The sequence below is a fragment of the Rhipicephalus sanguineus genome, chromosome 8 (genome assembly GCF_013339695.2).
Source record: "Rhipicephalus sanguineus isolate Rsan-2018 chromosome 8, BIME_Rsan_1.4, whole genome shotgun sequence".
NCBI classification, from domain to species: Eukaryota; Metazoa; Arthropoda; class Arachnida; order Ixodida; family Ixodidae; genus Rhipicephalus; species Rhipicephalus sanguineus.
The window spans coordinates 54,131,238-54,203,326 of NC_051183.1; the positions used below are offsets into that span (position 1 = coordinate 54,131,238).

The 72,089-nt window shown below is 45.2% G+C and overlaps 2 protein-coding genes across 2 annotated transcripts in view; both read left to right on the forward strand.

The window, feature by feature from the left end:
- Window positions 1-2,996: 2,996 nt before the first annotated feature.
- On the forward strand, window positions 2,997-50,777 carry LOC119401911 (adenylosuccinate synthetase). The gene is made up of 13 exons (XM_037668924.2): window positions 2,997-3,262; window positions 21,649-21,751; window positions 24,926-25,036; window positions 25,947-26,004; window positions 26,797-26,842; window positions 27,570-27,631; window positions 29,820-29,901; window positions 30,553-30,676; window positions 32,373-32,527; window positions 35,841-35,965; window positions 37,374-37,471; window positions 43,881-44,030; window positions 49,507-50,777. Exons 1-13 carry the CDS (start codon window positions 3,068-3,070, stop codon window positions 49,557-49,559), a joined length of 1,362 nt encoding a protein of 453 aa, XP_037524852.1. The 5' UTR covers window positions 2,997-3,067; the 3' UTR covers window positions 49,560-50,777.
- A 15,528-nt stretch (window positions 50,778-66,305) lies between these two features.
- The window catches only part of LOC119401920 (uncharacterized), a 5,944-nt gene continuing 160 nt past the window's right edge, over window positions 66,306-72,089 (forward strand). The window contains exons 1-3 of the mRNA XM_037668943.2: window positions 66,306-66,431; window positions 67,661-68,429; window positions 71,033-72,089. The exon at window positions 71,033-72,089 is cut by the window's right edge and continues 160 nt beyond it. Coding sequence (XP_037524871.1) covers window positions 66,416-66,431; window positions 67,661-68,429; window positions 71,033-71,525 — 1,278 coding nt within the window. The 5' untranslated portion in view covers window positions 66,306-66,415 and the 3' untranslated portion in view covers window positions 71,526-72,089. The remainder of the gene's footprint in view (window positions 66,432-67,660; window positions 68,430-71,032) is intronic.

Genomic DNA, 72,089 nt, shown 5'->3' on the forward strand with positions numbered 1-72,089 from the left:
AAATATTTGAACGAGGGTTACAGCTTCCATGTTCCCTCATTACAAAAGAAAAATGTCCGAGACATCTAGAAAGGAATCCGAGCGCCTCAGCGGTTCAGATATGGAAGACCTAAGATGAAAGTCAATTTCATCACACCGGCGAAGCAATGCATTCGATAGCTACAAACTGGAATGTGATGTGAAGTAAGGCCAGCAGCTCCCTCCTTTAGCATACGACTTGGCCTAACAAAACGCGACGGCGGCGCAAGGAAACGCGGCCGCTGCGGGATGACGTTATCGGTTTAGACTTTATACGGAACATGACGGCGACGCCGACGGCGTCGGCAAAAGTAAGCCTCGAGTGTCCATATAATTGTCGTCGCAATAAAACAAGTGTACTTCCTTCGAGCATACAGGCAACACATTCCGTTTCACACAACTGTGTATCTTGGCATAGAACCCGCTTGTCGGGCATAAGTTTGTTTAAAGGTTTTTGGAAGACGGAAGCACTCTACGCTATATCCAAAAAAAAATGAAATCATCACTTACGCATCCTCTTTTTAGGGGTTCCGCTGATACAGACATTTCTGCGTATCGCAGCGCGATATTTTTGCCACGTTATATCATTTCGCATTGGCCATGAGCGGCTCATAGAAACCAATCGACATGGCACTATTCGGTCACGATAAAAATCAAATAAGGTAATTAACTATATACAAGCAAGCGTGCGACAAATTTACCCGCCTTTCTCCTTCCTAGTTTCTCTCTTTCTCCGTCTCGTTTCCAATATCGCGATCATTGGAAATTGCACCGCAAGAAACACACCAGACCATATACCAACTGCGCTGTTGTAATTGCGCGATCTTGCGCGAAAAGTTGTGTGCGTCAAATAGGACGCCATGTCACTGACCAAGCGCAGGAGGATGAACTTTCATTGAAGAATAAAGCCTGCGCGCATTTCCTCGCGCATTCGAGTTCTTCAATCTCACTATATTAGGTGTGTGAGTTAGCACAACCGCCAGCATGCAGGTCGGTGCGATAGAATTCGAGGCACTCCTCGGTGAACGGGCACACGCAAAAGCGATGAGAGTGATCATATGTCAGCAGGAAACTGAAGCCCCGATTCCACTCGCATTCGCTTGTTGGTGTCTCTAAAAGCGGAAACGCCCTTATTATTCGTACCAACCGGCGCTACAATTTTCGCATTAAAAATGAAAAAAATATGCTTGTGTGCGGAAATTTTCAAGCCGGCAACTTCCTTTTTCGTTACAAAGCAATGGATAAGGGAAATACTCTAATATGGCTCGTTTAAACGCAGTCTCAAAGCTCTTAACTCTGAGAAAAAGTGCTGGCTTTGGTAACGTTCGAGTCGTAACTTACTTTTTCATTTTTCTTTCAGAAAAATGGATTGATTGATTGATTGATTGATTGATTGATTGATTGATTGATTGATTGATTGGTTGATTGATTGATTGATTGATTGATTGATTGATTGATTGATTGATTGATTGATTGATTGATTGATTGATTGATTGATTGATTGATTGATTGATCATCACTACATAAAACACTGACTGCGTTCAGCCAGCTATAAGTACGTACGTAGGTGTAGGTGTATGCGTACTTGGACATCTTCGATCTCAGCCTTATTGTAGAATTCTGTAACGGTGGCCTTTCTGACCAATAAAGGAAGGCGCACGTAGCAGGCTTCTGGGCCAATTAGAGGTGACAATATGGCGGATTCGACAACATGGCCGACAACATGTCCAAAATAGCATAACCCAGAGTAGTAGTGCGCAGTACTCCAGATTAAGGAACCCTTAAAATGTGATGCATCCAGCTTCAAACGGAATTCAGCGCAGTTGGCTTTTCAGCTGGAAGTTTTCCAGCACCAGCTGCAAACTGCCTACCTCTCGCCAAACGCCTGTACATGACATACACTTCCGCGATAGTAGTTCTCGTTGGGCAGTATTTAACCCCTTTCAGACTTGACCATGAAGAACCGTCTTCAAATACATCCAATTACTCATTTTTTCAAGACACCCATTATTCTAAAGCAACAAAATTAAGTTATGATCACGTTGATTTATGTTTGTTATAGTAAACAATCCGAATTAAATTGTAACTAAATATTTACTTATCCTCGAGACTCCTGACGTGGCTCGCGAAAGCGGTCCGTCGAACATAATGCCTTCAGCAAAGTGATCATATGCATCAGTAGACTGCGAAATGAAGTTCAATGAAGGCACATTTCTTACGCAGGAGATTCAATTCAACTAAACCTGAGTGTACCTTGCTCCTCTTTTGCCACTAGTGGACACAACGAGCAAAAACTAATTGTGCGCACAAATTTGTACAAAACGTCTCAAAGGGGTTATCGCGCACCCTGATGATGTTACAGTCAACAGCGCAGTCATCCTTTTAAATAAGCCTTTTTTTTTTTTTTCTAGCGAAAGAAGAACATGACCCACCAAAGGTATTCGAAAAGCGCGCCGAAACGTCTTTGACAGGAGTGAGTGGTGATATCGTTGATGATATTTTGATCTTCAATGACCCGGGTTTATTCATGAAAGCACACGTTGCCCAAAACTCTGAAATCTGCGCGAAAATGCCATTTCTTTTACGAAATGGTGGCGCCCAGTCGCCATTCCTTGAAAGAGTTCCAATATTATCAGTTCAAATTAAGAATTAATACTCATTATCCTCGCAACTCCGCGCAGAAATTTTAGAATTTAGCAGTGAACGCACCATCTCGATCGTCTTCGTTTTCTGTAAAACATTACGCAACTACTGATTATTTGTTGTAAAATATAGCTCTAAAGTAGCCTACTAGAGAGCGCAACGAATAATCACTTCATATTTTTTGTATCTGCAAATGGGTACGTTTTTATAGCACAAGTTTTGCCTAAAGTGTTACGGCTACACTTTTTCAAGGGGCCCGCGCCATCCATTTGCCGTATACGCGCTCCGCGCCTTCTAGCGGCCGAAAAGCGCGCTACGGCCACTACGGCGATCGGCTGCTAGACGAGCAGCTAGCTGCAGCTAGGCCCTACACGCCAGCGCGCACTGAGCGGTCCGCGAGGGCAGCATGTCGGGTTACATCAATTTCGGTTGTCCCAACGGCGTCAACGGCGGTGCCGACTTGCCGGACGCCTTCCACCGGGCACCGCCCGAGCCCAAGAGCCGGGCCAACGTAGTCCTGGGAGCCCAATGGGGCGATGAAGGCAAGGGCAAGATCGTCGATCTCCTAGCAAGCGAGGCTCAGATCGTGTGCCGGTGTCAGGTAAGAAACACGAATTTTGACGCTTGTGCATCTACACCCGGTCCTGCCTTTTGCCCGCCACTTCGTCTCTCATGTTTCTGGATGTAACGTTCATTCCGATACACGTGTTACGCGAGTTCCCCGGATGCGGCGAATTTCCCTTCTCGCGGTAACCGTGCCAGCGCAAGCGGTGTGCTCGCGGTGCAGGTGGAAAAACACCGAAGCGGCCTACCTCAACGTCACACCTCGTAGTACAGCTTCCACTGTTTCATAATGCGTCGTTTCGGACAGCATTGTGGTTTCTCGCTTTCTCCAGTGGGTGGGTTTTGTCTTGGACCGAGGCGTAACATACATAACCATGCAACCGCGCGAACACATAGCCGGCATGTAGTGAGCAAAACGGTTGCTTGTGACATTTTCGTCACTTCGCGCCCGTTTCAACTCGTAGATCCGAATCTCGTAACGTATTTCAGCCACAACAAGCTTGATATTCTCGAAATGCGAGAGGTGGGCACTTCGGTGGGAACTCGAGACCGCGATTCTGCCGTGAAGCTCGCCGCGAATGGAGAAAGTGAAGTGCCGGTATCGTTTGCCTGAACTCTTTTTTTGTTATTCTTGTTTATTGGTGTTACTCGCGGCACATTCTGGTCTCGTTTTCACGATTTGGGGCTACAATTTCAAAATCCCAACGTGTTAGTTCTTGCGATTTTCGTATCTATAGTCGTGTAGCGATCGCGATTGCCGAAGTCTCATTCGCGTGACCTTGATTTGGGCCGGCACGCTCCCTCGCGGGAACACATGTTATCGGTCCACCAGATTTGGTACAGGCGAATGGACCGCCCCCTCTCTTTGATGTATCGAGAAGAGATAAAATAAGGAGTAAAGTGTGTCAGACCGGGTGAAGATAGTTTGTAAGTAGAGCGCGGGGGCATCCTGTTGTTGCCATAGCGATTGTCTTGACAGGATGACTGCCTTTCGGTGAAAGATTAGCCGTATCTGCGCCTGGCGCCGAAGATCCCAGTGTGCGATAGGCCAAAAATTGGCGCTCTTTTTCTGTTCGTAGTGTCTGCTCAGGACAAGGATGGGAACTGTGCTGTCAAAAAAGTATTTTGAGTCCATCCAAGAATGGACATTCAGAACACCTAATATGGTCGTTTAGTCTTTGGCAGTAGGTTCCCATTTAAATGTGCCTAGTGGCCATACACTGCACTGACGATTGAACGAACAATGTGGCATTGGATGTTGGTCGCATATCCACTACTCCAGGTTTTGTGAATGTGGCTGACAATCTACATCAGTGGTGCAGTGCTTTGGAGGTGACGAAGGACAGCAGGAGTCAATGAAGCAGCGAGAAAACGTCTTTCGTCTCGCTCCACGAAGACTCCTCTGCGATGAGGAGCTGCTTGATAAAACACCTCTTTTACTCTTCTATAATAAGAAGCTGCTCAGTGAGCACTCTTTCCCAATGCCTCTCGGCCACCTCTGGATTTACAAGGCTGCAAAAATTTGGTGAGGTACTGGTATACAATGTTACTTACACTCAGCAGCTACGTTGGGAGAGAGTTACTCCATCTTCCACATGGTGAAATCCGTGCTAGAACATGCAACAAACAAGAGCAATGCATTGTCTTCAATGCACTTCTTGTGTTCAGCCACAACTACGTGTTCACATTCACAGGGTCATCCCAGGGGAATGCAGACGAGATACGATGACTTAAAACTAATCCACTTGTTTCTGTTCCGTATCGGCCAGTAATACTCCCGGATTGTTCGAAATCATACGTGCCATACCCATTGCAGTTGTTTATCACAAGGGGTGGGGGAAGGGGGGTACATTGAAAGCTGCAAAAACACCCATTGCTTTAGTATGCTGAACAGCATACTAATATCCCAAAGAAAGCTGAAACTTTTGGAATAGCTGGAGAGTGCCCCATTCTAAACGAGTTAACATAAGATTGGGTTCTTGCCGATTGTTCCAGCGCTGGTTACTTGTATCCGGTTTGCAAGAGTGAATTTGCACGTGATCGTATTTCTTGTGGTCACGTAATGGTCATAAATGTGTTTTCTTTTTTTTTCTTTCAGAACGGAATTCACCGCAATTTTTATTCTGTTTTGGGGTGGGGACACTTTTTCGCTATTCCACAGATTTTCAAAGTTTCTTTGACATAATTTTCCATAGTGTTAGTGCTCATAATTTTCATATCACAGCTTTCTGTGATTTCCAGTCACCATGTGAGTGATAGGCGAAATGGGCGTGGCCCGATAATTTTTTACTGGTTCGAGGATTTGGGGGAGGGCTATTAGCGAATACAGGATGAAATCACATTGGAATAGTGTTAAGTTATAGTTGCCAATGTTGGCCGTGCTCGGCTGTTAAAAACACAAATTGTCCTTGGACCGCAGGCTACCTGTGTGCTGCTTAGTAGTAGTCAGCGATTGTTTGCTAAGCTTTATAATTGTGGGGCTTTTACATCCTGGAACCACGAAATAATTATGAGGGACACCATAGTGAAGGGCTTCGGTAAGTAAACAGGCCTCAAGCATTTTGTCTCCATCGAAATGCAAGTGCCATGGCTGGGATTCGATCCCGCGACCTTCGGGTCAGCAGTCGAGCACCGTAACCACTATACCATTGTGGCGGGTATGTTCATTAAAACTGTGGAAGAGGAAAAGAACTGTTGTTTGGCGGTTGCTGTAATTGTCTAGCTGGAGCTGGAGAGGGTTGGTTTCGTAACCTCTGAAAACTCTCTTAGTTCTTTAACTGTCGGAATGGTCAGTTTTCCTACATGATAGACATGGATAACACGGTCAGTGCGGAAAATATATTGTTTTGGAAACCTAATTAACTTATAAGAGCACTGATAGAATGTCAACTGGCCATCAGTCTCTTCGGGACCTTGTGTCATAGTACAGTTGTGATCACTTATGGCAAGACCTCTTGTCACAAGTCAAAATGCAATTGTTAGCAACGAACTGAGGTCATTGCAGCACCTTGAAGGGCTCCTCTAACCTACTTCTGACTTGTCTGATTAAATTTGAATGAGTGTGCTGTCACATTGTCTTAATAAAGATTAGAGAAGCAGCATGGAAATGATCCGGCAGCTCTGACATGCTAGGCATGAAACGCGACAATTCATCGCATGCAATGCATTGACAGCCTCTGTTATCAGCGGCCATTAGGTCAGCGAACGACAGTGTAATGAGGATAGTAGGAGGCACTGACTTGTGCGCTAATGAAAGAGTTCAACGAACTACTCTAGCTTTATTGCAATTCATGTCTGTGGGACACGTCTGATAGCGCAATTCACATTCTTGATCTTGTAAATTGTTCTTTTTCAGCAGTAGCCTTTTATCTGTTCATTTCAGCCTCTGACATGTCAGTGCGTTTACCAGGATAGTCTCAAAAGCTGTCGGCATAACACAACCTCTATAGCTGCTATTGCCTAGTTCAACGTCCGCCAAATGCTTCTGCAGTGCTTGCAACAGTTGTCAAGCATATATTCAACCCTGCAATACCTGGCATATAATATATACTATGCTGTTTTGACGCCTCAAATTTAAGAGGGAGAAACTTAATGCGTAACCTAAAGTGTGTGCGTGTGTGTGCGTGCGCGTGCGTGCGCATGCTGGAGAGAGTCTCAAGTTCTGAATAGTTTGAAAAAGCAGTTCAATATTATTGACTGTTCTAATAAGGTTTATCTCAGCTTCTTTTCTTTCTTGGATAGCTGTGCTGCTGTCTATGGTGGGAAAAGATTGTGTACAGGTCATTCTGTTTGTTCTTTATGTGAAGTTGTGTTTGAGAATGAAAGCATTAAAACTTAATTCTACCGCTACTGCAATGCTGGACTCTAAAATCGGTATTTCTAGTGGCCGTATCGTTTTCATGCTGAGCATAAAGGGGCAACACATAGGTAGTGAGACCAGGAGGGATTTCATTAGAGCAAAACCCACATGTCCATCTGCACAAGTTTGTAAACCCATAAGACCACTAAAACAGAGCCTTAGTGTTATGGCCAACAGGAGAGAGGTCCCCCCGCCCCCCACATAATTTCAAGCTAGTCTTGACGTTACCAGAGTGACAGCCCAACGATAGCAGCAAGATGCGGCAAAAGGCACAAAAACAGCTTGTTGCAAAAGCTAAACAGGCCAACAGCTGGGATTGTTAACAGTAATGCTGAACTGCTGGGTTTTTCTGCGACCTTATCATTCGTGCTTCTTAGGGTTCAGTTACCTTGTGGCAAGCGCTACAATGCACCTGTGAAACTTGGCACTTGTCTGCTATTGAATTTGACATCATATCCGGTGGGACATTGGCAATGGTAATGTGACAAAGAAAGAATGAAGTCACTGCATAGGAAGTAGGTTGCGCATTTGAATAGACAGCCTCTAATATGTAGCTTCATGTGCAGCGTTACCCAGGTCAGCTTAAAGAGACACAAAGAGAAAAGTGATTTTTCTCATAATAATAAATTACTCTTTCACAATTCTAAAATAGCCAAGCTTGCCATGAGAAGACGCTTGGCAAGCGAGAAAACGTGCAAAAAGAAAATGCGGGTGGCGACACCGCTTTGCAATTCCTACACCAAACAGCATGACGTCATAGATTTTGACACCGTCTACAAGGTCGTAGGTAGCGCCTAATTCGTAAAAATTAAGTGCATTGTCCCCTGAGGGGGCTATAGACTTAACATACCAACTTTCAGGAAATTTCATTGAGCCTGTGTCGCCAAAATACGAAATAAATTTTGAAATCTGTGATGTCACGTGCGGAGATTTTGACGCGTAATTTTTAAATAAAATTTTGTCCCTGGTTGTCTCCACTATTAATAAAACTTTGATGGTGAAATTAATGGCATTAGAGTTTTGGGAGTAAAATTTATTAGCCTAAACAGATTCATTGTTTCACTTTAATGTCCTAAATGGCTTTCTCAAATGTGCCTGGCTGCTCAGCAAGCAAGGTCGTAAACATTTGAACACAGTGGGGAGTAAAAATGGCATGAACAACAGAAGATGCAAAAAAGGACAGAGCTAGGCGGCACTGAATAAACGTTAGCACATGGCAGACTGCTTTACTCAGCTGGCGGTGTTTACCAACAAAAGCCTGAGGGGTGAAGCCTTATCTTCGCATCCGGCGCATTTGCTCATCCAAGATAATGTAGCTACGACGAGCAGCTGCCAGCATTCAAAGCCTTTCTCACGGGCGAAAGGAAGCTACTTTTGCTGATGCGGTTTTCGAGGGGTCTTTCCCACCGGCGTCAGCAGTAACAAAAGGGCAGGCGGTCTCGTCAACTCTCCCACTTGGAATCTTTCCAGGGCGTCTGGAAATGTTCTGCCTGGCTTTTGTTTTCGGTTCAAATGGACCCGCAGTTCAGCTCGCTGGACGTCCGGTACGGGTGCCAGGCACTCAGCCTCTAACGTTGTTGGGCTTGGTTGCAGGGGTGTGCGGTTTAGGCAGCCGGTTCGGTTGCGCAACTTGAATGCTTGTGCTCACTTGCCCCCGACTGCACCCCCGTGGAGCTGGAATATTTTTGTCCTCTCTTAGCCAAGTCAGCCGTTGCACCTGTTGTGTGTGAGCACCTGTCGATTTCGCGAAATGTTTGGTGAGCTGTCCCGAAGCAGGCGTGGCTCCGCGAATGTTAACTGCCAGCGTCTGCTTTCACGGAGAGGAACTTGTGTAATAAGAGATTGTAGCGTTGTTCAGTTCCTCTGAAAGCATTAACTGTGAACAGTTCTCATGTGATGGCCTAATTGCCAGGGTTGCCTGAGGAGAGTTCCAATGCTGCAACTCTTCGTTCTGTGAATGACGTTTAGCAATGGTTTTGGACATGAATCCTGCTTTATTTTTTTTTTTCCTGCTCTGTCTTTGACTCTAAATTACACGTCCAAAATTTTCACGGCAGAAGCCAGCACAACTTGTGGAATTCTTGGTGTACTATTTATCTATTAATTTGTTATACCTTTGAGACTGAAGGGGTGACAGAGGGGAGGGGTTAAACGAGTACAAATATTTAAGGAGTAAAAAGCAGCACACGAGTAAGTAGCTTGTGTGTATAATGTCAGCTGAAAAATCTATGAGGCAGTTAAACACATATAAGTAAGATGAAGTGATATACAGTATAAATGGCTAAGTTATACAATACTAGCCAGTGACTATTTCACATGATTGTTATTTGTTATGGCAGCAGTGTAAGTTTGCAGGCTCATAAAACTGGGAGACTCTGATGGCCAGGTTTGTTCCAAAACTACAGGTCTGGGTCACAGCAAGAACCTATGAGTTCACAGAAGCCATTCCTCCCAGTAACAATAGTAAAGCTTTATGACTGACCTGCTGCACAGGAAAGAGATTCCACTCTTAGGATGTGCATGGTAGAAATGACCGGTGAAAAGCAGTTAAATTGTACATAATCTGGAGGTAAAATAAGTTTATTGCGAAAGAAAGGACGGGAAAAGATATCATGAAAAGTGCACACACGGCAGATTTCGCAGTGGTAAGCTAGTAGTAGCGACAGTATTAACAGTATTATTGAGCGCAGAAAAAAAGACACGACTCAAAAAAGTTACACATGGGACAAGCGCAACTTTCAGCTGTTTATTCAAAACATTGTCATTAAAGATATATATACAGTACGCACATGCACGTATGCATTGAATGAAAACACAAGAAAAGAGTATGACAAAAGAATGAGTAAATGACATATGTGTTGAGATATATGTATTCATTTGAGTGTAGAGTGACAGAAGGTTCATTAATGCACCCCACCCCCACCTCTTCTTTTTAGGTGATATCCTTCTAGTAACTTACTAGTAGCAGTAATTACTAATAGTGATGGCAGGCCAGGGTTAGAGTTCGTGTTGCTCGAACTATTAGACGAGTACTTGTTTGGTTGAGTCAGCGAGAGCACATTAGCATTGCCTCGTTAGTAATTAACTCTGATATTCTCAAGGACTCGTTCTCTTCCAAGCTTCAAAAATAGTCGGGGCACTTTTCAAAAAATATAATGCAGCTGATTATTGAGCTAAAGCACATATGTGACGAAAATGCTGTTTTGATCGGTGTGCTTGTCGTCATTGCTCCGCAAAACATTGGAGCAAAGTTTTTCTACAATGGCAATTTCGTAAAATTGCTTGGTTCCTACAGCCTTTCCAAGAAACTCTGAGCTTCATCATTGCTAATCATCTTGTACACGCAGTGCTTGTTGATTCTTTCACTATGCACCATCTCAAATTGTGTCACCTTTTTCAACTCTTAATTTTCTTGTGCCGTGACTTAGCCATTTTATGTACCGCTGACGCATGGGTTTTAGCCTTCTAAGGAATGCTAGTGCCTTACCTGCATGAAAACAATGGCCTGTTTCTATCTGTCATGAAATGTATTCTGATTGATTAATGAAACAAGCTACTCTCGTGCTGTACAGCCTTGTCCTCTCTCCTTTTGGAATCATGCAAATGATTTGGAAAAGAAAATCGTGCTTTGGCAGGCGTAGCATTCCATTGTGCGAAGACTATACATTCACATCCTTTCTTAATAAAAGAAATTGAACAGAGCTTTTACATATCTTCTGGGTAGTGTCTGTACAGGTTATAAATCCTCAGATAAGGTAACGAAAGCTTCAGCCGATGGTCAGACAGATTATAAACGTTAGCATGGCAACTTGTTTTGCTTCCACTTGGCACCACAACAGTGGTTTGAATGATGAGGCATGCGCTTGACAAGCAAGCATTGTCTGTTTCTTTGAGTCATTGTTATCCGTCTTATTTTTTCATTTAGTGAAGCTGTTTTGACAGGTAGTTATCTCCTACAGCCTTTAAGTAGCTGTTTTGGTTGCGACCTATATTCTAGCTGAGGTTCAGTGGAAGAAATAAGGATCGTGGACAGGCACTGTATTGAATAAGACTGCAACGTTGCTGAACTGGGCAAGTTGGTTCATCATGTTGCTGTGTCTATGCTGCAATGAAGGCGAGGACGGTGCAAACATGCATAAGCTTTTACAGGAGGCACAAAGACAAAGTAGTAGTCAGCAGTGCGTGGTATGTATTCAAAGAAAAAGGACAAGCTTGCAGTTGTTCCTCTTGATCAGTTCCTCTTGATTTCGACATTGCGACAATGTGTAGGGTGAAGATGTCAGCAAATAAACACAAACAGAAAGAATAGGGAGAGACGGGCATTGGACTTTCATTTGAATGTTTTTGAAAGTTGGTCTCCTGACCTCCAGTTCCCAGCGCGTGCGTCAGCTTGTGCCGGGCCAATCCAGAAACAAGGCAAACAAACCAAAACGAGAAGATAAGGGATTCAACGGATCCCTACTGATACTGAAGACAAGAAAACGTGCCCGCACTCTAAAAACATCATCTGTTTATCTGCTAGTACTGAGGTCTCACTCATCCAGGAGGCTTTGCTGTGTGTTGCGATCTGGAACGCTTCCCAAGTTTCACGTGCATTCTTTGACCCGTCTTTGCTGATAATGCTCAAGGCGGGAACCATGTGACACAGTAACCTCGAGTTTCAGCACGACGGTAATAGTGGTTTGCCATGCTCGGCTCTCATAGCTGAGGTGTTGCACACTCGTACAACTCTTATGGCACATTTTGTATCTTTTGACAAGGAACATTTCTTGAAAGGTGGTCTGTACATCAACAATTGTTTCGGCTTTCACCATTTAGTAGGGGTGTGTGAATATTCGAAAATTTTGAACAACAAATCGAATAGCGTTGTATTCGATTCGGTACTCAAGTCGAATAGTGCATATTAGAAATACCAAACATTTTTCAAAAAATAAGCACCGATGAAAAAAACATCAAAGTAACGAAACATTGGGACAGAGAGGGGCACAGAGTGACAGAGTAATCAATCCAATGTCTTCATCATGAAACTCATGATGTTGTTGACTCATGAATATTGTTGAATGTTTATATATTGGTTTTAGTTAAAATTTGTTCACAAAGTGCCACCTTGAATTAGGTGGTCACTGCTGTATTTCAACCTGCAGTTAAATATTTCTAATGCATGCTCTAATGGCAGCTTTATAGAAGCTTGCCTAAGTTTACATAATTGTATCTTTTTGTTGATTAAAAGTAATCACAATGTTCCTTTGTTAAAGGTTGTGAATATCTGTTTCAAATGAAATGTGGAGTTCTTGGGCTGTTTCAAAAATGGTTACATTGCTATTCTAGAGCTGCTTTGAAAATGGCTGCCTTACTATTCGAATAGTATTCGATTTGTATTCAGTTCGGTGTTATCACTATTCAATTCGTATTCGATTCGGTTCAGAAATTCACTATTCGCACACCCCTACCATTTAGTCTAAATGTTCATAAAGAAGCCCGACTGCTAAGTTTCCTGCCCAGCATTCACTCTGATCGTTGCATCATACCAATTTTTACTGAACAGAGTCCCCGCCCGGGTTAACGCAGACACGCTTTTACAATGCGTATATCGGTCATTGCAGGATGGGCCTGTAAACTGAGAGTATATGCCAGTTGTGGCTCAGCAGATGAACGTCGGTCAAGGTTTTGCGAATTCTCCGATTTGGCTGACGTAGCCGCTGCAGCGCTCCTATCGCACACTGTTGCAGTTCCTTGTTGCCTCTGCTGCTATCACCCAAACTTGCCAAGATCGTGACCAAAGAGCTTGCCGGTATCTATGTCGTGTGTCAGTAAATGTGTTGGAGGGTCAGTCAGATGTTGCACAATGCGAACGTGCCAGCATGCAATTGCAGTCTGTGCCGGCCTACGGCGTCGCAGACTGGATGCAACACTTTGCTTGGCTGAAATATTTGCAGCCTGACTTCCTTCTTGAGTATTGCATCACGTGCGAGAAACAGCCCTTATCAAGTTTAAATGGAAGAGCTTGAGTATAAGGGCACGGGTTTGATTCCCAGCCATGGTGGTACCAGGAGCAGGTGACAACGAACTGCAGCGTTTATATGTGTGACATCTAGTAAGCTGCGCGCCCTGGAAACAGGAGACATGGCCGTTCCCTCGATCTACACTCCTTAACCCTTATTAAACTAACAGTTTTTCAGTCTGAATTATGCCAGCATTCACTATATAATGATTGCCTAAGTTAATGCAAGAGAATTTATGCTAACACTGTTGAACTCATATGCACACATTTTTAAAATTACTTTCTAGTTCCTTTTCAATTTTTGTGTCCATGATAGCAATTACAAGGACAGTGATTACGAAATTATAATAACTATTTAAGCGCTTTTGAATATACTGCTGTACATCTGACTACAGACAAGATCTAGGGCACTTTACTAAGTATGTTACGGAGAGCTTAAATCGTAATGTCACCTTCATGACTTCCTGAAACCATTTGTTTTGTAAGACATGGTATGTTGACAAAGTCCCCTGACACTATCATGGGCAGCAACGTCTCTTTTCATAGCTGCCTTTGTTAATTTTTTACTGTCGCCCAGTCATGTTCTAAAAGGAAAGGGCAAGCGAAAGCTTGCCCTTTCGTTCTTTTGTCCTGCCAACATTGGAGCCTGTCAGACAATCTTAGGTGCACGGTAAAGATCACCAGATGGTCAAAATTTCCAGAGCCCTCCACTACGGTGTCTCATGATATCAAATCATGGTTTTGGGACGTTAAACCTCAACAGTTATTAAGTCATGCTCGGTGACCACGTGGTGGGAATGTGATAGGCAAATGCAGCCAGACCATCTGCATGTCACTCTTTCACTGTCGTGTATTATAGCCCTTTCGCGAAACTTTTGACATGACACCGAGGGAAGATATGGAAAGGTCGACAACTGGGCTAGTTCGTACGGCTCCGCTTTAGACAGAAGCAGCGCAAACAACAGACCGTTGTGTCAGTCTAACTTTGTCTTTGTTGTTTATGCTGCTTCAATCTAAAATCGAGGAAAGATAGTCTCTCACTGCTATGCAGGCCAAGGTTTCATTCTGTACAGGCAAATAATTCTTAACTTTCTTTTTTACATATATTTAACACATGCCTGCTGAATGGTTCAGTCAAGGCCAGAAAGCCAACTAGGGCAAAGTGAGTGGACGTAGCCAGTGAACGCAATGTCTGCGCACTTTAATTAATTTCGTGGTTAACTATATTGAGTTATTTCTTTACTGGCACTGACTTTCACGTGCTCAGTTCTGCTTCAAAATGAAGTTATACTTGTTTCTGCCTCCACCTCAGTTGTAAGGGCACTTCATAAAAGTTATGGGAAATGAAATGATGTAAACAGCAGCGTAGAAATTGCGTTGTTGTACAAAGAACCTGAAAATGTACTTACTTATGCTTGTAGACATAAAAGCCAAGATGCATTATTGTATTGGTGCAACGAATCATAAAAGCTTGATAATATGTATTTCAACCGCTCCACAAATTGCGGCACTCCGGTATTGTGGTTTTGGCACGCGAGACCCCGTAATTTTTTTTTTCTTTTTAATCTTCATCTGACTGACTGAGCCAACCCCATGCTGGTTTGTGTTGCTATTATTTCTCTGTGTTGTCAATAGAAACTTTAATCTGCATGAAAACTTGTCAACGCCCATATTTTCTAGACAAACTAAGCATACACTTAGTGACATTAAGACTTTCAAAAGGGCCCAACCAATGTGCACTGACGGCAGGTTCCACGGACATTCACAGGCTAACAGAAAATCAGGCAGCAAGAAAATCAGCGCAAACAGAGTTGCGAGTGAACTAAGCCATTCCCAGCTGCCCCCAGCCCATCAAGCCCACGCCACCGCAGCAACCACAACCCCCTCAACACTCTCAACACCAAAGAAAACGTGCCTTCTCTCCTTCTTCCCAGCTGGTTCGTGAAAGAAGTTAAAAGTTGCACCTCGACACCCCTGCTGTCACTCCCCCTGAAGAAGGAATCGAGTTGATTCCGGAACGTCTGGAAATAAACCCATTTGTTGGAGGCCTTTGAAAGTCTTAGTTAATTAACCCAACGAGACAGGCAAATCTGTCAGAATGTTCAGCTTTGACTTGCTGACATTCTTGAACGTTCTTCACTTATGCTAATCATTTCGTGTACTCCCTTTTTTTTCCCCTTGGACCACCAGTGAATGCAACACAATACCACTGGAAAGGGATAGTCCTGACATTGGAAACTATGTAGCTTACTGTTCACGACCACACGACACTATGATGTTTGCCCATTTCATATTGCACATAAATGTACTTGCGTAGTTATGTGTCTTACTGACTTTTATCACAGTGCAAGCTGTGCTGATTGTACTATATTGCATGTAATTGTACTTGCAGAGATTTGCTCTGTATTACTGACTTTAAACTATGTAAACAGCCGACACCAATGGCACAGCGGTGGTATCCTGTTTTTTTGGACAGCTCTTGGCGTGCCTCGTGGAAACAGACACCTAAAAACATCAGTTTGTTGCCCTTTAGGGTAGGAGCTCAAGAAAATGAAACAAACTCTGCCCTCCTTGAGCATTTCGGTCTGCTGAGTCTGAGATAACTCTGATCGCATCACAAGCTCGAGCAATGCACGATGGCTCACTTAATCAACTGATAAAGTCTCTTCCGGAAAGTGTCGAGTGTGTCGCGTCTGACTTGGGAGCAAAGACGTACAATCTTTGTCTGAGTAGACTGTCGCTTTCAGCTGGTTGACAGTGAGTCATATGAAGAAATTTGCAGTGGAACTCGCGGGAACAAAGGCACCCGTCCTTTTCTTTCTGTTCTTCTTGTATGGAATGCGCTGCAAATTTCCTGAAATATGACTCACCATGAACGGCGTCATTTGAGTTCTTTGTGTTCATGCGGTCGTGCAATCCATTGATGATCAATTATCTCTTTGTTGGCTTCCGCATGTGTTAACAGGAATGGAGGGACACAAGATTGATGCGTCTTCGTTACGAATTGCAAATACATAATTGCGGACCTTTAAACAAAACGTTTAAAGGTCGGCCATTACAATTCTGACTTTGGCTAGGTTGGTTATAAGTAGTGTATATCAGTAGTGTATACTGGAGTAACGTATAAGTAGTGTATGTCACTGGAGCACCCTCCGCGAAATTGGCATGGTTTATAGTTGCATAACTGTCCTGTTACTAGCCTCGAAACATCATCTGAGCGGACCATGTATGTGTCTCCTAGTTAGCTGCTATGATATACAGCATACAGCATCACGGGCAGCCACTATTTTATTTCGAGGCTCATCCCAAGGAGCCATACATTTGAAGTCTCTCATCACCGGCAAGTGGTGGTGATAGCTTTCTTTTTTTCTCCACTTTACGTATAAGAACATTTTCGCTACCCTTTCACGACTCTTTTTATTCTCCTTTCAAGACAAATTTTTCATGCAAGCTTCTGTACATCTATGTTATCTTAAAGGCAGTGTCTAGCGTTACGTCTAGACGTAACGATAAGAGCCGTTGCAGTTACGTCTGGACGTAAGAATAACGAGTCTTAAAGTTACGTCCAGCGTGACAATACAAATGCAGCCCGTTAAACCTACCGAACCGATTGGCCCTAGTGGCGCAGCGGTTAACGTGTCGTGCTCGAAACTGTGAGGACATTGGTTCGAACCTCGCTGCTGTCTCGTCCCTTTTTCTTTTTCCTTTTTTTTTTCTTTTTTTTTTTTTTTTTTTTTTTTTCCGGCAGGGTATTGTTTGGTGTTGCATTAGTCTGTTACCAGACTGAGAAGCGCGAAACGGCTCGTGGGTTACGTGCGCCCCAGTGACACGGGCGCACCACGGACGCTGGCACGGACAGGCGCCTGCCCCTTCGGGACAGGCGCCTGGCCACGACAGCGGCCAGTAGCGCGTGACGGAGACCCTGCTAACCGGCCATTGAGCGTTAGCGAAATGGCCGCACTCGCGAAGCGAGGGTGAAACCACGATTAGTTTTCCGCGCCTGAAGGGCGCAGAGGGCCTTCACTGAGCAACAGGAAAATAATGTACTCACGTTTGTGGAAAACCACATCTGGACTAAAGTCCCTAGATTTTTCCCTGGGGACTTTAATCTGGACGTAACGATAGTGGTGACTACAGTTACGTCTGGACATAACCCTAGCCACAGCCTATCTTAAATTAGGCCTGTCACGTGGCCCAAAAATGTTCCTTCAGTTTCCCTACAGCAGCTGTCAGTGGTCGCAACAGATTCGCATTTTAAGTAGTGGTATAAAAGGCCATAAACGCTGAGCACAAGAAAAGCAGTATTTGAGACAGGCTTTAAGTGCAATCGGGCTCTCAATATGTAGTGTCAGCTCGAACCGATTGTAGACGACGTCCTAAACTTACTATGACAACTAAGTGAAGACTAGGCAATTCATTTCTGCTAGGTCCCAAGCCATGTTGAAATCCCCGGAAATGAAATAGCAAATCATTATGTAGCAATGGCAAAGTACCTTAAGTATTTTGGAAGTTCCTATACCTGTTAGAGAAGAGATTCAAGCTGTTTTCAAAGCACTAGCCTCTTACTGGCTAGGTGAATGATAGTTGAAAGATTACAATCAGCTTCACCTCTTTAAACCTGTCCTTGATGAATGGAATTGCCAGGAACATTTCATCGAGGTTGTTCTATGTCAACTTTGAATGGAACATGTGCATATCATGGACATTTACTTATCACGGAGTACAGAAGAGGAACAACAAACGTGCAATGAATGCCATGAGCTGCTAGTCATATAATAAATTTTAATTACATGTCCATATGTCAAAACACATAGACAAAAGCATGTCCATATATCAGAGCACATAGGGACTTTCACATGCTGTACAAGTTACATGTGCCATTTCTCCCCATGTTAATTTTAGTAGATAAAGAGCTGGTACCTCTGACAGACGTTATCAGTTCTTTAGATGAAACAAACTTTTAAATGAGCTTGAAGTACTGCAGCACATGCAGCACTTACTAGACTAGCAAAATATTATTGCTCTGTGATATGGCACGCTGACCTGTAGCATGACCTCTTGAGAGGCTATAGCTGTAGTGACGGTTAATTTAAATAGAGCACTTTCCTCAGCCCCTTGGGCACAAGGACAATGGCGAGGCAGGAATGCTAGGTGCATATCTTTACGTTGTATATGATCATTCGACACATTCCATACCCATAAGCCACACCACGTGTCATTGCCATGATTTTAACTTATATAGATATATTTTTGCACATTGATACAGTGATTAATCTTAGGCCCGCCTAGCAGCCATGTTACATAATTCACAGTATTCCGTATGTCCTGACTCACGTGACTGGCACAACATAGCCTTGGTCACTTTTGCGCCAATAGACCCAACTTGACCAAAATCATTACTTCAGTAGCACCTTCAGCTGAATTATTGTGGATTATGTTACTAGCTCATCTTATGAGGAACTTTCTGGTATTGCAGATTTAAATCGGGTCTTTGTAACTTTTTCTGCTTGATGTAATCTTTCCATTGCTTACCATTTTACAGCGGTGAAATAAGTCTTCATTGTTTTTTACTGACATGGGAATATGCTCGACTTATAATAGCACATATCTGTCATATGTTTAAGTTTTCTGTTATTTTCAAGCTACACACAACACTGAGGCCACCCAGCTGAGGACAGACACTTGTGCCTCTAAAACTTCGCAATAAAAGAACCACATCTTACATGTAACTCTTTGTGATAAGTCCCGTGCGCATGCCATTTTTCAGCAGCGCACAGCACTGAAAAACGTTGAGATGTTAGCTGTCAATCATGCAGTGTAACAGTAACATGAAGGCACCGACAAAGAAAAAAGGGGGCATCTGGTGAAACACGTGCCCATCCAGTTTGTGCCACGGTTGTTCCAGCTGACCTGTCGCGATTCCATGGCACACCCTTGCTACTGCATTCCACTTCATTGTAGGGCTGGCAAACGTGGCTGCCAGGTTTTATTCTCGGATCAGTATGGGGAGGTGGTGGCAATGATTCAAGAAGAGTAGGCGCACAATCTCCAGCCCCTCAGTGTGGGCTTGTGTTTTCTATTCTGAGCATCAGCCCTTCCCTGCCTCTGTGACCGTTGTTGGTATTGTTTGTTCTCGGCCGCTGGCCTTGCGCAAGAGGCCATTGCCAGGATCGAGGGCATGAGGCGTGGTTGTTAGTGGGCTGAATGAAAATGTGCATGAAATTTGCTCTAGCAGTGTGCATTGTTGCTTGAGTTGGCGCGCATGTTAACTAGGTAATGCGGTGCAGTGTATTGGCAATGTATTGATGCACAATACCTCAATGTATTGGTCATGTGTCAACACTTAACGAGGTAATGCTGCAATTACTATGGCCACATTACCTTGTTAAGTATGCAAAAGTCTTCATCGTGAATATTGGCAGCAAATAGCGAGTGAATGTAGGCTGAATGATGGACAGGGGATGATAGGTGCGTCTTTTTTGGCTTTTTCAGAGTTGAATAGGTGCAAAGATTGTAGAGAGAGCCCCTAGCAGAGTATCCGCTAATATTTTAGTACTCTGGAAGTTTCTTCTGAAGTGCCTGTTATAAATGCATGGTTCCATAATCAGCACTCAGTTCTGTGCTTGTTGTCATATCAACAGTTGTTGCTCTGTGAAAGTAACCCTCACAGTAATGTTTGTACACTCAAACCTCGATATAACGAATTATCGGTTATAACGAAGGGAATGAAGAATAGCCTTGGTAATAGATACAGTGGTTCGAATATACGCTTATAACGAATTTTCGGATATAGCAAAGTTATTTTCATGCCAAATGCAACTTTGTTATAATGAGGTTTAAGTGTAATGCGTAATACACAAGGCCTTGGCATTTACGCTACCTCATCTTCATGTCCCAACTGCACTTCAGTGCATGAGATTCCCCCTTTGTAATTTCTTTTGGTGACAGTTGTTTTACTGTTATTGTTTACTACCAATGCCTCATATTCAAAAGCAGTAAAATTAGTCTTCTGTTGAAATTTAATTGTAGCTATTTGCAGCTGTTGAAAAGCAGTGCTACAAACATTCACACCCACACTAAAATTGCAACTCTTTACTTTATTTCTTCGGTCTCCTATTATGCATTCACGAAATAACAGATTTACCTACTAGTAATTGGTGTCAAAACATTCGTGTGTATTTTTTTCGTGCCAGAGATTAAAGATGTTCAAACAACTTTCAATGAACAAAATCATCACCTAAATGAGACACAGGAGATCACACTTCAATATGAATCTGTCCAACTGCTTCTCCAGTACCCAATGACTTAAAGTATAAACCCATGGGTTCAGCCATAAAATAGTGTGTAGTTGTGAAACAGCTGTCGTACACATTTCTGTATTTTCTTCTCAGCTTGTTTCTAGCACGGGAGCTGCGCTTGATCAACACTTCCGTACGAGCTAGTTGGTTCATTGCCATAATGCGCCTTTTACGGCATAGAACAATGGAGGCAAGGAGGCGCGTATAGTATAGATGCAGACGACGCTCGTGTTGGTTGTTTTTTTACGCGTATCTTCTCGCGTTCGTCTTTGTTCCGTGCCCGTAGAAGCAAGTGCTACAGCTGAGCTCATTTAAGAACGAACATTTTTCGCTTTACGCATGTACGTTGCAGTGCATTCTTTACACATGTACTGCGACCTCGGGGTAAGTCCCCTGGCTCACTCTCTCGCATGCACACGCCTGCGCTTCGTGGGTTGTTGCCCTCTTCCAGAGTGCATTCTGCAAGACTCGTGCTTCTACGTCAATGCAAACTTGGCAGGCCGATAAGTGATGACTGGCAGTTGCCAAGCTGCTCGGCTGCACTCCTGTCAGACCTCTTAGCAATCGAGCATTGCATCACAGCACGGTTTACGTATTGACATGTGTGGGTGATATTTCTGCCTCGGCCTAGTCTGAATGTGAGCACTCTTTTGAAAGACACTGGTGAAGTTGCATCACCATATTTTATTATATGTTCAGTATTACTCATTGTTATGGTTATTGTTGTGCGTTAACACAACACAGAACATATAGGACACTGATAAATATAGTGTGAATTGTACTTGCCATGGTCCTTCCATATTTGTCGTGTTGTGTTAATGTATTTAAAAGAACAAGATAATAAGCTAAAGCAATAAACAGAATGCTGCTAACTTTCGATGGAGGCAAAAGTGCATGAGGCCCATGTTCTTAGATTTAGGTAACTGGTACTATCAATATAGTTGTAAACTTCATTGAAGAAATTCGATAAAAAAGTGAATTTGAGCACCCAAGAATATTGAAAGTGCACACTACCTATACATAACGCCAACACCTTTTCATCCACATGTATTACTATAAGGAAATTCACTAATACGCTTAGAAGAATAGTTTATCAGTTTCAGCAAACACAGCAAATTTTTATTTGAGTGTCTTTTTTCGCTTTCATTCCATCTCCAAGCTGTTGGTACTTCTGTTCACATCTCATGACGTGAACAGTCATTTTTATACAGTCTCGTTCAAGGTTGCACATTTTCATGTGGACGGTCGCTTCGGTTTTCACGCAGGGTGGCAACAATGCGGGGCACACAGTCGTCGTGGAGAGCGTCCACTACGACTTCCACCTCCTTCCCAGCGGGCTGACCAACACAAAGTGCACAGCTGTTGTCGGTGAGTTTTTTCACGTGGAGCACACGTTTCTCTTGCATGCATAACATTTAAAAAGATGCACTGCGCAGAAACCATCGATGATGAATGTTAGTGTAAGCCAGTAGCTCAACACTTTTGGATAGGCATTCACTTAACTAAAGGAATGATGCACTCGAAGACTTTACATTTGTTACACTGATTATGTTTTAGTTGTGGTTGTTGTTTGAGTGTGTAATTTTGTTGAGAGCAGAGTTGCTAACCGGCGCAAGGGCACAACTGTAGTGCATGTGGCTATGCATATGAGATTCGCTATGTTTGCGCTGCTTCTACCAGCACATGTGCTAAGTAAAAGGCAGCTGCTTCACTCTCTCGTGAAGCTATCACTGGGGGAGACAAGTCACAGAATTAGAAGATGGTTATCTTTCCCTAGCGCTTCATCATAGCATTTAAGCATTCAGGGTTTTCAAGGTTGTCGCACTTCAGTGTGTACATATCAAAGAGCTGTGGCAGTTGGCATTCAGTGATGTATGCACCTGAAAATTTGATTGCTTGAGAGCACCTTTGTGCTAACAATTGACGGTAAAAGTTCAGCCACCAGCTGCAATGGCAAGGAAGACAAGTGTAAGTTGTTCACTTTAAAATAAAACTTTTTCGTGACTGCAGAAAGCTCACGCAGCCCAAATCGCCATCTTCCATACGTGGTCATCAAATGCTTTTTCTTAGTACAGGAGATTCTTCCACTTTACTTGTTGGTAACACAGGTGATCTGTAGGTGAAGTTCAGGATAGTATGTGATTTAATTACAGGTGTTGCACTAAGCCAGTCAATGACTTCATGTCTTTGCGTAACACAGTATCAGGCTTTTAAATTGAATGCTATATTAAGGCATATGTCAAACATGTTACGATTTTTAAATCTGAAAAATCTAACAAGATTAAGACCTATGCACATAAAATTTATCCCATGGTGCTAGCAGAACAATACCAGCTGATGAGACTAAATGTAGTGAACATTAGAAGGAAGTTGCGATTGAGGTGTGCGCAGAGATAAACTTTTATTTATCATCTATTGCCTTTGTACTAAATTTGCAACACATGTGTTGTAGTATTCATTCTGTATGCATTGTCTGCTGCAACCTTTGAAGTAAATGCGTAGGTAAATCCAGTCCGGCCACTTGACAATGGAGAATTGCATCACACTGTTTATGTATTGAAGGGAAGATAACTCTGTTCAGAACAGCTGTGGACACCTCTAACATATTGTGTGTGCACAAAAGCTTGCGGAGATGATAACAAGCATGAATGCTGGGTGAAAGTGAATGTACTTCACAATACGCATTTCTTCAGGGGCATGAGTTGCAGTCGCAGTAGTGGTGGCAATGAGTATTTAGTTTCAGGCATGTTGGGCCAAGATAATAAATATAGATGATAGGCTTTTAATTTGAATGTTATATTTTGGCATATTTTAAACCTGTTACAATGTTATAATTCGGAAATTCTGACAAAATTAGTACCTATGCTAATTACTTAATCTAGAATAATCAATTCTCTCGCAGCATAGCCTCTTTTGTGGTGTCTTAGCTCCTCCAAGGTATAAGGATTTTTTTTCTTCAATTTCTGTGCAGCTGAAAAACCATTCAAGCTGTTTCCATCATTCAACACGTCAGGAAAAAACAATGCTAGGAAGACTTCAAATTTGTAGCGCATAATAAACAGAGGCAAAAGACAGAGACATAGACAGGGATTTGCTAGCAACACCTGTGGGCTATAAGTTTTGTCTTGCCATTTGTGATATGAAATTTAGTCACCTTAACTCACATCAGTATTCGTTGTTTCCTCATGCCATTTCTATATGGAACAACTTACCAGAAGTAGTGAATGACAATTCAACACTATCGTTCATCCGTCTTATGAATCGTCTTTCTTTTTATTTTTAAACTTAAAGGGGCCCTGCAATGCTTTTTCAGCATGGTCGGAAAACGCTGCCATTCGGTAGTCGAGGCTTCCGAGAACATGCGAGCCAAACATTGCTGCACAGCATGTGGCCTGGAATTCACAATTAATTATCAGTCAGCTAGAAATCATTCCCTCTTCCCACTACAAATGATGCCACAAGCCCAAATCATCATCGTCATCATCATCAGCCTGTCTACGCCCACTGCAGGGCAAAGGCCTCTCCCATGTTCCCAAATGACCGCACCATAAACCCAAAATTCACAGCCATTGGCTGACTTGAGCATTGTGAGCTGCATAGTTACCGTGGGTGCCATGGGATGCCGCCATGTGCCTGCGCGTGCTCTCGCAATCACATCAAAGAAAAAAGAAAGGAAGTGCTCAATGTCATGACGTGTGCTGATGAAGGGACGCATCTTCTTGCCCTTGTCATCTCCATTCCTGCATAGCTTTCAGTGCGCTCGCTAGTACGAGAGGAGATAGGTAATAATAATATGTGGGGTTTAACGTCCCAAAACCACGATATGATTATGAAGGACGCCGTAGTGGAGGGCTCCGTAAATTTCGACCTCCTGGGGTTCTTTAACGTGCGCTTAAATCTAAGTACATGGGCTCCAAACATTTTCGCCTCCATCAAAAATGCAGCCGCCATGGGCTGGATTCGATCCCGCAACCTTCGGGTCATCAGTCAAGCACATAACCACTAGACCACCGTGGCGGGGCGGTACGAGAGGAGAGAGAAGGCGCTTGAAGCGTGCGACAGATCCCTGTAATTTCGCTCGTAGTTAACGGGTTCCAAAAAATTTTTCGACACTTTATTCGTGAGGCCATAAGCTCTTTTAATGAAGTTTGATGATTACTTGGAACAGCATGGCAGGGCCCCTTTAATATTATGCTGCCCAATATGGTGGAAATTACTCACTTTTCATGTACGTGTTGGGTCAATGTGTTCTTGCTGTATACAGGGTATTGTTGTCTGTGCATGTTATATTTTTTTCCATGTTGCGAACCACATTTATTTACACATTGATCCTACTACATAGTCGTTTCTTGCATTTTTTCTTGTCACTGTATTTTCTGTTCTCTGCTTATTGTTTTGTTATTTCTGTGTGCCCGCTCGTGCTTGGGCCCGAAAAGGACCTGCAGTATTTGTAAACAAAAACAAGACCATTGCAGACTAATGTGAGCTTCATCCTTAGATGGCCTCTGTGCATAAAAATGCCGTTGCACTCGGTAATTTCAGGCAACGGTGTGGTCATCAACGTTCCGCAGCTCTTCGACGAGATCAAGGCAAACGAGGAGAAGGGACTCCAGATCTCCACTCGGCTACTAATTTCAGACCGATCTCACATAGGTATGTCTTGCTCCTCCTGCAGTGTTTGTTTGCTTGTTTGTTTCTTTATTTCGACAGTACCGTAAGCCTTCTTAGGCCAGTACAAGCTGCGTATCCCAAGCTAGCCTCTCAGTCATGGACTTTGCAAGCTGCAGAATGCAAATTATAGCAATGGCTTCATTAGCGAGCTTCACTACTATGTACACACAATGGCAAAAGCTTACGAGGCATGGGCTCCACTGCAAATGCAAAAATTTCTGCTTTGTTCATGCACTAACTGTATAGGTCGCAAAAACTACTGCAGGCTGGATCAGTTAATTGGAAGTTATGTTCCCAGGCAAAGCGGGAGCGTAGCTTTCTTGGAAATTTTGTGTCCCGCAAGCTTTTGCTCTAGGGTGTACGTAGTGTCTGTAACGGCGTTGCACGTGTAAAAACGCCAAATTTCGCACAGAGCTCATGCACAGAACTTCAACGCAGGCATACTATGCAAAACTGAGCATTCTTGCGTATGCAGCATCATTATGGACACAACACATGCAGTATGTGATAACTTTCTCGAAACAGGTATTTGCATCACAGCAGTTTGTAATGCATCTTGAAGTTTTTACTTCTCATGTATAATTAGGTGTCCTCAGGTCCTCTTGGGCATTTGCATAAAGCAACAGTTATGCATGTACAAAAGCGAAAAAAATAATAATGTGCTACCTATCTTTGTATGCTTGCAGTGTTAGTGATAGCATTTTAAAATGAAACATGCCGGCTGTGAAGCATGCGGGGAAGGATTGCAGGCAACAGATGCAGGAAGCTAGTTCCAGGCCTACGCTAATGTAGAAGTCGGAAAGGGGCTGGTTTATGTCGAGAGAAAAAGTTGAGAAGCCAGAGTTCATACTGACAAGAAATTGCAGCCTTCACAGTGCCTGCTTCTTTTCAGTTTTTGATTTTCACCAGGCCGTCGACGGGCTCCAGGAAATCGAGAAGGGTGCCAAAAGGTGAGCCGCTCACACGAAATCCGAGCCGTAATGCGAGCCGATTCTGAGAGGGGGTTGCAGCTTTTAAATGGACGATTATGAGAAAAAAATTTAATTGCACTGTATTAGTTAATTACGCTTCAAAACAATTACAGAGGCGACTCTAATCCTCGACTTAGATGTCCGGTAGTGACACTCGCACGTCAGCATTTGTGCGCCCTGGTGTATTCCTTGGGTTAACTCTGTGATTCGCACGCTGCCAAAGTGGATCTCGGAGGCCACGTGAAAAGGAGCACGTGGTTAAAGCATGCTCTACCAGGGGCCGTAACAATCCCAGCTGCTCACAACCTTCAATGAACTCAATCAATTGCCATTAATTACTCTGACGGGTGATTGGCCCTTACCTTCAGTAAAGTTATCCTCTGATATCATATGTATCCAATATAACACTCAACTTGAACCAAAACCGTCGATTTTTATTGTTTACAAGACTCTTTATGAATATCTGAAAAATCGAAAGTAAGTGCTCGTGCCACTGAAACGCCTGAAAAACCACACTTATCCTGTGACAGAGGCATGGGAATGCACCAGTTTCTGTGAAGCCTACCTTGTTCGTTTGCACAATAGCAGTGCTGTTGTCTTAACGTTGGCTGTGAAGGTAATTGAACGTAATAGAGTTTAATGATGATAACACGTTTCTCTTGTGTTTACCACATGTCACCACTGAGTTTTCTTTCTCTAGTCTATCTTTTGTAGTATGTTGGGTTGTTTGCATGGGTAATCCCGTTGATAAAATTTCGTCTTTATTTCCAGTCTTGGTACAACGAAAAAGGGCATCGGTCCAACCTATGCTTGCAAGGTAAGTGAACACTAGGGTTGTGTCACAAGTGTGTTGTTTCATTGTCCGTTGTTGTATTACCTGATGAAGAGAGAGTCTCATTTCTCGTTCTTCTGGAATCAAGCCGGCACCACCGAACAGACGTGCAGTCATGTTCATTGGTAGCAACAACTGCACTGCAAAACTGAAAACTAAGCAATTTAACAGAACCTGTTGTTGGGAAAGTTAGTTCATACTGAATACATCAGACAAGGCACAAAAGCGCGCAAGTGTTTGGGCCTGCTTAGTACTGTACGCGAAAAAGAAGACAATGCCAGCTGTTCGGATTGTTGTCTGTTCTCGTACAGTTATAGGTTTCACATGCATGTGTTCGCAGCTTATTTGATGTGTGCAAAGCCATCTAATGTTGACACACACTGTAGCTGAGGACAGCTTATGTTAAAAGCTCTGTTTCGTGCCTGTTTAAATTTTAATAGTTGAGATTCCAAAATCAAATGCCTTTATAAAGCGATAACGAGGCAGTGGGGAAACAGCGTACTCAAGAACACACCTAACTTGTTTTGCCTTCGTCTCTTTCATGGATAACCCGCTAAGCGAGTTCGATCATGGTATAGCACTAGTGGTTTACACACTCTTCATATTTCTCATAAAGAAAGAAAACTGCAATGAAAGACAACTTTGAGTGATGTCTAATGGCTACCTGTCGTCTTATGCTTCTTACCTGATCCACTGTGTGGTGAATTTTCAGGCTTCGAGAACAGGGCTGAGGATGGCAGATCTGGTCGGTGACTTTGCAGTATTTGAACAGAGGTGAGTCATGCGGGTTTCCCAACACCAAAAGCTCGGTGCATTCTTTCATTTCTTCCGCGTACAATCTGCTGGTGATGTGTTGGGCGGGACCAGAACATTGCACCGTTAATTCTTATGGTCTGGCAGTATTTAAGCAAGGCTCCCATTTGTGTGCAGTCAAATCAGCCTGACTTCTCTGGCTATAATCTGACACAATTCGAGAAGGCAACAGAGGGCCTTCCCAGATGGTCGAAGTGCTGCAGCTGATTGCCTCTGCGACTGAAGAAAGCATCTTGCTCGTGTACTTGGCAATGTACTCGGACATCTGTCTAGAGTGCGTGCTCATTGATGCAGGCTTGTGTGCATCCATCTTTGAGGTGGAAGTGCCATTTCCGTCTAAAGTTGTACCCGACTACTATAGCTTAATTAAGCTGCATTGTAGGTAACAATGTGTCTAGTTTTCTTTTATGTACAGTTTACATACAGTTTAAGCCACACATCTGATGTCCAATTCTCGTGCACGCCGTTTCCAAAATAATGCAGAGCAGCCTGCTGATACTCTGGCAGTACGGGACTAGGTACTTTAACCACATCTTTTAGGGCTACATCTTGCTGCTATTTGCCTCCAAGAAACCTGCAATCACAGCCAGACATAAATATTGCTTTGCTCAACTGACCCGATACACTCGCAGGCGTGTTTGCTCTTAACAAGGTGGCATCGAAGGCACACACACGCGAGCGCGCATTGTCTCCTCCACATCCGCGCACACGACAGACGATAAGACCGGCATGTGTCTCGTAATCACGAGCCGGAGGTGTTACGAGCGTTGCGCAACCAGACCGAGGTCCTTATCTTCTCTTCACTTGTTGCAGAGCTCACACACACACTTGTTATCTCGCACACGTCGCTTCAAGCTGGTCGAGACGACGCTGCAATCTGTGTTGATAGTCCGGACGCGTGCTAGTAGTGGAGTCCTTCTAACACTGTTTTTACGCACATTGCGGGGAAAAGTGCTGTCCTGAGGCGCATTGTCACCACGTCGTTGGAGCTTGTCGGCAAATGAGTTTTGTTAATCGTTACTTGAACCCGTACCCACGAGTAATTACAACAGCGGAAAGATTCGAGTCGCGTGCCACCAGATAACAACCGCACTGCGCGACTAGGCTGTCTGCAAGCTTCCGTTGTAGACACAATAAAGGCAGACTTCCAGAACTGAGTCATACAATTGCACTCTAGGGATAAGTGTTTACAAGGAGTTACACTGCATGTCGGCAGTAATGAATTGCAGCCGTCTACAATTGCTCTGTCTAGCGCCCTTTGCACAGTTCATTGGGGTGTGTGCTCAGCACCGCTTGATGGGAATTGGTTAAATTCATCTATTTAGTAGCTGCTTTACATTTACGGGCATTACTGCGGGGAATACACATCCCGTATAATGATATCGACATCAAAATCAAACTTGCAAAACATGGTAAAATTCATTATTCCACACTAGTAGTTGCAAGCATAAGAGTGTTTCACTCTCTTATAATTCGCGTAAAAAAAAAATATACAGTTAAACTTCAGTATAACAAAGTCGGTAAAACCGGCAATTTTCTTCGTTATATCGAAACTTCATTCAATTGAAATTCGACCGTTTAAGCAAAGTGTAGTCTCCAGTGGCTCCTTCTTTGCACGGGAAGTGCCGGAAGAATGTTTGAATAATATGGCAGTAAAATTTAAAAAAAAAACGAATTTCAATAACTCGAAAAGAATAAATTTTTTTGAACCGAGATCCGGCAACCGCTGCGCTGGCGAAGAAGTCCTCTTAACAGTGGCCGAAAGCCACGCGTGAACACGCAAGAAATGCAGGCACAGCGCATTGTGGTCATTTAGGATAAGCATTCGCAAAACCCGCGCGTAGCTCAACCGTATGACCACTGACCCCTGTAGAAGACCACTGACCCCTGTAGAACTTATGGCCTTGGGGGGTCTTCCTGTGGCACAGCGCTGAAGCTTCACTTTTTGAAATCACAGATAACGTGCTTCGTTATATGGAGGCTCAAAATATGTGATGTTCTGTGGACATGAAGTTGTGAAAAGTGAAATACTTTATTATATCAAGAATTTCGTTATGTCAATGTTTAACTGTAATACAAAGAGTCGCTTCCACGTGGAAGCTTTTAAGTCTAAACTGTGGCCGCATGCCTGCTCTGTTGCCCCCCGTAGGTTTCGGAGTCTGGTGTCCACGTACCAGCGGCTATTCCCTGCTCTCAAGGTTGATCTCGACGTGGAACTTGCCAAATACAAGGTGAGAATGTAAATTTGTTATATTCGGGTTTGTACCCTCCGATTGTCACCCCCCAATTATGTCGTGAATGTTGCTCCCCACTTTTGGGTCGGTACGTTCGCGGAGTCCTACTTTGTTCCATAAGACTATCGAAATGTTCTTTAATGCACGGCAAGCATAAAAAAAATAATGCTTACTGGCTTACAACTGTTATTCTGCGAAACGTTAGTGAAAACGTGTATTGAGGAGCCCGATTTTTGTTCGTCAAAGCCATGTGACAGCAAGAAGAGCGTAGCAAAGGTTACTTCTAGATTTGCTTGAAGTGTATAAATAATAAGTTACGGGGAAATTAAGTGAGTGAAAAAAAAGCTTGCTGCCTGGGGCAGCCAAAGCCACAGCCTCCACATTACATGCGTGTTGCACTGCCAATGGCGATAATTTTGTAATTACAACAAAAGATGAATTTAAAGTACGAAGTGGTCATCGAGAAATGTGTGGTACGTGTGTGCCTGTGTCGCAAATGAAAAATTGGCCAGGATGCAGAACTCCTGCAGTCCGTGCGGCTTATGCAGCAGTTTGCCTTTGATATATCCTCCTTTCTATGTCTTTGCGTTGCTCTCCATTTTTTAGCTGCGCGTGCTGCATGCTTTGCTTGCCGTCTCTTCAACACAGGATCTGGCATTGAAACTGCGGCCGTTCGTCATCGACACGGTGTCGTACCTGCACGATGCCCTGGCCGACGGCAAGAACATCCTCATCGAAGGTGCCAACGCCTGCCTCCTAGACATCGACTTTGGTGAGGGGCAGCGGCTTAAATCTTCTGTGCAGTGTTTTGGGTGTGTCAGTGCTAAGAGAGAGGCGTGGAAGTTCTTCATTATTCTGATCAAAAGTTGATATATTTTTCCTCAGCCTCCTTTTTCTCAAACTCCCCCAAGCTCCTTCCCTTTTTTTTCTTTTTAAATGTTTTGAACCAGATAACTTCATGCTTTTCTTGCACATAAAATAATTTCTTTTTTTTACTAGCCCTAAGTAGCGTATATGTGTTGGTCATTGCTGCGAGTAGTATGGTAGCAAACAAGGTTGACTACTTGTTTTATAGTGCTTGAAAATTAAGTAGTAATCTGCGTATAAACGTTTGCACACTTTCAGGAATGCGGTCTTTGAGCATTGACAAAGCGCCACCGTTTTTCAGACTTACATTTTGATAGTATCCAGTACTTATGGTGCCATAATTTCCACCTGCAAAAGAACCCATGGCTGTTCTATGCGTTGCATTTTCATTGAGCCTTTGTTGTTCACCGTTGCACAAAAAAAGAAAAAGTGTAGTACACCACGACTGATTGTGACAGGTATCGGGGACACATTTTTTCCAGATTTGGAAGAGTGAAGGCAGTGCCACTGCATACTTGTGTCATTGTATTTTTGCAGCTTATATATAGAAAGATCCAGTATTTCCTGTTTGAGTCTGACAGTCAGATATGCAGGTGAGTGTGTGTGTGAGTGTGTTTAGGTTCACTTTGATGAAGTATTAACATCTCAAAGCACATACGTATGTTTTGTCCAGATGTTTTCGATTGTATTGTCGATACCAGTTTTGAATGTTTCATATGGTTGTACATGCAAGCGCAATATCTTGTTGTAATCGGACTGTATGATCTTCTTTCGTGAACCACTGTTTGCTAGCCACATCAACGTAGTGTGAAAAAAAAAGGATGTTATGTATCATTGATGAATAAAATTCAGCTATTCACTTTGAGCCATACTGTGACCTCAGCCCTGGGTTTTCAGCCACATAGTTAAATGGCACACATCATACTGCCGCCAACATGTCGGTTGTGACCTGCACGAAACACGATGTAGATAGGGGGGCCTAATACATGGCCTTCAAGACCTTCAGCACACCAAGTCTCGAAGGCCATGCTTAACAGCGAGTTTCTCTGCGGCGACTCTTCCCGTACAACAGTGGTGATGATGGTACTGATGATTACCATGATGACATTGCCTTCCTTGCCTCATTTATTATTTTTACTGATTCCACTTACCATTGCAATTTTTGGGTGGTAGCAGACAGGAAAGGTTCAACTCGTGATAGAGTTTCACTAAAAGTAATGAGATAGGTTAAATAATAAATGGTTGTCATGACTTACACAGAATTTAAATTTTTTTTCCAAGCTTTTCAAGGCAGCGCAACAAGCATCCTCAATTCTCAGGTTTAAAGCTTGGCAGGTCTGATACAAATTACGAATATCTCCTTGGTGGTTGAAGAACCCCGGTTGTTTACCCAATGTCTGTCTTGCTGTCAACGTCTGTGACATAAGTTTATGCTAAGTCACGCGTGGTAGGATTATTAAAGCAAACGTGCCTGCTCTTGGTAACAACCACACTTCATATCGGCGTCACACTGCCGTCCGTTTTGCCTATCATTTCTTCTAGCAGTTCCCACATTCTTTTCTTACCTGTGGTCTTTCTTTTGTCTTTCGTCTTGTTTGCAGGAACATATCCGTTTGTGACGTCTTCAAACTGCACTGTGGGTGGCGTCTGCACGGGTCTCGGCATTCCGCCACGAGCCATCGGCAACGTGTACGGCGTGGTCAAGGCCTACACGACGCGCGTCGGCGATGGCCCCTTCCCCACTGAACAGAAGAATGTGAGTTGAGGGCATGTTTGCGTTCACGTAATTTTTTTTTAATTGCGGGAAGTTTGCACTAAGCCGTGCAAAGCTTGGCACTGCGAAGCACAGGCCCGTCACCGCTCGCTGGGCATCCTACCTCTATATTTCCCTATAGAGCTGGACAGCTTTCTTTGTTTCTCTTTGGTTTTCTCTTTCTTTTTCTCTCTTCTCTCTGTTTTTTCTCTTTTTTTGTCTGTTTATTCCTATTTCTATCTCTCTCTCTCTTTTTCCTTCCTATCTTCATCTCACTCACTATTTCTCGCTTGCTTCCTCTTTCTATCTTATTTTATCTCTCGCTATCTCTTTCTCATTCTTCATATGCGATGCTCCACTCTTTCCCCTCCTCCTTTCCCTCCTCCTCACCTTCACATCTCTCCTCCTCACTATTTCCTACCTTTTCTACCCCCTTGTTATACGACACTATGCAAGGCTATGCTACGTTCTGTCAGCGTGCCTGGATAGCCGAGTGCTCAAGACACTCGCCTTTGGATCGTAAGTACGCGGGTTCGAATCCTGCCACCTCATGAGGAATATTTTTTCGCCGAGATTTTCTCTTTCTATATTTCTTTCTGTCTCTCTGTTTCTCTCTCTCTTTCTTTCCCTTCTCACTCTCACATTTCTCCTTTACTTTGTGCTTCCCCCTTGCTATACGCCGGACAACTCGACGCACGTGTTCTGGGAGCAAAGCAGAAGACGAGAGAGCATGTGCCGGTTCATGATGATGATAATTTTGGGTCACGACAATTTAAGCTGAGCAAAAATAGCTTCGCTGTTAATAAAAGTGGTTGTTTCACTTGGCTTTTCACCGCTGTCACGTACAGGTTATCCGGACGCCGATATCTGGGACACGCGTGATTATGCGGACAGTTCTGTTGCACCACAACTGGCGCCATAGACTTAAAGCGTCATGGTGAATAAAATTTGGGACAAAATACAGTGCACATTGTGATAATTCTGGTTCTAGCTTTGCGATTGCTTGCTAATTTTGCCGTGGAGTCATACAAGAAGTAGCGCTATTTTAGTCCTAATACGTCGTCAGCACCTCTTCAGTACCAAAACTACCAATTTACATACATCAAACAGTGAAAGTTTGCGGGACGCAGAATGTTTGAGAAAGCTTACGTTCTTGCTTTGTCTGAAAACAAAACCTCCAAATAAATGTTCCAGCCTGTAGTTGCTATTGCAACCTGTACATTTTCCAGCTAGACATTACGCACTAATAGAGCAGAATTCATATTTGTTGTGGAGCCAACATCCCGCAAACTTTTGCCGTTGGGCGTACTATCGGCGTCAAATGAAACCCGAACAGCAGCAAGCATTCGCAGTGGTGTGTAGTTCGTGCCCCCCAGTTATCACCATGGACAGGCGCGCATATATGCACAGTGCTGCCGAGCCGGATGCACGCGCCTTTCCATGGTGATGGCTGGAGGGTGCGCACTATACCACTGCGAATGCTTGCCGCTGTTCTCATTTCGTGTGACGCCGATAGCACATAAGTGATGACACAAACTTTTAGTAGCCAACTGCATTGTTGGATGTCTGTGCCCAGTGAGGGCAGCAAGGGAAGTTGTGGACAATGACTGCTGCAAAGTAGTATGTCATCATTCGTCAGTCGCAGAGTGGTCGAGGTTTATGTTCCTAGGATGGAGGTTGCAGTGCATGTATTGACTATTTGTAGTGATGCCTTCTGCTCTTATTATGCTCTGTTCATATCCAAATGATTCCATTGATAAAACAGGCATGATGAAGTGTGTGAAGTAATAGCGCAAGGAAATGCAGTGCAACAAAATTGCAGCAGTGGACTGTTTAGGCCAGGTGTCTCAAACACACGGCCCGCAGGTCGCATGCGGCCCGCAGACCTTTTGGTAGTGGCCCACGCCCACACATGAATGTCTTCGTCCCATTTTTTTTTTTTTTTACTTTTGACTAAATTTTTGTGACTTTCTTAAATTGTACTCGCGTTATTTTCTCGTCTATGCAGATTAGTAATTATTTCATTGGCTATGCTATGCTGACGTGTGTGGCTTCATGCGTTTCAAGCACTATGTTACAGAATCAGCGTCCATATTTTAGTCATTCTGCAGATCGGTATCGATTTGTTGTTTGAATCCTCTGATGCCAAATCCCCTTCATAAATGACCCATATATGAGATATGGGAAAGGCCACGCCTCTTTCAAATCTTTTGTTGAATGAGTGCGTTCGGAAAGCGAAAACGAGTCTGAAACCATTAATAATCCTTCGTCCTATCGCCAACGAGACGGAAGCGGTTTTTGGAAGTCCCCAAAACAGGAAACACAACCACAGCGGCATCGTTTGTGTCAGTCAGCGCCTGCATGGAAACAGGCGTAATTGCGCCCCGGGGAGCAATAAACAAGAGAGTAACAAAAATGGTCACCCCTTGAGAGATGCTTAACTGGAAAGCCATTACTTTTGCGGGCGCAACAAGCGGGAACCGGCTGAAGAATGAAACCGAAACTAGCCGGCGCACCACTGTAGTAAAGCATAAAAAAAAAACGGAGAGACATCAGCGCAAGGAACAAATTCCACATATTCCCGCAGTGTGGCAGCACCTGCCAAGCAAGAGAAATGATCGAAAAAGGCAGGCATTTTAAACATACAGGCATGACATAAATGTTCATCTTTGACCGTCTTGTGGCTGTTACGGATGACTTACATGTACAGTCGGCCAAAAAAGTCGGCCGACTTTTTTGTGCGTCAGCGCCGTACAACGGAGCCAAGTTGCAAACGGCGAAAGTAAGCGCAAAAAAAAAACGGCATTTGCGTCGCCAGATCACGGCCAGACTGAAAAGACGCGCGTGGCCAGATAACAAATGAACAATCCACATTTGTCAGCTTATCTCATGCGCGCGGGCGTGTGACATCTGCGGATTTCATTTTCTCGGTTGCTTGCTGATCTTCGGAATATAAGATACAAGCAAGACGCACTGCCTGTTCGTCTGAACTGAGTTAATGCAGGGTGACGTTCCGACGAAGGAACAGCCATGGAGACGATGGGCCCAGCTGAGCGTGCTTTGTGGGCACGCGTTTACTCTCGCCCTGTTTGCAACTTGGCTCCGTCGTGCGGCGCTGACGCACAAAAAAGTCGGCGCTCGCACACGATAGTTAAAGATTTGCCCAACTGTACATCTTTGACACTCAAAGGGTTAAGGGGGATTTAAACAGTTGCCTGCTCACGTTCAAGCAAGCTGTGCTGTTACAGCAAAATTGATTGTAAGTGCACCGGGTAACAGAGGGCGAGCTGTGAGCTTTTCTCTTCCCCTGCTGCAGGATATCGGAGAGCGACTACAAACCATCGGTGGCGAGATTGGTGTCACGACCAAGAGGAAACGGCGGTGCGGCTGGCTCGACGTGGTGCTGTTACGTTACTCCAGCATGATCAACGGATACACCGCGTACGTAGGCCTTCTTCACATCATCATTCTGTCTGGTCAATCTGTACGTTTGGCTGAATAAACGGGAAACATAAATGCTGATTGGTCAGGGTAGTATTCTGGTTTGCTACCCTGTACAAGAGAAAGACAATGTGCAGATACCCATATGCCTCACATCATGAGACATTGACCGTGTTAATCCCAGTGATTAATTATTTAGAATGTCAATTTAAATCCACAGCAATGACCTGGATTGATTGATCTTGTTTAGGAAACTTATGATAAAAGCCTATGTTTGACATGTCTTTAAATTTAGTCAAACTACAGAATAAAGAGCACGATGAAGTAAGCGTAAATTTTGACTAGCAATACTACCTTGTAATGAATGTATGCTTACAACAAATATCAAGTATAACATATTCTTGTGTCAGATACAGATTCGTTCTAATGTAGTGTGACTGTATTGTCTTAATGTTGAATAAGCTTGTCACTTAAGTCTGCTAATTACTCATTAACATGCCTCCATGCACAGACATGAGCAGTATAGATGGCTTGCACTGATGTCGCTGAAACTTTGTTGGTGCAGTGCATGGTAGGACACAAGGTTTGTGACATCGCGTTAATCTTATCATTGCATCACTTCCAAATTCTTTTCTTATTGACGCCCAGACGCCAATAACAATGTGGCCGCATCGTTATCATATTGAAGTATGCTAAGCGAAATGTGATTATGCTGCATTTACGTCATCAAAGCCACCATGTTGGTGCACCTGTATGTTATGAAGCTGCGTCCGTGACGTCACGTGCAAGCTATCTATTAAAGGGAACGCAGAGTTCGAGTTCAAGCAGTAATTACTGGTGACGTGCAGATAAAAATCTTGAGAGGGAAATTGACAGCCACCACAAGCACAAAGCCACAAAGAAATCCATGCGGATTCCTCATAAAGAAAGGTTCTTAGTTGCCAAAAAAAATTCATCCTGGCCTGGGTATCGAACCCGGGACCAACGCCTTTTCTTGGGCAGTCGCTCTACCAGTTGAGGGTTGTTGTCAATTTCCCTCTCCTAACCTTTCCAGAGCCTTGCGGGATTCTCCAGAGCTGATTTGCAAAGTTAGGAATCTTGCACATTGATCTGCAAGAGGTAGCTTTCTGCTTGACGATTTAGCATTACAAACACCTTTGTGTTTGCCAACTGCGCTTAGGAAATACAGCCTCATGAAGGCAACTTAGCTGTACCCTTTAATTTTTCTCACTACTGTTCATCTACATTTGGCTTATCTGTAGCTTTGTCTTTAATTTTCCTGTGTAAGCCTACGTTCAGCCTTTCTCGAAATTTGCTTCAAGAGAGTTCTTGTACTGGAGTTTGCAGGCATTGTTTGTGATTGTGCAAGAGATTTAAAAATGTGAGCATGCCCCTCTCCCACCTACAGGTTGGCCCTGACCAAGCTCGACATCCTGGACACTTTTGAGGAGATCAAGATTGGCACAGCTTATCGTGTGGATGGCAAGGTGTTCAAGTACCCGCCAGGTGAGATGATTGCAGAGCCGTGTGTGTGCGTAAAACTCACAGGATCCCTTGTGCATCTACCTAAGTCTACTCGAAAGTGAAAGCCATCTTCCCGTTCTTCTATGTCGATATAGTGAACCTCGTATGCCCCCCTCCAAGAGCTTTCTGCAACTCGCGTAGTTTTGCAATGCCTCCAGAACCAGCCCACCTGTGACCAACCAATGATGTCATCACACATCATCACACATTCTGTGTGATCACATGACATCATTGCCAAAATTTGTGGCGTCATCATGACGTCATGTGGTGACGTTCTCATGTGATGATGATTTTTTGCAGCACTCGTGTTGATGCCGACGTCAATTTTCGCATTTGATGAGGCATCTAAGGCTTTCGCGCTAACAAATATCAATAACCGAGCCAAAGTGCAGCGAGTTTGAGCTTTTAGAACCGCAACAGGAGCACATGCACACTCTTTGGAAATGCCAGGTGCAACATGTTGCAGTCGCAGAAACTGTAGAAGCGGTAGTTGTGGAGCTAGGCGATAGCTTAAAATGTCTGCATCTAGAGGAAGTTCTTTAAAGGGGTACTAACACGAAAATTTTCAGTTGTCGTTTTTTTGCATCAAATGAAAGACCAAGTCCTCAAGGCCCTAGAAAATTTGCTGGTAAGCATGAGTGCACTCTGAAAAATTAATTACGTGTTTTTAAAGCTAGTTTCGGCTCCTTCTGTACCCAGACTTCACGACACGGTATGAGCTCCTCGTCACGTGCTCACGCAAGACATTGTGACGTCTCCACAGCTGCTCTGCAGCGTGGCTTTGTTGGCGATGCGCAAGCGGCCATTTTGTATGTTTGGTGCCTGATGTCATCACAACTAGCCGTAGTGGTGCATGAAGTCACCAGAATTGACACTTTACCCTGACGTCACGCTAGTGTCAATGTCAGTAGGTGCGCCATAGTGAAAATTGATTTTAATATCAAAATAAAATACCTTATCAGCATTTACTGAGCTTCACACTTGCTCAGAGCCATCTCTGTATATAGGCAAAGGTGAGACAGCTGTACATATTGTGCATTTTTTATAAGATTTCGTTTTCCTGCACCAAGCTGCTCCAATAGCATATAAATTGCAAAAATTGCACCGAACTGCTATAAAACAGACTCGAAAGCAAGAATTTTGATGCCCACATCAGCTTGAGTGGGGGAAAATGGCTGAGTTGACATGATTTTCCACGCAATGCGTAGCAGTATCGGGGATACCAAGAAAATGAGGTGTTCATAGAACACATAGATGCGCCCAAGCTTGTTTCTCCTATGCACCTTTCTAATGGCGGCTTCCATGGTGCTGCCATAATCTCCTCTGGGCTGTTGTAAATATGCATGACCCTCCAAAAAAGTGCTGGCGTGCCCCGAGCGTGCTGCTTCTACTGCTTCTACTCGCTAGGCTGCGTGCTCAGGTGCTACTGTCGCTCAGCGAGAATTATTGAGTGACATGCGTAGCCGGGTGTACTCTCAAGTTCTTCTTGTGTGTAGCGTCTTGCTCCGGTCGCTGTGGTTTTCCATGTCGACACTGCTGCGTGTGGTCACCTACGCATGCGTTTGCCATGGGAGTGTTCGTACTGTTACTTCCTATATACCATGCACAGCTGAGGCGAGTACCTTGTTGCGTCAACACGGCGACAACTAGCTTCCTGCATGCGACGCGTCTACGTGATGCTCTAGCGGTCTTGCACGAGAAGGCAGCAGTGGCCTGATGCGAAGCGCGTTTGTGTCGTCCCCCAATAAAAGCGTGCAGTACGCTTACAAGGGCACTACACTTTCGGTAACATACACATGCGTCTGACGAGATAGTGCGCGAGGTTGCTTGGTGCCTGCGCCACACTCTTGAAGGCGTTCCCGCGCGAGTGGCAGCGAACAGTGGTGCGGCGCGCTTTTGTTGTCGCCTGCTGAAAGCGTGCATGCAGTACACTTGACGCTACCCCAAATGCGCTATCGAGCACATAGCTAAAGGCGCTTATTGTGTTGTTCTCTTGACAGAGTAACACTAACCTACAGGAAGCTCTGCGGAAGCTTCAAAAGCTAAAAAAAGCAGACCCACAAAAAATTCGAAGCAGTAATCTGGTAAATCATATCACTGATCTTAAGCAAAGACCTGCTGCTACGTAACTACAATTCTTGTATAGTCACATTTTTATGCTTTTTCTTCTTTTTTTCAAATGTTTATGAAGTGAACCTAGTTTGCAGCACCTTTTCTTACGAAAGCTTCATATGTTCTTTGTTACTCGGGCTAGATAGGTCGTGTGGTATGTTAAAAGGCAGTGTAGTTTATACCTGGCAATAATCTTTAAAGGGACACTAAAGGCAAATAAAAATTTATGTCAGAGTGAAAGGTCAATGTTTGTGAACATCTCAAACGTCCATATTATCAATAGCAGTGCTCTAGTAATCGAGAAATTAAGGTAAGTGTAGGACATTATGTGCGCCACCAGTGGGACGTTTCGGAACGAGCCCTATGACGTCAAGTGTCCCGAGTATAAATTATCACTAGTATTCAAGCTACTTATGATAAAAAAAGAACATTCCGAGCATTGCAAAATGTAGTAAAATGCCGCTTGTGCGTTTCTGTTTGATTCATGGAAAAAAGTCACAGTTTCGCCGCAACGGCGAAGCAATGACTGTGATAGCAATAAAGTGGAATGTAACGCGAAGAACAGAAAGCAGCTCAAAATTGCCAGCGCGTCGCTCGAGACCAAAGGACACACGGAAAGAACGCACACAGGACGAGCGCGAACTATCATGTGTCACGGCTCGACACTTGAAGCGCAGTGCTCAAACATACAGCAGGACGCGCGAAGCAAACGAACACGTACACACAGGACGAGCGCGAACTAACTGTCACAGTTGTTACTTATTTCTGTTTGAACAGCATGCTCCTTTCGCAAATGCGGCCGCTGCAGCGAGCGAAGTGACCTTCGTGCGCTCTGTGACTTCAGCGTGGACATCGCGGGGAAAGCACCCCCTTCTTTCCTCGAGATAAGCGCACAAAGGCGACCACTCCCTGTAGGGCGAAGAGCAACGGCGTTCACAGGAGCGGGGCGACGATCTTTAAAGCGCACCACGCGCGCACATCGCGCCATCTATGTGGTGACTAAGAAAGCATGCTGAAGTAAATGGTGTATATAAATAGCTCGCAGTTAGCAGGCTGACAGACGGTACTGCTGATGGCCTAACCGTGTAACGCCGCGCGCTACGAAGCGAGAGGTCGCCCGTTCAATTCCGCGCGTTGGGAAGTTTTTCTGAAATATTTTTCTTTGTGGCTTTTATATATACAGGGTGTCCCAGCTATCTTTAGCCAAGGGTTAAAAAATAAAATATTAGAGGCAGGCGAGCGAAATCAGTTGCAAATTGCTGACAGCCACCTTGCGCACTACAGACAATTTTTTGTTTTTAACTAATTTGTTAACCCCTTAAGTGTTTTATTTTTTTGAAAATTACCTACCAAAAGTGCCTATTTTTTTTATTGCTGATTTCGAATCTGATTGTACTAAAAAGTAGCTAGTCGATGTTGAAAAAATATTTGTACCACATACTTAGTCAAATCAAAACACTGAATAACGCAAGGGGGCCTGTTGCAGCTCCTGCACCAAAAGCGTTTTCTTTCTCAACTTTTTTCCGTTTTCTCCTCGCTTCCGAGAGCAAATGAAGCACTTTTGAAGAAACTGCTGAATATATTCCATAAGGTCATCTGGCGATGACAAGTTGAAAGTCTTGCCTGGAATGGCCAAGAATGGAAAGCGAGGAGGCTTCACAGGAGGATTGTCCACATCACGCAGGATCCACTGGCGAGCACTCGCGATGTTCGCTTCCGAGCTGTTTTCATCATCACCGGAGGAGATGCTGAATTCACCACCATCGCTGTCTTCACTCCCAGACACAAGATAAACATCTGTATTTGAATCATCATCACTTGATGAAGATGACGAAAATGAAAAGCTTCTTTTTCGTGTTGACGAGCCAGCTATGCATGGGTGGCCGCCACCGCAAGCCATCTTTTCATACAAAAACCGCGCTCTTTCCACAGGAGAAAAATATAAATTGCCAAGTAAATGCTGCCATCTGGTGGATTACACGCAATCTAAGCTTAGAAGAGCGCCTCTTGTCCTGAACGCTAGAGGGGAGTACCTATTCCGCTAGGACGAGCTCTGCTCGTCCAAAGCACTTTGGGGACAGTTTGGGCAGGACGAGCTCTGCTCGTCCAAAGCAGTTAAGGGGTTAATTAGGATTGTTTAACCAAATTGCTAAATATTGACTTTAGGCAAGAAATGCTGCTTGCAAAGTTCGAGAGCGTCTTCAGAAACCCCAATTGCATTATTTGCGATAAAGAAAGTCTCACGTATACCTTTTTTCCAAGCTGCAAAGAAAGCCCGCGAAATACGAAAAGAACCACGTGACAAGCGCATTCGCGCGCCGCGAGAATACTGCCCTCAGCCGTGGTTTGAGCGAACGAAATCAGCTGCGGCCGCGACTCGCCAGCTCCCTTGCAGCAGTAGGCCGATAGGGCAGTGGTTTCTTGGCCCGTTGTCAGCCAGTTGGCACGCTGGCACGCGTGACGGTGCAAGTTGTAGCGAGCGCGGGCCAAGAAACCGCCGTTAACTTATCGGCCTACCGCTGCAACGAAGACGGCGAGTCCCGGTCACAGCTGATTTCGTTAGCTCAAACCACTGCTGAGGGCAGCATTCTCGCGGCGCGCGAATGCGCTTGTCACGTGGTTCTTTTTGTATTTCGCAGCTTTCTTTGCAGCTTGGAAAAAATGGTATACGTGAGACTTTCTTTATCGCAAATAATGCATTTGGGGTTTCGGAAGATGCTCTCGAACTTTGCAAGTCACATTTCTTGCCTAAAGTCAATATTTAGCAATTTAGTTAAATAATCCTAATTAACAAATTAGTTAATTACCAAACAAAAAAATTGTCTGTAGTGCGCAAGGTGACTGTCAGCAATTTGCAACTGATTTCACTCGCGTGCCACTAATATTGTATTTTTTAACCCTTGGCTAAAGATAGCTGGGGCACCCGGTATATATACACATATACATACATATAGGGTGCATGACGGCGGGGACGGGGATGGCAAAAATCAGCTGAGACTGTACATATAATTGCTATCGCAATAAAAAGAACTAGAGTACAGCGTGGTAGTTTCGTTATCGCGTACTGCTACGTGTGCCTTGCACGCTCATGAAAGTCGCTCTGACGGGAAGTTCAGCAAAATGCCGTGTCCATGTGATGTTGTGTATAGTGTCCTTCAGAGCAGAGACCACAGCATCGGCTGCCGGGCATTAAAGGCAGGCAGTGTTGGGCAAGTCAAATGCTATATCAGGAGGCCTTTTCAGGCACACGATTTAAAGTGCACTAACACTGTGCGGACCATTGAAACATGATTTTCATTCAAAATAAGCATTTCATTGGCAAAGAAGCACTGCGAGGTTTCAGGAATGCTATATCAACAGTCAGCATCAACTTAACATTTGCCTTCAGTGTCCCTTTTAAAAAAAAAAAACTTTCTCCAGATGCTGTTTCAGTGTTGTGTCTTCTAAGCTCATTAAACTATTTACTTGTCCCCCCAAGTTGCTGGAAGTTTGTTTTTTCAAGCTCTTAAGATGACATATTAAACGCCGCTAACTGCTCCAAAATTGAATATTTTGCTGCTCCAAAAACTGCCCCCAATTCAATTTCAGCCGTCTCATCCCTGTATAGGAAATTTGTATGATGAAGTAAACTTAGCTTCGAAATTTGGTGTCAGTACGCCTTTAAAGGGACACTAAAGAGAAAAACGATTTTTCTCGTAGTATTAGTAAATTACTGTTTCACAATACTTTTCGAAAAGAATGTGCGGGTAGCGACACCAACTTGAATTTTGCTCGCAAATTGCCGTGACGTCTTCAATTGTGAGGGCGTCTACTTATGGAAATAAACTTCAAACTTCAAAAACCCTAGAAAATGTGCTGGTAAGCACGGTATGTGCCTACATAGTTCCTAATCAGCAAAAATGAAGTGCACTGTCCATTGAGTGGGGCCAGGGACTTAACATTCTAAATTTCAGGAAATTCATTGAACCAGTGCCGCCAAAATACGAGAAAACGTGATACTTAAAATACCAAATGTCTTCCGATGTTCCTGTTTAAGTTATGCACTCGTATTTTAAGTATCATGAATCACCAACGCGCCCTATCAGCCATTTTAACGAAAAAAAAACACTTTAGTGTCTCTCGCCAGGGGGCTCGGAGTGTTGAGGTCAGTGAAGGGGAGCCAACAGGCTATGGTGTGCCCCTGGCTAATGCAAGACCGTGTGCACATCTCTGGTAGTGGGTTTCGTCGGTTTCTGATGATAAGCTTTGCAACTGTTTTTCTTTTTTTTCCTTTTTCCAGCGAGTTCCGATGAGATGTCCAGGGTGCAAGTTGACTACATGGTCATGCCAGGCTGGCAGACGTCGACGAGCGAGTGCCGGAAGTACTCCGACCTACCCGCCAATGCCCGCCGCTATGTTGAGACCGTCCAGGAGCTGCTAGGCGTCCCCTGTAAGTTGGCCCTCCAAAGCAGGCCCGTAGCCAAGATTTTTTTTTGGGCGGGGCCCACTTGCTCAAGGCCTTGACTATTTTAGAAAAACAGTATAACCTCACCAGAGCAGGATTGGCCACCCTGGTGTAGTACTTGGCCACTACCTCCCACATGAATACACCAATTAACCCTCGGCCCTCAGTCCCCAGCGGCTGCGAAGCAACTGACCAAGGCGGCGGTCAGACCTGCGACGCAGCAGAGGGTGCTAAGAATCTCTGGGTACGGACAGGCCGCCATTGGAATCTGAATTTGGCTACGTATAACGCTAGAACTTTATCTAGTGAGGCGAGTCTAGCTGTACTATTCGAGGAATTGGAGGGTGTTAAATGGGATGTAATAGGGCTCAGTGAGGTTAGGAGGCCACAGGAGGCTTATACAGTGCTGAAGAACGGACACGTCCTATGCTATCGTGGCTTAGCTGACAGAAGAGAACTAGGAGTGGGGTTCCTTATTCATAAAGATATAGCTGGCAATATAGAGGAATACTATAGCATTAATGAGAGGGTGATATGTATCGTAATTAAGTTTAATAAGAGGTACAAGATGAAGGTGGTACAGGCCTACGCGCCTACGTCCAGCCATGATGATCAAATGGTTGAACGCTTCTACGAAGACGTAGAATCAGCAATGAGTAAGGTAAAGACACAGTATACTGTACTGATGGGCGACTTTAATGCAAAGGTAGGCAAGAAGCAGGCTGGAGATCATGCAGTTGGGGAATATGGCATCGGCTCTAGAAACGCCAGAGGGGAGTTACTAGTAGAGTTTGCAGAACGCAATAATTTACGCATCTTGAATACCTTCTACAGAAAACGGGCTACTCGTAAGTGGACGTGGAGGAGTCCTAATGGCGAAACTAAAAATGAAATAGACTTCATAATGTGCGGCCACCCGGGCATTGTACAGGATGTGGAAGTAGTTAACAAGATCCGATGCAGTGACCATAGAATGGTAAGATCTAGAATTCAACTTGACGTGAGGAAGGAACGGCAGAAACTGATACGCAGGAAGCCGATTAATGAACTAGCTCTGAGAGGGAAAGTTGAGGAATTCAGAGTTTCGCTTCAGAATAGGTACGCGGCTTTAACCGAGGAAACCGACCTTAGCGTTGACGCAATGAATGATAATCTGACTAGTATCATCAAGGAGTGTGCAGTGGAAGTCGGGGGTACAGTTGTTAGACCGGACACTGGTAAGCTATCCCAAGAGACGAAAAACCTCATTAAGAAACGTCAAGCTATGAAAGCCTCAAATGCAACAGACAAAATAGAGCTGGCGGAGCTTTCGAAGTTAATCAATAGGCGTAAAGTAGCCGACATAAGAAAGTATAATACAGTCAAACCTCGTTAATACGTACCCGCTTTAAACGTACTAACGGTTAAAACGTAGTTGCGACAAATCCCCGACCGAGTCCCATAGAGCCCAATGCATTCGCTGACCGCTTAAGCCGTAGTGGTTCGCCCTATGCCTACCGGTTAGTGCGTACCCTGCGTACCGCGATAACTTTTTGTGCCATAAAATTTTACTGTGCCGCTCAGCTTCCCGACGCCAGAATGTGCCGCTCTTCGTCCTTTTTGAGAAGTGCGCAGATCAGTCGATCCCCGATTCCGACTTCCGCGCGATTGCGGCGACGCCTTTGCGGTTAAGCATCGGGAAAGAACGAAGGCGCGGTGGCGGCCACCGACGAACGCGCCGACATGACTTATCGCCGACAACCTTATCACAATAAGTATCTTCAGCTATCTCCTCGGGCACGCGTGCGGCGCAGCGCTACTTTTAAGCCTACTGCACGCTTTTATTAGGCGACAACCTGAACGCGCTGGGCCGCCGATCGCTGCCGCTTCGTTGTGCGCGGCCGTCTTCAAGGCTGAAGTTGAATTAATGGCACAAATGCTCGGGCAGGGTCGAAGAACTTCAGCAGCCATGTACGAACTAGCCCGACAGCAAACGCTACTAAGCCGTCATCAGGCGCACACCGCTTAAAGCGAAAGCAGATCGCTGTTGCGTAGTTAGCGTTGCGGGTCGCGGGCACCGAGAAACCTCGCTGCATTGACGCTATCACACTAAACGCACGTGTACGATACAGCAAGCGTAGCGCGGTTGTAACCATACTGCACGCTTTTATTAGGCGACCACCCAACGCGCCTCCGTCCGCTGCCAGGGCCGCTAGAGAATCGCGGAGTGCGCATCGCTTGCATGAAGCTCGTCATCGCTGCGTTAACCGAACAAGCTACTCGCCGCATCTGTGCACGATCTGGAGCGAAGTGGGTACGAACAACATTCCCGCGATAAGTGCGCGCGGGCGGCACAGCAAGCGACCCGGTAGTGACGGCGTGAGCCAAGTAGGCGACGCGCTGCACGCAACTAGCCGGGAGACGATCGGCTCCACGCGGCCGTACCGCGTTTCACTGGAACTGCGTCAGTTTTCGTTTAGTGGCAGATCGCGGTTAGACGCACACACATATACCGCGGAAATCACACTGTCCGTTCTGTCGCTATGTCGGTCACTGCGTTGACCGCGTGTCAGGGACCCTGCAATAGTTTCGAAATGCTCTTCGGCGTCGCCACTACACGTTATCGGGCGGTCGTGCGAGTGTGCCAGGATCTTTTCTCCACATTGGCAAAAAGAAAGAAAAGGCTTTGCGGTGGGTACTTTAGGCAATATTTGCTGTGTCACTCTATTTATTTGCAGGCGGCAATGGCGTACGCTAGGAGATGCAAATTTGTACTTGGTGTTTAATGCGTACTGCCGTTTAGTGCGTAGTTATGCCGCGTTCCCGGCAGGTACGTATTAACGAGGTTTCACTGTATGGAGAAAATTGAGCATGCTCTAAAGAACGGAAGAAGCCTCAAAGCTATGAAGACAAAACTGTGCATAGGCAAAAATCAGATGTATGCATTAAGGAATAAGGAAGGCAAGGTCACAAACAATATGGATAGAATAGTTGAGGTAGCGGAAGAGTTCTACAGAGATCTGTACAGCAGCCGAGCCATTCAGGATGATAACGTAAGAAGGAGTAATAGCGCAGAGGAATCTGACATCCCACCAGTATTGACAGGAGAAGTAAAGAAAGCCCTAAAGGGAATGCAAAGAGGCAAAGCAGCTGGTGAGGATCAGGTAACATCAGACCTGTTGAAAGACGGTGGAGAGATTATGTTAGAGAAACTGGCCACCCTGTATACGAAGTGCCTCTCGACGGGGAGGATACCAGAATCTTGGAAGAATGCCAACATCATCTTGATCCATAAGAAAGGGGACGTGAAAGACCTGAAAAATTACAGGCCCATAAGCTTACTGTCGGTTGTCTACAAGCTATTTACAAAAGTAATTGCTAACAGAATTAATACGACATTGGAGTTCAATCAACCAAGGGACCAGGCAGGATTTCGTACAGGATTCTCAACAATAGACCATATTCATACTATCAATCAGGTGATAGAGAAATGCGCGGAATACAACCAACCCCTATACATAGCCTTCATAGATTACGAGAAGGCATTTGATTCGGTGGAGACATAAGCAGTCATGCAGGCACTGCGGAATCAAGGCATCGACGAAGCCTATATAAACATAATGGAAGAAATCTACAGCGGATCCACAGCCACTATAGTCCTCCATAAAGAAAGCGACAGAATCCCAATAAAGAAGGGCGTACGGCAAGGAGACACGATCTCTCCAATGTTATTCACCGCGTGTTTACAGGAGGTTTTCAGGGCCCTAGATTGGGAAGAGCTAGGGATAAGAGTCAATGGAGAGTATCTCAGTAACCTACGATTCGCTGATGACATTGCATTGATGAGTAACGCGGGAGACGAATTGCAGCTCATGATTACTGAACTGGATACGGAAAGTAGAAGAGTAGGTCTGAAAATTAATATGCATAAAACTAAAGTAATGTGGAACAATCTTGGTAGAGAACAGCGCTTTGCGATAGGTGGCGAGACACTGGAAGTTGTAAAGGAGTACGTCTACTTAGGACAGGTAGTAACCGCGGAGCCGAACCATGAGAGTGAAATAACTAGAAGAATAAGGATGGGATGGGGCTCATTCGGCAAGCATTATCAAATCATGAATGGTAATCTACCACTATCCCTCAAGAGGAAGGTATATAACAGCTGCATCTTACCGGTACTTACCTACGGAGCAGAAACCTGGAGACTTACAAAGAGGGTTCAACTTAAATTGAGGACGACGCAGCGAGCGATGGAAAGGAAAATGATAGGTGTAACCTTAAGAGACAGGAAGAGAGCAGAGTGGGTCAGGGAACAAACGGGGGTTAATGACATCATAGTTGAAATCAAGAAGAAGAAATGGATATGGGCCGGGCACGTAGCACGTCGGCAGGATAACCGGTGGTCATTAAGGGTAACTGACTGGATTCCAAGAGATGGCAAACGCGTGAGGGGGAGACAGAAAATTAGGTGGGTAGATGAGATTAAGAAGTTTGCAGGTATTACGTGGCAGCAGAAAGCACAGGACCGGGTTGATTGGCGGAACATGGGAGAGGCCTTTGCCCTGCAGTGGGCGTAGACAGGCTGATGATGATGATGATGATAACCTCGTTACAACAGACCTTCATAGTGAACAGACCTTCAACAGACCTACATAGCTTTCTGCTTGAAGTCGTGGCTAGGCCTAACTACGCTCACGGCGCCCATGTATGAGACGAATCCGAAATTTGCGGGCAAGAACAGCGAAGAAGCCGCAGTGTGCTCTGTCGCAAGCAACGAATCACATTGCCCACTGGCTCCTCGAAACCGCAGATGGGCATTTACGCTTCGGCAGCGTACCCCCCTGCCAAGCTCACCGTGCAGCGACTAGCAATTTCGCGCGTCAGCACTCCGAAACGCAAGACCAAGCATGCTGTGTGCCGATTTTTTGTTGCTGCGGCTAGGCATAACTGATTATTGACAGACCGGAGATCGGTGGCCTTTGTTCTTAAATCGGTACGTCGATATCCGGCACGCTGTCCCCATCCCAAAAGTATGCCAAGTGATGTTTGAACTCGGAAGTTATTGAATTTGGAATGTCCGTGGTAGAAAAGTCCGCTCTAAAGGGCTCCTGACCACCTTGCTGGCCTCACATTTTAGTCAATTATATCCGAATGTCCGTTGTGCCAGAATCCGTTGTAAACGAAGCTCAATCAATGGAACAGATAGGGAGGTTCGCATAATGCTGCAAATTAGTCTGTAGTATCCGAGTCTGTAGTATCCTGTTGTAAGCAGATCCGTTGTAACGAGTTTATACTGTGTTTTAGTTGTTTATTTTCGGTAACCCCCCCCCCAGCTCTAAAAGCTTGCAGTACATTTGACTGGCCCCTACTGCACTCTATGACACCAGTAACATAACCAGTGAAAGTGCAACACTTTCATATACAAAAAAAAAGAATATATCGTCATCAAATCAATGGTCACGTTTCTTCTGCTTTATTTCAGTCAAATGGATCGGCGTTGGAAAATCTCGTGCGGCCATCATCACGATTCCTTGATGAGTTGATGAGCGGCCTGAGACAAGAAGACGGCGCAGCACACGCGTGTGTTGTCGACAGAGAACTTTGTAAACTTAAAAGAGCCGAGCTGTTTTATTTTTTTCCTCGTTTTACCTCTTCTCGTTTTTAATTCATTGTTGTTTTTAAAAAAAAACGAACACGTCCAGTCGTTGTTATTCACCGGCCATCGTTGATAGGAGTTGCCGCTTGTTCAGGTCAGCCACTTCGACGGCAAGTTGCATTTGACAAACGACGTCCGCACTTTTCACAGCTGAGAGAAAGGGCACTCTGATGCATTTGTGTGGTGCCTGTTTTATTGCAGCCACTTGTTGACGCATTGAATCAAGAGCAGTGTTAAACTTTTCCGTGGTCTAGCACATGGCAGGGACGAGTGGAGTTAACATAGTGTGGCATGCACTCTAGAAGCGGTTTGCATTCTTTGATGGGCATTTTTAGTCCCGCAACAACAACCATCATCTGGCTCGCTTGTGTTTTGTTTCTTTAAAGCACGGCGTTCGCCACTTTTCTGTTTTGAAAAATGTTACCTGTTGACGTGCTCGTCATTGGTAACTTGGAAAAAAACTGGCGCGAAGTGGTAACACGTGGAAAGGCATGCTAGATAGGTGAAGGTTATTGTTGAGCGTTGTTATAGTAATACAGGTAAATCTTAGTTTAACGAAGTTAAGGGGACCATAAATTGTGAAATCGGGAACGTCAGTAAATTTTTAAATCTGAAAAAACATTGTGCGCGTTACGTAGTTTGCATATAGACTTATCACAGACAGTGAAACCACTGTTCTTCACAGGAGAAGTGAACTCCATTGTTAAGCAGTACGCAAGTTAACGATGACAAAGCACCTCTCCTTAATTAATCGATTGCATTCATCACTTGAATTGAAGCCTGGCATACCCTATCTTTTCCCGCCTTTTACACCCGTTTCCTCAAAACCATATGCTAGACGTCCGCTTCACTGCGTCCCTTAAGGGCTTTCAGTAATTGCGCTGTACAAATATACGTGCAGGAATTGAAACCGCTTTGTTAAAACAACAATGCTAAATTTGGCTTTGTTAAATCAAGGTTTAACTGTATAAGGTTGTGGCTAACATCTGCTTCTATATTCAAGGGTGGACATAAGCCTTCTGATAACAGCCAGGTGTTATGCTCAAGAGGCTACATAAAAACATTTCCTTATTGGCTGCTTGCTGTTCCTAAAGGGGTATTCAGACGGAGGAGAAATGCTCGGGGGGTAAAGGCGGAGCCTAGTGACGTCAACTCGCGAGGAGAAGTCGCCACAAATGCCCCCCACTCACACGGACGGGGCGAACGGAGGGGGAGACCAGTGTTACCAGACTACTCCTGTGGCTTGTACCGCCCGTTTCACCAGCTGCCGACGACGATGACCCCAGCTACAGATGACCCCAACTGCAGACTGGACACCCACTGCCGCTCTCTGCAGGAGCAAGTGCAACAATGTGGCCAAACAAGAGCCAGAAATTCCGCCACATCCCCCACCGCCGGGGGATTGTTTGTCCTTTCGGGGAAAACGTCCCCGCCGAGGAGGCGCGGGGGGGTCACGCCCACTCGCTAATCCGTGACGTCGTGGTCACGTGATCCGCAACCCCCCCGTCTCCCCCGAGCATTCCTCCCCCGTCTGAATACCCCTTTAAGTGGGCTCAAGTGATTAAAATAAAAAATGATCGTCACTGGACATGTGAGAACCTATGTAAACACTTGCCTAGATGACGTTTCGTAAATGTTGTTTCAAGTAGATTCAAAAATTACACTCGCGACTTCAGAATGTTTGTTTATATTTGTACCAAAATGAAATCAGTTATTCTTTTAATGGTTAGAAATGTTAGGGAAGAGAAGCACTCGCTTTAATGAGAAATTGGAATACATGTGGCTTTTTTTACGCAATGGGAAATGGCAAATCGAAATTCCCTTATGTAGCTCAAAACAGGCATGCCGAAATGAACTCTGAATAATGAACTTTCCTGGTGTGGTTGTGCATTTTATGGGAAGGGAGCACCAATTAATGTTAACTGCGACATATTTTGCTAATAATTAGCTGCTGTCCCATCTCTCTCTGCAACTGAATCGTAATCATTACAGGATCTCTAAACTTTGTACTTAAGAGTGAGTGCTTGTTGGGGAGTTTTAGTGAATCGCTGTTGTTACCACTCCAGCCACCTGCACACACAGAGCGTGCTATCTAATTTGTGCTGAGTGTGCGTCGCGCTTACGTCGCCGCATAGCTCGCACTTGCAGATTTGGCAGTGTGCCTAAGTGGTAGCTGTAGAACATTAGCAGTTTGCTAAAACTCTCTAAAATTGTTTGTGAATACCTGTGCCGCGTAAAGTCGTATTGCACAGAGAACATAATTATGCTGCATTTGTGGTGTCACCACTTAAGGTCTACGACATTAGTGGTGAATGTACGCTCTTGATGGTGTCAACAGCCTTGCCACAATTTCCTCACTGTGCTGTATGAATTTAGGAGGACAGTTCTTTGCGCAAGTTGGTGATACAAGTTGAAGCTGTAAAACTGCACAGAAGAGAAAGACAACAAACGTTGTCTTTTACATTGTCAAGCTTTAACGTTGTAGGAATGCACCGACAAGATAGTCAGCAAATCAGGGTATTTCTTGCAAAACTTGTCTTGCATTACATGGGGTTGCAAGTGTTGGCTCACGTACAACAAATCCACTACGCCTCTACTGTGGTTTTGGCTTCACCCTTTTATTTAAATACACAGTTTCAGCAGAGGGTGGGCTCCATCAACAAAAAGAAATGGGATTAGGTACTGGTAGGCGTCGAAGAGCCTCCCTCTTGTGACATCAATATGGCATGATGAGGAAACAATTTTCGCGTCAACAGCGATTTGTAGACAGCACAAACTTGTGTTGTTCTGTCACTCTATGGGCTCAATATCTTGCAAGGATGGTGAAATTCTTGGCAAGCCTGGAAGCCTGCGTCGGAATCAAAAAAACATCGTTACGAGTGTAGTACTGCCACATGCCGAATTACTCTCGCCAAGATGTGAAAGAGTCGCGTGTTTGCCAAGATGAAAGTGTGGATGTCCGCCGCAAAACTGTGATGTTGCTGCACTGAGATGGGCCTGGGAAACTCCTGCATAGTCATTTGCGCACATTCATTCCTTGTACAGGGTGTTTCAGCAACAACTGTCCAAGACGGAGGGGCTCCGTGCTGACAATTTTTTAAAAAATGCTGTTCTTGCTGGCAAGAGTTCACAGCAAAGGAGTTGGTAACTAAACTTTAAAATTGCTTATTTTATTGTGCGTCTTGTTACTGAATTCAAATTAGTTGTTAAAATGAATTGCTGCTTCATGTAGCCTCTCGCTTGCTCTGCTCAAGAAAGGCTTTGTGGGGAAAAACTAATGTAATGCCAGTTAATTTTCCAAGCCTGCAAGATGTCAAAACTGGTGTTGGGATCGGACAGATTCTTGTCAAGTGGACGTGCTCTTAACTTTGTACTTTGCCAAACAGTAATTTCTTCATTACATTGAGAAAAATTATATTTGTACAAAAGAAGTAACCAGGTATTCTGTGAAAACTTATAGTAAATTGTACAATTGCTTTGCTGAACTATGCACAACTGAAAGCTCACTCAAGCATATAAAAAATTGGGCTGTGCTTTAAGTTTGCTATGTTTAAATGGAATTTTGAAGATATCAAGCTTGCCAGAGCTTATATGGTGCAATCGACTTTGGAAGATTAAAGTAATGATTCAGGTTTAGTGAAATATCGTTATTGAAAAGTAGTAAATTTAGTTTCCTATGTCTGTGACATCCACAAACTCGAGCCAGCAGAAATTGCGTATTCTCCATTCTGTGTCCCCGACGACTGTCGACAGTTGCTGGAACAACCGGTATCTCCCTCCGGAAGCGTTTCGTTAGTACGTCGTTTGCACTTCGCCTTTAGCGCGTAGCATCCGTGTACAGGCCAGAGCCCAAGCGGAAAACCCTATTTTCGAAGTTGTGTGCTGAGCTTTGTGAATGGTTATATGCAATGCTTGTTGTAATCTTAGCTGCGAACTACTAGCTGTGATGGTTGCCCTTGTTTTGTTGTTATGCCTGCGTACAAACAGTTACAGTTTTGATGTCATCTTTTCTTTTACTTTTTTGTGCATTTAGAAGTGAGCAAGTCAGGCTTGCAATGGGTTCTCCTTGATGGAGGGGAAGGGGTTGGGGAGGTATTCTGTAAAGCCTCAGTCATGATGCTTGAAAACTTATGTGTATATAAAAGCTGTTCTTTTATGTGACATGCGAAGTGTTGGTGCGATTTCAAAGAGCCATCGAAAGCTGGCATTCCTGATGCTGGCAGTGCACCTTTTCCTCTAACTGACACCTCTGTGCAGGTTTAATTTCCAAACATAGCAGCTGCATTTTAGCGAGGCTGAAATGCAACCAGCTTGCTGAGCTGAGCGGCTTAGGGAAGTTGAACACTCCAAGTTTTTAATGTCTTAATGATTTAAAGCCTACGTATAAAAATCTAGCAGAACCCATCCGTGAAGATTGTCCAACTCAGTTATGCAAGAGGCGTTTGTACAGCATACGCTAATTTCCATTATAACTGCTTAAAGTGAACCTGAAACGGTTTTGTACAAACACATTGAGCCACTAGAGCAAGTCTTAATAATCAGCAGGCCAATTTAAGCTCTTTGTAAACTTTGCAACTTATTACAAGGCTTTAAGTCTGCAAATCACAACAGGTTGCAGCAGCTCAGCCAAACGAAGCTTCAACTGCTCACTTCCATGAAGGTGCAGTATGGATGTGCAACGTAACACCGGCGACCGGTCTGATTAGATGTCCATGCTTATACGTCACTGACAGTTTTCCAACGAATTTGAATAATGTTTGTAATATTTGAAACACTTTTTAATTTGTTGAAAAAAAAACAATAACGTAAAGAGAATACACAAACTCAGTTTACTACTAGACTTGGGGACTTGGAGTGAACAGCGAGCGACGTCTGCCTGTGTTACAATGGGCTCTGTGTTGATGTCAGCTGCATGGCACTGTTTATCTCAAGGTTCATTTTCTCGGACACTGTGAATCACCCACGCCGCGTTCCCGTATGCAAATCTAGCGATTCATGACATGTCAAGCTGCAACATCATGTGCAAGGCAACTGGCGAGCGCAGTCTTTTCAGCTCATCGGTGCAGCGAACGTCAAGCACTCGCTGTCCGATCAAAGCCAAGATCCACGCCCATGGCCCCGAAACACCAAAGTGCCCGTATTTACACTTATCAGTGATTGTTCTCAAATATTCAAGAGCGAAGCTGTCTGTAGCTAGGATCTGGGATTTTGCAGCGTCCACGTGGAAAAAGCTCTAACTAGTGAAAGAGCCAACGACAAAAACAAGCACGTGTTTCTGCTCGCGTCAGAAATCGGTTAGCCAAAGCCGTGAGATAAGCTATACAGACGCAGATATACCTAGCGTCAAAACGTGTCGCATGGCTATGCATGGCGTGTCGCATGCATAGCCATGAAGGTGCATGATGCACCTCAACGCATCGTCCCGGAGCCTTTGGCAGTATATTGTCACGGGGTCGTGACATCGACGAAGGCAGCAGTCGGCGTGTCCAAGATTGAACTCTATATTTGGCCTAACTTGTGGCCGGGAAACGTGAAGTCAAACTACAGCGACAACACATAGCGGCGAACAGAGCGTCGACCGTCGATAAAACCGAACATAGCTGGGAGCCTGGGATGCGCCGTCTTTTATACATCACGCATCGAACTTTCCGGCCTTATTGGTGGTCGCGCAAGCTCTGAATGATCTACTACAATCTGGAATCTTCCCAGACATTCTGGTGCGCTTTGCGCAAGGTAGCAGCCACAGGCGTGCGCAGGGTTGCTCATGGAGACGCAACTGAAGAAGCGCAAGCATATACAAATTGTTGATTACTTATCGTTTTGATTGCGCTGACTCTGTCATGCATGTAAACGTGTTTTAGAGCATAAATAGCGTCACATATTTCGACATTAAGGCTCACTGCTGACATGAATGCATGTCGGCGCTTGTTTCTGGCCAGGGGCGTAGCCAGAAATTTTTTCCGGGGGGGGTGGGGGGTTCAGCCATACTTTATGTATGTTCGTGCGTGCGTTTGTATGTGTACGTGTATACATACGCAAGCAAAACTGAAAAATTTCGGGGGGGGTTTGAACCCCCCCAACCCCCCCCCCCCCCCCCTTGGCTACGCGCCTGTTTCTGGCGTATAACGACTGATCAATTAATTCTTTTCACTGTTAGAGCTCCATGAACTTAATTTACGAAATCACCTACCACAAACGTGCTAGTAGCGCCTAAGTCGCGATGACGAGTCCAGAGGCGGATTTTTTTGGGTTCTGCCCGCGCATGCAGTGTGGCGCGATGTGCGTTCATTCTAGCGCGTGCCCGCGAATTCGAACTCCGCTTCCCTTTTGAGTTCGAATTAACGAGCTTTTACTGTACACGGTAATCACATTGTTGCATAAAATGAGTAATATGCATATCGCGTAATTACTAAATAGTGAGTAAAAGCTCTACCGAACCACTACAGCAACTCTGCGGCGTACTGGAGCATAAAATGTCGGCAGTCGGAATCATTGTGGCATCTGGCAGCACAGAGCTCAACCATGTGCTATATAAGAGGTTGCGCCTCCATGTTCAGCTCTGGCAGCTCAGCGGTGCGCTGCCGACGACTGCGTGTTCGCCGACGGTTGAGAAGGAGGGTTACATCCAATTGCCCGTAACTGCCCTTATACAAGGTGTGCCGCTTCATTTATGGTGCGAATGATTTGATAATGCTGTAGCCTAAACTCTAATTTCAAAAAGTAGTTTCAGAGACCCTTTGAAGGGTTCCCTGAAACACAACAAATCTTGCAGTCTTGCTCGGCAAGGAGAGTTTACAAGCGGAGAGCGAAGTCGCCACTTTCTCAAGCAGCCTCTCTTCGTATAGAGGCCCGTCCTCTCTCTCTTCGGAGCTGCTGGCGGCTGCTGAATGACGTCATACAGCAGGTTTCTGCTGCTAATGGTCGATAGCTGACGTAAAACAAGAGCGGCGTTTGACTCAGATGCGCTTCTTACCACGGAGCGCTGCCGCTCTGTAGTTGTCAAAATAGCACGGTAGACACACTACCGCGCACCGCGTAATCAGAGCGGAGATAGTGCGATCGTGTTTCATGGCGCGCGCTGACGTAGCTTATTTCCCCTCTTTGTCATCCTTCCCACCCATCCACCCTACCCCCCTCGTGTAGCTTTCGATGCGCTCATCGCGACGAAAGACGGAGTGTGCGACAAATTCCTGTAGCTCCGCGATTCGAAGAACCTTTGCGGCGATCGATTTGTGAGGCAATTCCGACAGTGACGTAATGCGACGATTGCTCGGAAAAGTGATTCAGGACCCCTGCAACGCGAGCGCCACTTTAGCAGCTCAAGTTTAGCGCGCGTCTACAAAGCCTTCTAATGCGCCATACAGGGGCGTAGCCAGAAATTCTTTTCGGGGGGGAGGTTCAACCACACTTTATGTATGTTCGTGCGTGCGTTTGTATGTGTGTGTATATATACGCAAGCAAAATTGAAAAATTCCGGGGGGGGGTTGAGCCCCCCCCCCCCCCCTGGCTACGCCCCTGGCGCCATACATGTGCGAGTTGCTCAAGCCCCCTGCGTGACCACCACGGACAGCATGCAGCCACGTGCATGCTCCCAGTATCGCGCTTCAATATCGCCGAGCACTGTACGCGTCCAACGACACCGTGCCAGCGCGACGAGCCTAGCTCCTCCGCTGCCCAGGCGGCTCTGCGAAAGACAACTAACGCTGCCTCGCAGAGGATTTGGTAGTGAACAGTCCCCAAGCCAAAGTGTTTGCGCCAGCAGTTCCCACCGCTGTTTCTCGCTTTCTGTTGTGTCGCGTCACTGCTTTCGAAGTGCTAAGGACTTGGAAAGATTCTACCGCCCTTACACGCCGCACGGAGGGAGGAAACCCGACCACCAAGGAAAACGCCTGCACCCATAGAGGAAAACCTTCTGGCATGGTATCAGTCAGCTTCTCGCAAGTACAACAAAGGCGCGGTGACCAGGTAAGCGCAGCCACACGAGTCGTCTCGCTCTTAAATTACGTTTAATTGCTTTCAAAGCGACGACAAAGTTGTGTCAGCGTTGTACGCTAACTATCGAGACCTTCACATTTTCGGTAACATCCATCGCAACTACACTCGCATCCTGTGCATGCTACCGTCTTGCCCATGTATTTAGCTAGGCCTTTTCATAGTGAGGGTGAACCAATTCGACAGACCGCCCTTGTAGCACGCATTGCTAGGCCTTTTAGTGAGCGTGAACCAATTCGACAGACCGCCCTTGTAGCACGCATTGTTGAGCCAACGTTAAGGCAACGCTGCGTCAACATGCAATTGGTGCTACAAGGGCTATCGCCTTTGTAGTAGTAGTAGTACTAGTAGTAGTAGTGATTCTAAGGAAGAAAAATGCGCCCATTTCTGACGCTAGAACATGAAGGTGGTCGCACGTGTTCTTATGTAACAAAAATGTCTAAGATTCATAACGTAATTACGTGTGGTAATGAATTTTTTTTTAACTTGCAACGAATGAGTAATTGTGGATTCAGATTGCGTCATGTGTTGTAAGTGTTCAACGCTCAACGAAGTTCGATATTCTATCTGCTTGCATCTTCGCGGATCCTGCGGCCTACTTTCCGTGCGTCTCGCCGAGACGTCACGCGATGCTCGAAGGGCCCGCTCACGCTAGCGGCAAGCCTGCCGCAACGGCACGGTGCCGCAGAACGTCCGCCGTCGCCGCACTCGCGAAAGCTGTCCAACTTGCACGGCAAACTTCGCCGGCGAGCCTCTGAAAAACATGGCCGCACTGCTAAAAGCGGTTGTCGTCCACCTCGAATCTATCAAGTGGCCGCCGTGCGCTCTGTAGCGTGTAAGCTCCGAACTGATGCCATGCCTAGCAACGACACGGACGACATACGCACTTCTAGCGTGAAAAGCGCAGAAAAAAAAGCAAACAGCTCGAAGCGTCCCGCGGCAGACGCAGACGACGCGGAAAGCCAAAAGCAGACGACGCGGCACGCCGTATAGTCGTGGCAACCGCACCTCCGTCGCTGATTGGCCACGTCGCTCTGCGGCAGACGGAGGACGGCGAGAAAATGGGTCTCGGACCTATTCTGCCAACGGCAAAGAACGGCAGACGTGCGCGAACGAAATCGCTTGCGCACGGCAGCCTGAGAACGTCAAACGGCTAACGGCGAGCTGCCGTGCCGCTAGCGTGAGCGGGCCGCCCGCTCACGCTAGCGGCACGTGCAAGTAGGACAGCTGTCCTACCGAGCCGTGCAAGTAGGACAGCTGTCCTACCAAGCGAGAGCTGTCCTACTTGCCGTGCAAGTAGGACAGCTCTCGCGAGTGCGGCGACGGCCGACGTTCTGTGGCACCGCGCCGTTGCGGCAGGCTTGCCGCTAGCGTGAGCGGGCCCTAAGAAAAAGCGCGGCAAAATTGACGTCGGGCAAGCCCACCGCTGCACTCATGTTTTGCCCCTCGCCGAGCACCGGATGCGTGTTACTCGTGGAAAAGTAAAAGTTCTGGAAAAGTGTTCGCATATCATTTTGCCTCTCGCCGCCACCCCTCAACGAATCGAGCTTGAGCAATTCAGCTGATCGCGACAGCGTGCTTCACGTTGTCTGTAAAGCGGCAGTATCAAACATCCGGTTCGAGGCAACCTCGTTCGCGCCAATTTACGACACGATAGCAGCATCGACGACGTTTCGTGATAGCGACAGAGAAGATACCGGCTTAGGCGGCCAAAATGCGCCCACCTGATTGTCGACCATACATGCGTGAAGTTTCTTTCAAACGCAGATAGTGCGTGCCTTCCGGCCAGGCGAGCATACGGAAAATAATCGCACCACTTTTGGTTGCAAGGTAGCCAGCGAACTTTTGAGCTGTTCGATCGTAGCATGCATGAGAAAGCTGTGGTGGTGGGATCGGCCTCCGCTGTAATATGCTTTGAGCACACGCCTCCATAAACGGACGCACTTCTGCTCAGAGCCTAGCCATATGCATTATACCTTCGATATACTTAGGGCACCTTTGAATCAATTTTAACATTTCAATCGCCTAATAACATTCAGTAGCCTAAATCATAGGGGGGTCAGGGGGGTTCTGACCCCCCTTGCGTTCAGGCTAGGGAATACACCCTTTACAAGTGCCCCCCCCCCTCCCCCTCAGATTTATTTTTCAAACATTATATTTGAATTACTTGACAATTAAAGAGACCCTAAAGCCTTTTTTTTTATCAGCATTTAGGCTTCAGTGTCATTAGATCATTCGCACCATAAATTAGGCGGCGCGCCTTGTATCAAGGCAGATACGGGCTATTATATGTGAAGCCCTTGTGAAGCAATCTGAAGACCTTCCAATGAGCCGAAACGAAGTACGAAAGTGAGATGTGCTTTTCGTTGCCAAAGGTACTCGGAGCTTCCTGAAATGGATTACTTCTGACGTGCCGCAAATGTTCATTACGCTGCACATCAAAATTCAAAATAAAAACAGAATTCCCGATCATCTATCGTTATTTATTTGTGTCGACTATTTGTTGAAGTCCATTGTAGTGATGCAAAATTATCGGCAAATCGACTATCGAAAGCATTAATAGTTTTGTTTGAACTATCGATAGTGCAAAGAAACTATCGATAGTATTACCGGTAGTGAAATCGACAGTACGGTCGGTAGTATTATTACCGACATTACTATAATTACTATACTGTGAACAATTATGCTGCTGCTGGCCGGCGATATCGCCAAAAAGCACTCGCGATAGCCCATTATCAACAATACTGAGTTTACTTTATGAGCAATTTTTTGCCGAAATAAAAATTATTTCAGCAGTGAAAATGCAGGAATTTATTCATCAATAAATTCATATTCAAAGGTAACTACTTACACCTTACAATTAATTAACCCTAGTTCTTGATATTTTTATTTTGAAATCACAAAAGGCAATATAAATTTGAAGCTGCACAGTACCGTCAAATGTAATGATCTCGTTTCCTGTACACCTGAACCAGGCCCGTAGCCAGGGGGGAGGGCCGCCCCCCCCCCCCCCGAAATTTTGGTGAAGTAATGTGTTTTTACCAAAAATAAATAATAAAAATAGGTGTTTGTATCAAAAAGTCAAGGTTTTCGGCAAGTGCCCCCCCCCCCCCCCCGAAAAAAATTCCTGGCTACGGGCCTGACCTGAACAATTGAACTTAATTGTAACGTGTCAGCCAAGAATTCTGGTGAAGGAGCACAATTGCATGTCAAATTTCTTGCACTTCAGACTCTTCCTCCTGTTCCACACACTCGGGTAGCGAAGTTTATGCTGCAATGAGTTCTCGCGGTTGATTTTATACTATCGGTAGCACCATAGGCGGTGCGCAGGGTTCCCCTTCAGGGGAGGGGGGGGGCGAAGGTTGGTCGCAGCGCCCCTCCTCCCAATTATGTCAATGTATGGCGCTGACATTGCGCCCCCCCCCCCCCAAGTCGCACCTATTATGTCAATGCGTGGGGCTGAGTTTGCGCCCCCCCTCTAAGGTGAATAGGGGGGGCGCCCCCCCTGCCCCCCCCCCCAGTGCGCATGCTAGTACTATCAAACTTATTATCGATAGCGCTATCGATAGTTTTTTTTTTTTTTTACCATCGATAGTTCGATAGTGACTGAACTATTGATAGTATCGATAGTACCATCGATAGTTCTGCATCGCTAGTCCATATTGACAATCAAGCAGGAATCCGATTGCTCCACCATGATTGTGTTATTTAAAAAAATCATCGGCAAGCAAACATGCTTTACAAGAAAGAGTAGGTTTTAATCGTGCTTCAGCTTAATTCCGCATCCTGCAAAAGTTATAAAGAAAAGTTGTACCGTTACGCGCATGGGTTTGCGGATTCCCCATTAAGGAGGGGGGGGAGGGGGAGGGCAGAGTTCTATTGCAGCCCCCATTCGGCCGCCATTGTCAACCTGCGTGGCCATTACCCTGCTCCCCACCCCCGTGGTCGAGTCCAAAAAATATGCTCCACAATGGATGACAAAATGAAAATGTGGCGAGACATATATATGCTTTGGTCCCTGGCTTACCGGAAGTAAAGATGGGAAGTAAACAGTTCTACGAATGCAACATAAGGGGCTTTCGCCGGCATTATCGTGAACAAATCTGCGTGACCAGAACCCATGCTCTTTAAACAATGACGCGACAGGTGTGACTGAATAATGGTATGGGGCAGACTTTCCGCCCCTTTAGGTTATTAGGGGGGCGCCCCCCCCCTGCCCCCCCCCACTCGTGTGCACGCCTATGTTTACGGGTTATAACAAAATACTAATACGCCGAATGGCGTATTAGTTATAAAAATATGCTAGCTAAATTGGCTGCTTGCAGTAAGGCTAAGCTCCCTGGCCCAACGCCGTGGCACATGCTCGTTTATTTATTTTATTTCAAAGGATGAGTTTAGTTTTTATAAATAAGTGAAAATAAAACCTGTATTTACGAAAAAACAAAATACCTAGCAGGATATGTGTGTCCCCCCTTGCGATTCTTCTGGATTTACGCATCCCATTTAGCTCCGTCGACTTTGGTCCACTTAAATGACCGATTCACTTTACGTCTCACTTTGTTCACTTGATTCACATTATGTTGCGCGTACGAGCCTCTGCTCCACGCGCACTGCCCCAGGTAGGGATCGGCCGAACGCTGTCAAATTGCTGTTTTACGCGTCGTTTTGTAAAAATGCAATCTTGCTCAGCGCGTGGCGGAACATGGCGCCGTATTTGTCTCCTGCGCGCCCGACGAGTGGCTTCACTCCGCAGCCGTTGAACGTAATGGCGGACTTATGCGCAACATATGCTCCCGTAATACAGTAACTCTTGGTTGGATGGATGGATGCTATGAGCGTCCCCTTTATAACGGGGCGGTGACAAGTGTGCGTGCCACCAGGCTCGAAAAAAAAAAATCTTATTCCTTTTTTTTAAATGTCTCTACTTCGATTAAATCTATGTTAATTACTACAGGAGAAAAAAAACGTAAATTCTCAGCCCAGTTCTTACGGCAGAATGTCCTTATCTTTTGCAATATTTATTTTTGTCCTTTCTGTCTAATTTTCTGCCACAATACTCTAACCGTCTCTTACTTATTTCAATCGCGGGTGTGTTCAGCTTTCCATTGTTGTCCCTAAAACCCAAGGCTTCATGTAGATTCGTGCCCAAACGTACACCTGAGTGGATATCTCCACATTCAATCAGAACATGCTCCGCCGTTTCCTTATCTTCCCCACAGCATGTGCATTGTTCTTCTTTACTAAATCTCGTTTTATAACAACGCGTTATAAGGCAACCCGATCTCGCTTCAAACAGTAAAGCGCTTCTCCTTGAATTATCGTTAAATGCCTCCCTCCTTATTTCATTTTTTCCCTTTCGGTAGTTACTCAAAGCCGGTTTTTTTTTTTTTTTCTCCATAGCTGCCGTCCAGTAAATCCTCTCCGCCTCTGACTTTTCGCTTAACGCTCTTTGTTGGCATACTGCTTACACTGGCAGCCGTATATTTACTATTGAGCCTCCTAGTTCTTTTTCTCCACTGTGTGTCCACGCTTTTCCTATGCAAATAACGGAACACCTTCTCTGCCCATCTACTCTCCTTCGTAATTTCCTTAGCCTTCAGGGGCGTATAGCCAGGGGGGGGGGGGGGTTCAAACCCCCCCGACATTTTCATGCAAACGCACGCACGAACATAAAAAAAAAGGATGGTTGAACCCCCTCCCCCCGTAAAAAATTTCTGGCTACGCTTCTGTTAGTTTCCCACGCCTCAAAACCTGCCCATCCCATATCGCCCTTTACAGCCTTATTCGTCGTCTTCCCGTGAGCACTCAACGCGAGGCGTCCCACAGTCCTTTGATTTACATCCATTCCTGACAGGGGCGTAGCCAGAAATTTTTTACGAGGGGGGGGGGGGGGGGGGGTTCAACCATACTTTATGTAGATTCGTGCGTGCGTTTTTAGGGGCGAAGCTCCTCTTAGTCTAACCTCGTCACGTCTCCGTTGTCCGGCGTAACCACCTTTGCAAACTGCCCACTACTTCGTCTTTGCAAACATTCCACTACGACCCATCACCGATCCTCTACAAACTGCCCACTGCTTCGTCTTTGCAAACATCTCACTACGATCCACCACCGATCCATTACTTTACCGACCATAAAGCCGTTATAATGATGGGGGAACGGAAGCCACCTTTGCAAACTGCCCACTACTTCGTCTTTGCAAACATCCCACTACGACCCATCACCGATCCATCACTTCACCGACCCTAAAGCCCAGGGGCGTAGCCAGAAATTTTTTTCGGGGGGGGGGGGGGGTTCAACCATACTTTATGTATGTTCGTGCGTGCGTTTGTATGTGTGCGTGCCTATATACGCAAGCAAAACTGAAAAATTTCGGGGGGGGGGGTTTGAACCCCCCCAACCCCCCCCTTGGCTACGCCCCTGCTAAAGCCGTTATAATGAAGGGGGAACGGAAGCCACGTCTAGCTACCACTTACGATTAATAAAATTTCTTGTATAAATATATACAGTGTTTGTCACGTCTTTGATGATGTACTGCTATTCGCCGCGAGATCGGGCTACAGGTGGCAGCACCGTCACCGTGCTAGTGTGGATAGGCGGTTGTCGGCGCGTATACAAACGTGCACAACAGCGCTTCGTTGTGAACGATGTGACCCGATTTCCGGCAAACAAAATGCGTTGACTGCAGCTTTGTTGTAATATGTGCGTTCTTCATTCCCGAAATAATGCACGAAACACGCCGAACGTTACAATTACTCGTGAGAGACATTCTGCCAACGAACGGGTTGCTCGCCTTCGGCGACAGTCGGCGTTTTCGCAATGGGCGACGTTTTCTTGTTGTTTTATTTGTACATGTTTAGCTTGTCTTCCACCTACTACGCACTGCTGTATCGCGCGACTGAATTAACTATTTACTTGTTCATCTGGATACCCCCCAACAAAAAGAAAGCCCGTATTCCTGTACGACGAGTTGAAATAGCACTTTGTGCACTGCGTGATCAAATATTGATTCGCATTTCTTATTCAGTTCTCCATGAAATGTTGGACAGTTTATAGGTTTACTGAGGAAAGCTACGTGGCTGACAGCGCTTTAGCGCTACGGAGACGTTTAACATGCACACGCTTGTTTTTATTCCAGTAACAGTACACAAAGTTAACTGTACAGCACGGAAATTTCTTCGATTGATTACTTGCACGACAGTAATGGAACAAAGGTCCGGTTATTTCACGGGACCAAAGTACGCTTTTTCATACGAATAACATCTGCCGCCTTCTGTCAATCTAAACAACGCAACACAAACGCTCAAGATAATGTAAAGAAAAAAAGATGTGGCTTCGCGTGAAATTACTACGACATAAATGTAAACTACGCCGTTTGGATTAATTTTGACCATCAGCGCTCTTTAACGCACATTTTAATCTAAGTATACGGGTGTTTTTGTATAAGTTTCGCCACAAGTTAAAATTGCGCAAGGCAACTCAGTTTTGCGATTTCCGTGCCATTTCATTTTCTGTTCTTTTTAGGGGACAATTTAAGTACCGAAGTGTCAGACGTGACTTAACAGAAATATTTCTCTCTAATGAGACCAGGACCGTACACAACTAAAGCTCGTCGCGTAACGTATAAACACCTAACCACAACGCGCAAGTACATGCGAGCCTTTGTTTACCACCGCGCCGCTAAAAGGCTATATTCACATGAGATTTAATACTTCTGATCTTTAGGGAAACGCCAAGTGCACTTTGCAATGCGCTTGAACCACAGAGCGGCACCTACACTGATATGGCTCTTGTGAACGGAGGGTACGACGACCACACACAGCACTCTCGACAAGTGCACTTACTGATCTTATTACAGTACATATCCCACACACAGCACTCTCGACAAGTGCACTTATTGATCTTATTACAGTACATATACAGCCGATCAAGGCCAAATGCTTCTTTACATCGTGTTAGGCATACGTACGAGCGGTTAAAGTTGCACTAACGCAGCGGAACAAACCGCCTTTTGAGGATCTGCATGACGTTCGCGCACATGCAAACACAAGGGGGCTAGCAGACGACGCACGGAGCAATCCACACTAGGCGCGGTTCAGCCAGAAGCCGCTAGGCGGCGACTCCGCTCGATCTCGCGGCCAATCGCTTTGATTACTGCTGGGCGAAACCACTGAAGATTTCACGGAGTAACCATGATTGCTTCAGGAGCTTCGCCCAAGCTCTTCATCATTCACCCGTGGATATGCTGTGATTTTTTTGTGTGTGCGTATGTGTATATATATATATATATATATAGCAAAACTGGAAAAAGCAAAACTGGAAAATTTCAAGGGGGGGCGTTCAACCCCCCCCCCCCCCCCCCCCTTGGCTACGCCCCTGATTTCTGACGGCACCTCTGGCCTTATGTACACCACTGAGTTCCCAAAAGTAAGCCCCGGAACCTTTCCACAAACCTCGAAGCACCTCGTATCTCCACAACGCTCTGCTTCATTGTTGCAGCATTCCTCTGTTCACGTTGCGCCATCTACCGATCACGGCCAGAGCCGTAGCGCGTGCGCTTGTTTTGCCGCTTGTTGTGGCGTGACCGTCCACCGGGGCCGCATGATAGAAAGGCACGTAATAGCGTAATAGTACCAATAGTGCACTGTGACCGGAGAGCAGCAACGCCGGCCGTTCGTCAGCTGCCTGCATCGTGACAGAATTGTCAGATCGTTTCTTGGGACAGTTCATCAAGCTTCTCGCAGAGATGGACTATCTAACAGGTAAGTGACCGTTGTGTGTCTCACACCGTTGTCAAACGGTCACTTCTGATCGGGATCGCGATCGGGCCTTATTCGGATCGAATTTCTTGATCCTTCTTTACGCAAGGTGCAGAAGGGAGCCAGTCACTTTTGAGCAATTTGATCAGGATCGGCCTTAATCGCGGGCAGCAGTGCACCGTGTGTCGTGGGTGTTATATAATGTGTGTCGCGAAACGCGCTGCGACGTCAGGAGGGGGGGGGGGGGGGGCAGCAGAGAGGCGGGGAACTTATAAGCGTTGTGTTTTGACTGCTCTTGGACTGCCACCCCGTGCCCCCACTGGCGCCGGCCTTGTGCGACATATAGACGTGCCGAAGTTGTCGATTTCGAAACTACACGAATACATCGACTCGTTGCGATGCAATTCCTTTGCGCAACCACTTTTTATGTGCGTTGGTGAGTGAATTTCTGTGTGCATACATGTAGATATACACATGCAAACTTAAAATTTGGGGGGCAGGGGAGTTTGACACCCCCCCCCCCCCCCCCCTGGCTACGCCAATGTCGCCCAGTATTACACTTAAGTATTGCAGTTTATGAATTGTTTCCAGCTGCCAATATTTATTCGCCGCATATTTAGACAGCAAAAGCGCGTAGCCTTGTAGATCCGTTACTGTTATCCAGACAGACCATTCACTGGGGTTTGGGGGGGGAGGGGTCAAACACCTGTTCAAACAGACATGAAATGCCAGCAGTAAACAACCAGTCAAGTGATTTTAATGAAATTATAATGATTAAGAGAGAAATATAAATGCTACCGATTCTCTAAGCAATGATTGTTCAAAATCCATAAATTTTCAAATAAAAAGAACAGCTAACAGAGCAATATGTATGGAAAGAAATGGCAACGAATTTTTTTTTTAACTCTGCAACTGTCATGGGCTCTTGTTGATTAATTATTCATGGGTGGTTGAACACCACAGCCTTGTTAATGGAGTTCAGTGGGTTTATTTTAGTACTAGCATACAAGATAGGTGTGGCTACAAGAAGATAGGAATATAGATTCTTCAGAGGTGGGGCCGTTTGACAAGCTGGTGGCCCAGTTTTGCAGTTGCAAGCTTATTATGATGCATCTATTCATGTTTCAAGTATATATTGCATGGAGGCAGCTCTGTCTGTTCCAAACTAAGTTTTTTATGTGGTTCAAGTTTCATGACTCTTGACCTGATTTCATTATTCACTTCTTTTTCAGCCTTGCGAGAATTGAATCGCGTGATGCGCGATCGGCCATTTTTTGTATACCCCCCCATTGAGCGGGAAATGTCAAACCGCAACGACTGGAGTGACGTCATCGCCATAAAAGGCGCACGGGAAGTCTTGACGTGCGTCAAGTACCCGAAAGACTCCATCCGACAGTCGCTGTATGCGTCGTGGTTGAGGGTCATTGTCTCTGACAGCTGGCAGGAGTCATTTGACCACATCATGCTTGAATGTGTGGCAGCCACACCGTCGCCAACGGACCCCAGCAAGCCGCTCTTTGCGTATCTCTTCAAGCGCCAGGACCTTATGGACCTGCCGTTTCCGGAAGCACCGACACCTGTGTTGAACAACCAAAAGTGGACCAAGCTCTTTGTGCACAAGTGCAAAGACAACGTCGAGCCACTCCCTTCGTCTCCGGAATTCATCGACTTCCTCGCCGACCTGATCAGAAAGAGCTGCAGCTCTAGGGCGGCCTTGGACGAGGCCGGCCTCATCATTGGCTTCTACAGCTTGGCTCTAGCCGTAGTCGCAGCCAAGCCCGTGAGGGAAGTGCAGGACTTCTTCCGGACCCGGATGAAGACTGTGCTGGCCAAGGCTGTGCCCACGTCGTACGATGGAGATGTGTTCTGCACCAGTGGCACATTCCTGAACGAACTGTCCCGCAGGACGTATTCGCCTGAGGGACAGGTCAGGCCTTACCTCGTGCTCCTGGTGCTGGGTCAGTATGCCTACTACCTTCACACAGAAGAGACGCCTCCTAGGTGAGAATATTAGTGTTAGGTCTCTATTTATGCAAGGTGCCCCAGCAAGCCAAGATGTTAAAACCATGCTTGTTTGAAAAAAATTACCTTTGTGAACTGTTACTAAAACAGATTCCTTTAATCAAGCTATTAATTAAGGGCATTACCTTTAAAGGGCTGACAGCCAATTTTTATAATACCCTTTTTTTATGCAATGGAAGGTTTACCAGTCAGTGTCCGGTCACACAGGGGTAATGCAGAAAACGTATCGTACTTTTATCGGAGAGAGAGAAGTGAAAAGGAAAGGCAGGAAAGTTAACCAGAATTTTTCCAGTTGCAGTGAGAACCACACTGTACACTGGAAACAGTGACAGGGGTATTTCAGGAGTACTGTCTTGGGCTAGTTGCCCCGCCACGGTGGTCTAGTGGTTATGGCACTCGATTGCTGACCCAAAGGTCGCGGGATCGAATCCCGGCCGCGGCGGCTGCATTTTCGATGGAGGCGAAAATGTTTGAGGCCCGTGTACTTAGATTTAGGTGCACGTTAAAGAACCCCAGGTGGTCAAAATTTCCGGAGCCCTCGACTACGGCGTCTCTCATAATCATATCGTGGTTTTGGGACGTTAAACTCCAGATATTATTATTATTATTGTCTTGGGCTAGTTGGTGAGGCACAATAGGGGAACTCAAGCATGACAGGTGGGACATCATTTGGCTAAGGCACCTCAATGCACGCGCTTCTTTTGGTGACCATCTCAAGCCACAAACAGCATGCTCAATTCAATTGGTCCAATTTGTGTTTCTTTCATTTCCACATTTCACAAGAGGCATCCTGGGTGGTTGTCAGTCCATTTAATGGGGCAGCTGTTCGTGCGTACCGAACGATCTTATTCAGTTTCAGCATGGTGTATTCCAGAATCAATTTTTATTGTGTTATGCTTGCTGGGAGCCTGCATTCAAATCTTTGCATGTACGTTTCCCACTATTTGTGCCAGCACATGTGAGTGCTACTAGCCACAAAAATGACTTGAAGCAGCTAAGGTCATTGTTTGACTTACGTGTCATTGGTCACTGCATAGCTTGTAATAGTCACGTGGAACAACGCAGCTCACAGACAGTCAGTGGCAGACAGGGTGAGGCCAGTAACTTTTTTTAGGGGGGAGGGAGGTCTGACCCCCTTTTACTTATGTTTGTATGTGTATGTATAAGCATAGAGAATGTAAAAATTTCACTCGGAAGGTGCTTAACCCCCCCTCCCCCCGACCAACACCCCCTGGCTACACCACTGGTGGCAGACAACTTTGCCACATTAGGCAGCTCGAGTAGGGGTAAAGAGAGATTATTTCGGGTTCATACGTATATATTCTTTTACATCTGTTTCGTATGTAATGATTTCCATGCGGGGAAGCCGATGTCCTTTCTAGTAAATTTAGGACCACAATATGACAGTGCCAACACTGCCAAACAATGCCACACGCATCTACACACCAAAACCCTCTAATCTCGCATTTAATTGTCGTAAACATTTCACGTCAATAATTCGAGGAAAGCCTATGTAATTCAGTCTTTCTATGTTCTTTTAACAGCAGAGCTGTTTAAGCTTCTCGTTCTGCCGTTTTGTGTGACCAGAATAAGCTGCACCTAGCACGTGCGGCAAAATAACTCTGCTGGCGCGCGCTCTCGTCGTCTTCTCATTTTAGGATCGACTATAAATAAAGACAGTTCGTTCTTGTGCGACATACATTTGAGAAATGAGGAAAGTTCTGGTACTTCTTGCTGTATTGCCTAGTAATTTGGCGGACAATGTGGCCCAGCACATTCATTGAGGATGACGCGACTGATGTGCAATGTAGGCGTTTCTTCAATGTGTGTACCTTCTGAAGAAAACAAAAGAGAAGCACAGAACAGATAAACGGAAGAGAAAGGAGACAAGGAAATAGAGAGAAAGAGAAAAACGAGAACAGAGAGGGAATACCTTGCTAATTAGGGCCTCCCAATTAAGGTCGTGCTAATTAACACCATGCTAATTAAGACCTTGCTAATAATCTAGGTCGGCCACAAGCTCTCCAGCCTTGCAGCACTAGTGCAAGCTGCCTACATTTTTAAGTGCGTAGCACTTTAGGGGCCCTGCTTCTGCTAGTCTTCCATCCACTGTCTCATGTTGCATGGTTCCACAGTGGCCAATACAAGCCTAAAACAGGCTAACAGTGCTCAAAACCAGTGCAAAATAAACGAACAAGGTCTAAAATAATATAAACTACAGTAATAACCAAGAATTGCAATAATTTACCTAAAATCGCTATCAATGCTTATGAAACATCCGGCTGAGACCCCCGCCACACAAGAGAGGGTGCCACCTCCTCGGCAAGCGCGCCACTATCAAGTGAATCGCTGGGTTGCCCGTGTTACACACTTTCTCAGGATTCACGGTGGTGGAGCTGCATTAGGCACAGGATTTAGAACTACACCAGGGCCTACACAAGAACGATAGTATCGCTACATCAACTGCAGAATGAGCACTGGATTTCAGCGGATTCAACGCCACATTAAGCACTAGATTTAGTTATTTATTTATTTACTTACTTATTTATTTATTTATTTATTTATTTATTTATTTATTTCAGCGCTGACATGACCTTCCTGGAGGAAGGCTTTCTGAAGCCGGCTAAGTACGGCCACTTGGAGACAATACGACTCCTGAACAACGTGCAGGAAAAGACTGCGCTCAGTGCCAAGGTGCTCAACTGTATCCTGCGGGACAGTGGCTCACGAGAAGTGGCCCTGTCTAGCAAGTGCGTGCAAGAGTACCTGGAGAAAGCCGACGGGCCATTCCAGCTGACGAGGCCGTGGTGCCGCGCAACTAGCATTTCTTACTTCCTGCACCTCAACTTGTTTGATCACGTCGACTATGCCATGAGGCTGACGGCGTTCTTGGCACCAGACCCAAACGACCTTTTGTGGCAGAGGCGGGAGTTTGTAGACGTATCGGCATCACGCATAAAGGAAGCCCGGCTCTGGGCACGCAACTTCAAACAGGCATTGCGCAAAGGAGATTACGGTACCACCGCCAGGGTGGACCAGGAACAAGTTGGCGCGGCTAAGGAAACTTGCCACTAATGCCACCGTTTACTGTTTAACTGCCAAAGCGTCAAGGTCAGCTTGCCCAACCTTGAAGCAGCTCTTATTGCGAGCCTGTACTAACCGAAGCTGTCCCAAGCCACGTTCAGCACTAAGGGAATGCTGGAATGTTTCACATTGGGGCATTACTTTACCATATACAGTCAAACCTTGCTCGAAATATGTCCAACAATGTTACAACTACTATATCAAAACTTATTTTCAGACACTGTGACAAAGTTCATCTGAGACGAAAATGGCTTCAGTATAACCGATGATTCACTATAAACTATGTTCGTAACACTCTTTTAACGACAATACTAATATTGAATTACTTCGTTATAACTGGTAGTTTGTTATATCTGTGTTGTTTTTATAGTGGTTTGGCTGCATACTTTCATGCCACCCAATTACTATTTCTATTTTGTCGCATTTCCATTGAAAAGTTAACATCAAAAACACACTGGCTGAAACTTTGCAGCCATTTCGACAATTTGCAGCCAAGCCAAACCAGTGCCATATGCATCACCGGAGGGCATGCTGGCCAGAATTAGTTGGCTCGTA

Excerpts from the sequence above, each read along its gene's own strand:
- LOC119401911 (XM_037668924.2), top strand. The coding sequence starts at position 3,068 with ATGTCGGGTTACATCAATTTCGGTTGTCCCAACGGCGTCAACGGCGGT. Across the intron at positions 30,677-32,372 it reads CCTCCTAGACATCGACTTTG|GAACATATCCGTTTGTGACG; the intron begins GTGAGGGGCAGC and ends TCTTGTTTGCAG. Across the intron at positions 32,528-35,840 it reads TCCCCACTGAACAGAAGAAT|GATATCGGAGAGCGACTACA; the intron begins GTGAGTTGAGGG and ends CCCCTGCTGCAG.